Genomic DNA, 71,870 nt, shown 5'->3' on the forward strand with positions numbered 1-71,870 from the left:
GATTTGGATTTTAGCCCTGGCTTTGTCATTAAGTAGCTCTGGTACCCCAGGCAAGTCACCTGCCCTCTCTGGTTCATTTCTCATCTATAAAACAAGATGGCTGGACAAGATGATCTGAGGCCAGTTCCAAAGGGAGAAAAACTGGCCTAAGGAACTAAAGGCAGAGAAGGTAGAGAAGTGATATAGTAGTTTCAGGAAGAGGATTGTGGCCTTTGGTTTAGAAGATCAGGCTGCCCAGAAGAACCAGTGGTCGTTTCCTACTTTATCCATAGTCCCTGACATTAAGGTTGGTGGGAATGGACTTTCCAAAAGCAATCATCATACATCAATTTCAGAAAATGAGATTTTTTTTTATGCTACTGACAATTATTTATTGAAATCAGTGCTTAAGAAACTCTACCTGTGAACACTTTGAAATCCCAGTTCAAATCACATTAAACTATTCCATGATTCATACTTTCAACGAATTCAGATTGGTCTGTCCCAGTTTATCCCAACTGGTGAAGTTTTACAAAATAAACATCTTTAGCTTCCTAGAGTTACATTTTTACTTGTTTGACTTATTTGCTGATTTTTATAATGTGCTTATATGATAAAAAATTCTATGAAAGTGCTAGGACAATTGGTTAGAGATTACTTTTTTTTTGAATTTTACTTTATTTTTTTATACAGCAGGTTCTTATTACTTATCCATTTTATACATATTAGTGTATACATGTCAATCCCAATCTCCCAATTCATCCCCCCCCCCGCAAATTTCCCCCCTTGGTGTCCGTACGTTTGTTCTCTGCATCTGTGTCTCAATTTCTGCCCTGCAAACCAGTTCATCTGTACCATTTTTCTAGTTTCCACATATATGCGTTAATATACCATATTTGTTATTCTCTTTCTAACTTACATCACTATGTATGACAGTCTCTAGATACATCCACGTCTCTACAAATGACCCAGTTTTGTTCCTTTTTATGGCTGAGTAATATTCCATTGTATATATGTACCACATCTTCTTTATCCATTCATCTGTCGATGTGCATTTAGGTTGCTTCCATATCCTGGCTATTGTAAATAGTGCTGCAATGAACATTGGGGTGCATGTGTCTTTTTGAATTATGGATATCTCTGGGTATATGCCCGGTAGTGGGATTGCTGGGTCATATGGTAATTCTATTTTTAGTTTTTTAAGGAACCTCCATACTGTTCTCCATAGTGGCTGTATCAATTTACATTCCCACCAACAGTGCAAGAGGGTTCCCTTTTCTCCACACCCTTTCCAGCATTTGTTGTTTGTAGATTTTCTACTGATGCCCATTCTAACTGGTATGAGGTGATTCCTCATTGTAGTTTTTTTTTTCTTTTTTTTTTTTTTTTGCAGTATGCGGGCCTCTCACCGTTGTGGCCTCTTCCGTTGTGGAGCACAGGCTCCGGGCGCACAGGCTCAGCGGCCATGGCTCATGGGCCTAGCCGCTCCGCGGCATGTGGGATCTTCCTAGACCGGGGCACGAACCCATATCCCCTGCATCGGCAGGCGGACTCTCAACCACTGCACCACCAGGGAAGCCCCTCATTGTAGTTTTGATTTGCATTTCTCTAATAATTAGTGATGATGAGCAGCTTTTCATTTGCTTCTTGGCCATCTGTATGTCTCTTCGGAGAAATGTCTATTTAGGTCTTCTGCCCATTTTTGGGTTGGGTTGGTTTTTTTTTTTTTTTTTTTACTATTGAGCTGCATGAGCTGTTTATATATTTTGGAGATTAATCCTTTGTTGATTCGTTTGCAAAAATATTTTCTCAGAAATATTTTCTCAAAAATAAATATTTTCTCCCATTCTGAGGGTTGTCTTTTCCTCTTGTTTGTAGTTTCCTTTGCTGTGCAAAAACTTTTAAGTTTCATTAGGTCCTATTTGTTTATTTTTATTTCCATTACTCTAGGAGGTGGATCAAAAAAGACCTTGCTGTGATTTATGTCAAAGAGTGTTCTTCCTGTGCTTCCTCTAAGAGTTTTATAGTGTCTGGTCTTACATTTACGTCTCTAATCGATTTTGAGTATATTTTTGTGTATGGTTTTGGGGAGTGTTTAATTTCATTCTTTTACATGCAGCTGTCCAGTTCTCCCAGCACCACTTATTGAAGAGACTGTCTTTTCTCCGTTGTATATCCTTGCCTCCTTTGTCATAGATTAGTTGACCATAGGTGCGTGGGCTTACCTCTGGGCTTTCTATCCTGTTCCATTGATCTGTATTTCTGTTTTTGTGCCAGTACCATATTGTCTTGATTACTGTAGCTTTGTAGTATAGTCTGAAGTCTGGGAGCCTGATTCCTCCAGCTCCGTTTTTTTCCCTCAAGACTGCCTTGGCTATTTGGGGTCTTTTGTGTCTCCATACAAATTTTAAGATTTTTTGTTCTAGTTCTGTAAAAAAGGCCATTGGTAATTTAATAGGGATTGCATTGAATCTGTAGATTGCTTTGGGTAGTATAGTCATTTTCCCAATATTGATTCTACCAATCCAAGATCATGGTATATCTCTCCATCTCTTTGTATCATCTTTAATTTCTTTCATCAGTGTTTTATAGTTTTCTGCATACAGGTCTTTTGTCTCCCTGGGTAGCTTTATTCCTAGGTATTTTATTCTTTTTGTTGCAATGGTAAATGGGAGTGTTTCCTTAATTTCTCTTTCAGATTTTTCATCACTAGTGTATAGGAATGCAAAAGATTTCTGTGCACTAATTTTGTATCCTGCAACTTTACCAAATTCATTGATTAGCTCTAGTAGTTTTCTGGTGGCATCTTTAGGATTCTCTATGTATAGTATCATGTCATCTGCAAACAGTGACAGTTTTACTTCTTCTTTTCCAATTTGTATTCCTTTCTTTTTCTTCTCTGATTGCCGTGGCTAGGACTTCCAAAACTATGTTGAATACTAGTGGTGAGAGTGGACATCCTTGTCTTTTTCCTGATCTTAGAGGAAATGCTTTCAGGTTTTTACCATTCAGAATGATGTTTGCTGTGGGTTTGTCATATATGGCCTTTCTTATGTTGAGGTAGGTTCCCTCTATGCCTACTTTCTGGAGAGTGTTTATCATAAATGGGTGTTGATTTTTTTTTTTTTTTTTTTTTTTTTTTTGCGGTACATGGGTCTCTCACTGTTGTGGCCTCTCCCATTGCAGAGCACAGGCTCTGGACGTGCAGGCTTAGCAGCCATCGCTCACGGGCCCAGCCGCTCCGCGCCATGTGGGATCTTCCCAGACCGGGGCACGAACCCATGTCCCCTGCATCGGCAGGCAGACTCTCAACCACTGTGCCACCAGGGAAGCCTCATGGATGTTGAATTTTGCCAAAAGCTTTTTCTGCATCTATTGAGATGATCATATGGTTTTTATTCTTCAATTTGTTAATATGGTATATCACATAGATTGATTTGCGTATATTGAAGAATCCTTGCATCTCTGGGTTAAATCCCACTTGGTCACGGTGTATGATCCTTTTAATGTGTTGTAGGATTCTGTTTGCTAGTATTTTGTTGAGGATTTTTGCATCTATATTCATCAGTGATATTGGTCTGTAATTTTCTTTTTGTGGAGTATCTTTGTCTGGTTTTGGTATCGGGGTAATGGTGGCCTCACAGAATGAGTTTGGGAGTGTTCCTTCCTCCGAAATTTTTTGGAAGAGTTTGAGAAGGATGGGTGTTAGCTCTTCTCTAAATGTTTGATAGAATTCACCTGTGAAGCCATCTGGTCCTGGACTTTTGTTTGTTGGAAGATTTTTAATCACAGTTTCAATTTCATTGCCTGTGATTGGTCTATTCATATTTTTTATTTCTTCCTGGTTCAGTCTTGGAAGGTTATACCTTTCTAAGAATTTGTCCATTTCTTCCAGATTGTCCATTTTATTGGCATACGGTTGCTTATAGTAGTCTCTTAGAATGCTTTGTATTTCTGCGGTGTCTGTTGTAACTTCTATTTCATTTCTAATTTTATTGCTTTGAGTCCTCTCCCTCTTTTTCTTGATGAGTCTGGCTAATGGTTTATCAATTTTGTTTATCTTCTCAAAGAACCAGCTTTTAGTTTTATTGATCTTTGCTATTGTTTTCTTAGTTTCTATTTCATTTATTTCTGCTCTGATCTTTATGATTTCTTTCCTTCTACTAACTTGGGGTTTTGTTCTTCTTTCTCTAGTTCTTTTAGGTATAAGGTTAGATTGTTTATTTGACATGTTTGTTGTTTCTTGAAGTAGGATTGTATTGCTATACACTTCCCTCTCAGAACTGCTTTTGCTGTATCCCATAGGTTTTGGATCATCGTGTTTTCATTGTCATTTGTTTCTACGTATTTTTTGATTTTCTCTTTGATTTCTTCAGTGATCTCTTGGTTATTTAGTAACGTATTATTTGGCCTCCATGTGTTTGTGTTTTTTACGTTTTTTTCCCTGTAATTGATTTCTAATCTCATAGCATTTGGTCACAAAAGATGCTTGATATGATTTCGATTTTCTTAAATTTACTGAGGCTTGATTTGTGACCCAAGATGTGATCAATCCTGGAGAATGTTCTGTGTGCACTTGAGAAGAAAGTGTAATCTGCTGTTTTTGGATGGAATGTCCTGTAAATATCACTTCAATCTATCTGGTCTATTGTATCATTTAAAGCTTGTGTTTCCTTATTAATTTTCTGTCTGGATGATCTGTCCATTGCTGTAAGTGAGGTGTTAAAGTCTCCCACTATAATTGTGTTACTGTCAATTTCCTCTTTTATAGCTGTTAGCAGTTGCCTTATGTATTGAGGTGCTCCTATGTTGGGTGCATATATATCTATAATTGTTATATCTTCTTCTTGGATTGATCCCTTGATCATTATGTAGTGTCCTTCCTTGTCTCTTGTAACATTCTTTATTTTAAAATCTATTTTATCTGATATGAGTATTGCTACTCCAGCTTTCTTTTGATTTCCATTTGCATGGAATATCTTTTTCCATCCCCTCACTTTCAGTCTGTATGTGTCCCTAGGTCTGCAGTGGGTCTCTTGTAGACAGCATATATATGGGTCTTGTTTTTGTATCCATTCAGCGAGCCTGTGTCTTTTGGTTGGAGCATTTAATCCATTCACGTTTAAGGTAATTATCAATATGTATGTCCCTGTTACCATTTTCTTAATTGTTTTGGGTTTGTTTTTATAGGTCCTTTTCTTCTCTTGTGTTTCCCACTTAGAGAAGTTCCTTTGGCATTTGTTGTAGAGCTGGTTTGGTGGTGCTGAATTCTCTTAGCTTTTGCTTGTCTGTAAAGCTTTTGATTTCTCCGTCGAATCTGAATGAGATCCTTGCTGGGTAGAGTAATCTTGGTTGTACGTTCTTCCCTTTCATCACTTAAAATATGTCATGCCACTCCCTTCTGGCTTGAAGAGTTTCTGCTGAGAAATCAGCTGTTAACCTTATGGGAGTTCCCTTGTATGTTATTTGTCATTTTTCCCTTGCTGCTTTCAATAATTTTTTTTTGTCTTTAATTTTTACCAATTTGATTACTATGTGTCTCAGCATGTTTCTCCTTGGGTTTATCCTGTATGGGACTCTCTGCGCTTCCTGGACTTGGGTGGCCATTTCCTTTCCCATGTTAGGGAAGTTTTTGACTATAATCTCTTCAAATATTTTCTTGGGTCCTTTGTCTCTCTCTTCTCCTTCTGGGACCCCTATAATGCGAATGTTGTTGCATTTAATGTTGTCCCAGAGGTCTCTTAGGCTGTCTTCATTTATTTTCATTCTTTTTTCTTTATTCTGTTCTGGAGCAGTGAATTCCACCATTCTGTCTTCCAGGTCACTTATCTGTTTTTCTGCCTCAGTGATTCTGCTATTGATTCCTTCTAGTGTAGTTTTCATTTCAGTTATTGTATTGTTCATCTCTGTTTGTGTGTTCTGTAATTCTTCTAGGTCTTTGTTAAACATTTCTTGCATCTTCTCAATCTCTGCCTCCATTCTTTTTCCGAGGTCCTGGATCATCTTCACTATCATTATTCTGAATTCTTTTTCTGGAAGGTTGCCTATCTCCACTTCATTTAGTTGTTTTTCTGGGGTTTTACCTTGTTCCTTCATCTGGTACATAGCCCTCTGCCTTTTCATCTTGTCTCTCTTTCTGTGAATGTGGTTTTTGTTCCACAGGCTGCAGGATTGTAGTTCTTCTTGCTTCTGCTGTCTTCCCTCTGGTGGATGAGGCTATCTAAGAGGCTTGTGCAAGTTTCCTGAAGTGAGGGACTGGTGGTGGGTAGAGCTGACTGTTGCTCTGGTGGGCAGAGCTCAGTAAAACTTTAATCCACTTGACTGCTGATGGGTGGGGCTGGGTTCCCTCCCTGTTGGTTGTTTGGCCTGAGGCAACCCAACACTGGAGCCTACCTGGGCTCTTTGGTGGAGCTAATGGCAGACTCTGGGAGGGCTCACGCCAAGGAGTACTTCTCAGAACTTCTGCTGCCAGTGCCCTTGTCCTCACGGTGAGACACAGCCACCTCCCACCTCTGCAGGAGACTCTCCAACACTAGCAGGTAGGTCTGGTTCAGTCTCCTGTGGGGTCACTGCTCCTTCCCCTGGGTCCTGATACACACACTACTTTGTGTGTGTCCTCCAAGAGTGGAGTCTCTGTTTCCCCCAGTCCTGTCGAGGTCCTTTAATCAAATCCCACTAGCCTTCAAAGTCTGATTCTCTAGGAATTCCTCCTCCTGTTGCTGGACCCCCAGGTTGGGAAGCCTGACGTGGGGCTCAGAACCTTCACTCCAGTGGGTGGACTTTTGTGGTATAAGTGTTCTCCAGTTTGTGAATCACCCATCCAGCAGTTATGGAATTTGATTTTATTATGATTGTGCCCCTCCTACCGTCTCATTGTGGCTTCTCCTTTGTCTTTGGGTATGGGATATCTTTTTTGGTGAGTTCCAGTGTCTTCCTGTCGATGCTTGTTCAGCAGTTAGTTTTGATTCTGGTGCTCTTGCAAGAGGGAGTGACAGCAGGTCTTTCTACTCCTCCATCTTGAACCAATCTCCAGAAAATGAGATTTTTAAACCTGAGACTTGAGAGATTTCTGGTTAACCCCCATGATTTTACGGATGATGAAACTGACACCCAGAACAGTAGTAATACAATGAAATGATCATTGACAGAATCTTCTTGCAAGACTGTGTGTTTCAACACAATATATATAATACAGCTGACTGCAACTAACCATGCGCAATCTTTATAACTGCTTCTGATACTAATTTGTGATTGCTCACATTTAGGAATAAAATATGAAACAAATGCTTTGTTAAAAATAGTATCAGGTTTTCACTACATCCATTCTAGCTTCATTTTTTTCAATAATTTAAAATTTTAGACATCTCTTTTTTAAACAATTTGCTTAATTTTGTACAATTTTCTTAACCACAGCATCCAAGCAATTCATGTTATGGTTACAATCTAAATTATTTAAGATATAAGTGTTTATTAGAGCTACCTCATTAAGGAACTTGGTTGTAATTATTGGGCAGTTCCTAGACTCCCTTACAGAAACAGAGTGCTGTTTCTTCTTGCTGTTTTTAGACTTCTTTTCAAACGAATTCAGAACTAGCATCTAATTTCCCTTTTTGCTGTGGTATGTGATGAAACTTCAGTTGGAATTAAGAATTAAGGTAGAAGTAGCAGCAAATGTTTCAAATTCTCCCAAACTAGTCTCAGGTTATGCTAATTTCATAGTCCTGCCGCTAGGGCCATGTGCTCTGACAAACTTGTGAGGATTTGTTGGTATTATAAAATATATTTGTTAAAAAATGAGGACTCTTTTTTTTAATATCTGAATACACTTCCCTTATATTATTACACATTTCCTTTTCCCCCTAATATTTCATTATTTCTCAGTACCATTATTAGAGGGACAGAGGAGGAATACATCCATTTTGTTTCTCTGGAAGTCTGAGCAATAATATCGTTTTATTTGTAAAATTGAATCATTACCCATACTTTTAAAGGGCTTTCTACTTTTAAAATGTATTCAATCGTTGCTTGCCATTTTTATAAAGACTAAAATGGAAAAAAATTTCAGAATCCCAGGATGATTATAGCCACGTATGCATCACTTCAGGCAAGCTGAGCCTCTCCTTTTTAAGTAGTGCAGCCACTCGTATGCCCTGTGGCATCCTACCACTCCTCTCCACTCTCCACTTCTCCAGTGTAAAGTAGCCCTGATACTTTCCTAAGCAGCCCCTCCTACAGAGCACCTGCCAGAGTTTAGCCTCTAAAGACTGCTGATGGTGAAGGCTCTGGCCCTAACTAGCTTCATAAAAATCTTTCTCTGCTAGCAAGGATCCCAAACACTTTGATTTCTGGAATTTGTCATTATGCTGTGTTTGAAATTCTTATCCTACAATTCCCCTTTAGTTGCAGTCCTGAAGTATATGCCTTGTCTCTTCCATGATTTCTGCCTTGAGCATTGGATCCTGCAGTGTTGAAAGACATCTTTTTATTATGATCCACAACTAAAAACTCCCTTTTTGCTTTAAAAAACCAAAGGCTGCCTGCATGGCATCACTTTTGGGGGTTGCTAAGCTTGTATGTTTTTCTAACACTTCACATTAAATAATAGTTTTACTGAACAGTTCTTGAAATTCTGACAAATACTGTTAAATCAGTGTTGAATAAAATGTGCAATGCATATTAGAGAGGGGATGCATTCTTATGCAGGGACATGGGTATATATGTGAAATATGCCAGTATACAACCCACCATTCATGCCAGGACTGGAAGGATTGCTGAAGATAAACTGGCTATCCTACTATTATGATCATCAGTGTTGGTCTTTGCAGCCAGCATCACTTTAGGCAGTGGCTAATTATTACCCCTGCCAAAATGGACAGCATTTGTCAGTCTAAGTTAAAGACAAAGCTATTCTGGGTTGATTAAGAAAGCCAGGTGTATTAATCTCCTTTGATGTTTTAAAAACAACTGACAGAATTGTTGAGAGACTTTTGAAAATATTAAGGGAAGTCCATTTCATCTTCTAGGTATGATGACTTATTTTGAAAGCAGTGTCTGGGACATCAGTTTGTAATCATCCATTTTCCATTCATTCGTGCAATATTTGGTATGTGTCTGGTGCTGGGAATAATGCAAACAAAAATAATTCCGATAATATCCATTCACCAGGAGCTCATAGATGGGCATAATAGTTGTATCACTCAATGCAACCAGATCTGTTTTTCCAAACTTACTCATCTTTAATAAAAGAAACAATGAAGTAAAACATCTGCAACTTAAACTTATTGAATTCATTCAGTGCTCCTTTTTTGGAGGGAACAGTAGCAGCATTAGCATGTGGTTCTTTGAGTTGGATCAGGCTGCCCTCTGCAGACTCCGTTATTAACTAAGAACAACCTTAATTTGGGGATCAGGAGATGATGGTATGGCAACCTGCCCCAGTGACTGCAGCTCCCCTTCTTTAGAGAATTCTATCTAGAAGAGGTGATACCCCATTAGCACACTAACGGGATCAACAAAGCAGATTAAATGAGATGATAGGGTGGGGTGGAAATTTGGAGGGAATGGGAATAAACTGGTCAAAACTTTCTAAGGTAACTAGGCTGCTAAAGCCTAGGGCAGTGGTTCACAAACTTTGCACATCAGAATCACCTGGGGAATTCGCTTATTACTGCTTTCAGAGATTGTGATTTAATTGGTCTTGGCTGAGGCTGGGGATAGGATTCTGAAAGATTCTAACATGAGAGAAGTTGGGAACCAGCTCCAGGGGGCAGGACTTTTTAAGAATCAAACTGTCTAATTGTATTTTGCTAAGAACCATTTGAGAATGATACACTGTTAGTCACACTGAAACCCAGAGAATATTGGAGTTGAAAGGGAACTGAGATCATTAGTCCAGCGATTGTACAGGGGCAAATCTTAGGTCATTTATGGCTCCCAGATCTGTTTAGCCTGCATAATGTCCTAAAAGACTTGAGAGCATTCACATAAAAATCTGGATGTTTAGTTTCTTTGAAAAATCAGATCTGACAACTCTGGACCTGCAGAGCAGCAAGAGGCCAGCACTCAGCAGCAGTGTAGTCCCTTATTCAGGTACGTGCTCTCCAGTTTGCCACTCAGCACCAGCCTGACCCTCGTGGGCATTTGATTTGGTCCAATTGACTCTTGCCTTCTACAAAACTAAAAACTAACTTTCTGCAACTTTAACCCACTGCTCCCAGCTCTGCAGCACAAAGGAAGCTCATTCCTCCTTCTGCATGAAGGGGCTTCAACTTCTCAAGGGCAGGATTCTTGTTTTCTCTCTGAACGTTCTCCTCCAGCTGAATACCCCTAGTTCCTTCAAGTATTCCCTGTGTGACACACGTTCTGGACTCCTCACCATCCTGGTCCCTTTGTCTGGATATATATCCTCCTTAAAAAATGTGGTACCCAGAGTGAAATGCAGCATTTGCATTGAGGTCTTCTGACCATGGCTGTGACACTTCTATTGATAAAATCTGAAACACCACTAATTTTTATCAGTGTCATCCCATGGCTGGTTCATGTCGAGCCTGTGTCCAACTGAAGTCCCTCCCCTAAGTTTTTTTTATATAAAATGATAAGCCAGTTTTCTCTACCCCAAATTTATACAAGCTATTTATAATTTAAATGAAGATGCTACATTTATGACCTGTTTAATTTCATCTTCATGGTGCCACTCTGGAACTGTTTTGAGTTGTAACTGTCTTCCATTACATCAGCAGTGTTGGGTTGCTCCACTCTCAAATCTTTCTGATGCCTTCATTCAAATTGCTGATTTAAAAAATAAAGTTGAATAAGAGCCCTGTGAAATATCAATAGAGGCCAAAATCACACATTCATTAATCAACAGTTTGTTTAAATACCTGAATAGATGTCCATGTACTATACCATCAAGGCCATATTTTTCTTATCCATGAGGCTGTTGAGAAACCCTTTCAGGAACTGATTTATACTGTATTCCATTCATCTCACCTAGTAATGTAACAGCCCTATCTCAGGAGGATCTAGGTTAGTGCTTTCCCCAGTTTTGAAAATCAGAACACTAGAAGACAGCAGCTATTTCTTGCTGAAGGCTATCTGGCTACTTTAGGGTATGCCAATCTATCCCTTTGAATCTTTACGTGATGGAAGTGAAGTTGAGACCATAAAGAATTTCTACATAGGCAGAATCCAGGACTCAGGAAGTGAAGGAGACAGAGATTATGCATGTAGAACCAACAGCTTGTCAACATTTAAGAATCCTGAGACAGAGGCTGTTAAGAAGCAAATGACAGACAATTCTTTCTCTACATTAAATCTGATTTTCAACACAAAAAGTAAAGGATTTAAAAAGGAACCTTTAGCATAACCATACTTAATGACTTTCTTGATTCAGTGACTGTCCCCAAAACAGGCAAACAATTTAAATAACTTGATCGATTTGGAAACCACTTGGTATACCAAGGTCATCCTCTCAGAAAAGTTCAAGTTCTCGTGTTCTCTGATGATAATCTCTCAGAAGCACAGTTTCAGTCCTAGGAAGCTGATCCTTGAGAGTTATTTTGGGACTCTTCGGAGTTCACTCATGAGCCAAAGGGCAACACTGAGAACAGCCAGGGAGCCCGACTGGTGAGTGGCAGCCAAAGGAGTTGGGACGTACATCAGCAGAGTGCTAATGCCCAAGCCCACCTGTTACAAAGGAAAGCAAGCAGTAAGCCAAGTAGGAACCACATATGCAGAGCTGAAATGACTGGCATGGATAACCAGATACACAAATCCTCCACATTCTCCCATCAGAACATTAAAACATATATCGTTAAATTTCACAAGTAGACTTAAAACAAAGGAAATTCAAACAAATTAGATAAACCTAAAATGCCTTTTAATTATCCTTCATCTAGCCCAGTTCTCCTCCCCAAAGCTAGCCACTGTTATCTGTTTCTACACACCTATACTTTTGTGTACATGTTTATAGAAAAACAGCTTGGTGCTTTTAAAAAAATATATTGTTCTGTCACTTGCTTTTTTTCACTTAATGTATGTCTTGAGATCTTATTAAACTACAGTACAGTATTCCACAGTATGGATCTACCATAGATGTTTATTTAGGCTGTTTCCAATTTTTCACTATCACAGTAATTCCACAATGAATTTCCTTGGACAGAGCAGGCATTAGTAAGTCAATATGCTTGATGAAAGGATTAAACATTTAACACTTCAAAAGATACTGCCAAACGCCAACTAAAAAGAGCTATACCAACTCATGCTCTCGCTAAGAGTATACAAAGGTTATCTATTTTCCTATACCCATGCCAACATCTGCTTACCTTTTTTTTTCATTTTTTTCCAATCTGACAGGTACAAAATGGCACACATTGCTTTAATTTGTTCCTCTCTGATCACAGGTGAGGCTAAACAGCTTTTCATATTTATTGGCCATTCATCATTCCTCTTGTGAGAATTGTGTATTAATATCCTTTACTTATTTTCTGGTTGTTAACCTTTTAGTCTACTATAAATATTGAAAATGTTTTCTCCTAGTCTGTCACCTTTCTTCCTAAATTTTGTTTTGAGGACAACTTCAGAACAAAAAGAAGTGGTTTATACCTGTGTGTAAGCCAAAGCTAGCAGAGTCACTGCTGCTATCTTGGTCCTTCGAGGAAGGGGAATTCTCCGGGAGAGGAAGTAGAGTGCTGTAATGGCAGCAACTGAAGTGATTCCCTGCAGGGAGGAAAGAGTCTCATCAAGTGCTAGGAAGAAATGTCCCACCCTCCTGGTTTCTGCTCACCTTACAGGTAACTCCACCAGATCCACTGAATAACCACTAAGCACTTTCCCCTCCCAGGCAGAGAACCACCTGATTACTCCTCCTCAGCTTCTTCCACGCTCCTCTTCTGTTTGCCACTTCAATGCCAACCAGGCATGGCTCCACCTAAAGTTTCTGCACGTACCACTTTATACACACTCAGCAATCTTATCCACCTTCCAATGTGGGTGTCCCCCAGGTGTGGCCCTCGGTTTTTAAATTATTCTTTTCATCCTTATCTCTAATTTTATCTCTACTCCAATCCTGTATTTTTAAAACAGGGCTAACACCAGCACATGAGGGTTATTGTTTCCCTGGGCTGTGACTAGAGGAGGTGGTGGTGCTGCCAGCTAGGGCTGAAAATGATCTGAAGTCTCCTTTTCATTTCCACCTCTTCAGAAAGAGAGTCTGCAGCTGGCAGGAGGGTTTCCATCCCCCTTCCATGATGTCAAGCAGAATGTTTTTCTATCATTTTCTATACCAATTTCATTTCTTTTCCTTTTCAGAGCTGTCCACGATGACAATTTCAACCAGACCTGACTTATTCCAAAATGCTGTGTGGCAGTGGGGACTGAGCCCACACAAGGTAACTTGCCCAAGCCCCAGCATTCCATCTGGATATGAGGCCCCTGGGCCTCGCTCTGGGTGCACTACTATCATCTCACACTCAACGTACCTCAGTCTGATGACATCCTCTGTCTCTAGCTCAACACTCATTCCAATAGTCCCATTTCTGCTGGTGTGTTTTAAACATGCCACAGGAGAAACTCTGGGATCTCCTTTGATCCTTCCTTACCTTTATTCCTGCAGCCAGCCTTCTATTCCCTACAACCTCTCTCAGATTCACCAAGCTTCTCAAGTCCCAGTCCCACCATTAAGCCCTGAACCCCATCACTCTCACGGCATTACTACAATAGCACTACTGCTTCTCCCGGGTCTCCTTGCTGCTGATCTTTCCCTGCTCCAATTTATCGTGCCCAGGCCACCAAGCTGATCTTATAGCAGGCCCTTAATAAATATTAGCTTAAATAAAATGAGTATTTATGATGCTTTCAGCTCCCTGGGGTCTTGGTTCAGCCCTGACAGCTGTGTGTTCAGCAACCACTGTCTTTGTACTCTCTTCTCTACTCAGCCTCATTTTTGCTAAAATGACTCTCCTATGCGTGTGCAGGATTGAGGGGAGTTATCATTTGCCAGATGATAAAAGGCGTATTTGAACTTTTAGAAGGTGGCAGTATCCTGAAAGTCAGAATTTGGCTAGAGGGGTGGGGGTAATTAAGACAAAAACGTCACATCAGAAAACTGGTACTAAATCTCTCCTAAAAAGAAAGGGAAATCTAATTCCCACTCTACCATCTCAGCGTTGCCATCAGTGCTTCAGACACCGCAGAGCCTGTTAAGAGGCTCCCTGTCCTTAGCAGCCAGTAACCACCAGCCAGTCTTACCAGAATCCGGTGATCAAACTGCACCGTGGTGGGATTCTCGAAAACATTCCTCAGGAGAGGGGAGAAGGTAAAGAGATCCTCTGGGATCCAAGATTCTCCCATCTTGGGGAAGGAGTTGTAAACAAGCCCAGCATCCAGCCCTGCCACAAAAGCCCCTGTATTCCAAGATAAAAAGTATTTATTAAAATGAAAGAAAGAAGAGATCAAAGATCAAATACTAGTTCTGACATAGAAAATGTTTATTATCCCAGAGTTAGACAAAAGGAATAGTCAGAGAATAGAAAGATCAATAGCACAGGTTCTCAAACAGGGAATATATATCACAATCACCATGGAAACTTAAAAAAACCCAAAAAACCCCTGCATCCTTACCTATTCCCACACCAAGATTCTGGGATGCCTCCCCTAGAGGGGTGGACTAGAAGCTCTAGAGGAGGCATATTAGTTTAGAAAAGTTCCCTTAGTGATCGTGATGTCCTGCTTACCTCCCCAACTGAGAACTACTCATCTATTCTGGAACTAGTTAATTTACTCCTTCACTTCCTCAAGTCTCCACTCAAATGTCACCTTATCAAAGAGATCTCCCCAGTTATCCTATACTGCATAAGATAGCCCTCCCCCACCCCACCTCTATCCCCTTATCTTGCTTTATTTTTCTTCGAAGCACCAAACATTATCTGACATGTTATGTTTTGTTGTTTATTATCTGTCTTCCTCAAGTGCTCAAAAAAATCTTATAAACTAAATCCTGGGTAAACACACAAAGAAGGTATCCATGAATTTAATGGGTAACTGATCCATTAGTTATGATCAAAGATTCAGGTATGTTAAGTCACATTCCTTATTTTTATAAATGGCATTTATAAAGTCAAAATTCATGTTCTTCCACCAAAAAAAGGGGAGGAGGTTTGGGTGGATCACTGGTTTGATGGTTTTATTTAGAGCTGTGCTGTCCAATCAAACTTTCTAAGATGATGGAAATGTTCTATATCTGTCATCCATCCAGTACAGTGGCTGCTAGCCACCCACGTGGCTACTGAGCACTTGAAATGTGGCTAATGTGAATGAGAAACTAAACTTTAAATTTTATTTACTTTGAAGTAACTTAAGTTTAAATAGTCACATGAGGCTACTGATAATTGTATAGGGCAGTTCCAGAGCAAGAGAGGTAGAGGTGTGATTTGAAGAATGATAAAGACCTGTGTTAGTCTCTTTGCCCCAGTAAACTCCCCATCTAAGGCCATCTTTGAGGACAGGCTTTTGTCGGACCCATCTTGGTGTAGTGTAATAATAACAATAATGTCGGGACTTCCCTGGTGGCGCAGTGGTTAAGAATCTGCCTGCCAATGCAGGGGACACGGGTTCAATCCCTGCTCCAGGAAGGTCCCACATGCTGCGGAGCAACTAAGCCCATGAGCCACAACTACTGAAGCCCACGCGCCCTACAGCCTGCGCACCGCAACTACTGAAGTTCGCGCACTCTAGGGCCCACGTGCTGCAACTACTGAAGCCTGCATACCTAGAGCCTATGCTCTGCAACAAGAGAAGCCACTGCAATAAGAAGCCCGCGCATCGCAATGAAGAGTAGCCCCTGCTCACTGCAACTAGAGAAAGCCCACGCACAGCAACAGAGACCCAACGCAGCCAAAAATAATAATAACAATAATGTATATATAATAACAACAGCTAACACTTACATAGCCTTTGCTACATGTGAGGTGCTAAGCACTTCACGTATATTACTCAAACTATTATCATCTTCCCCATTTTATAGATGAGGTCATGAAGCCCAGAGAGGTTACATAGCTTGTCCAAGGTCATGTAGTTCACAAGTGGTAAAGCCAGGATTTGAACCTAGACAGTCTGGACCCAGATAGATACTCAATATTTTTGTTCAACCAACTGGAAAGCAGGATTTGGGGAAGGGAGGAAGGAATAAAAAACAAGAGGATGAAGATGGTGGTATATGACAGAGGCAGGTATGAAAAGGAAATATAAAGATACAGGAGGAAAGCATTAGGCAAGAAATCCCACCGGAATGTGGAATGAAGCTAGGCCATCTTTGATAAGAAGAGTCCTACCTGAGAGAGCCGTAAGGAACACCAGGCCTGCAGTTCCATGAGCAAATCGTCTCAACCTCAGGAGTTGACGCGTTTCAGGCAACTAAATAAGAAAAGAAAATCGCATAGATAAACTGAATGCAGGAACTATGAAAGGCAGCAAAGATCTCCAAGGCCAAACCCCAGAGACAATCTGAGGTCAGATCTTCTCTGACCCCTAGACTAGGTTAAGTACTCCCAGCAGATATTCTATTTTATTCTATCTAAATTTTATTAAATTTATACATTTACTATTTGTCTTCCCTGCTATCTTGTAAGTTTTGTGAAGGCAGGAACTGCCATCTGACTTGCTTATTATAGTAATCCTAGCCCAGTAGTTGGCATATAGGTATTCAATATATATCTGTTCAGTAACTGAATGATCTGCATTGTTCACGGGAAAACACTTCACCATGGTTAAAGTGATGTGACTTAAGGTACAGAACTGGATTTTCATGCTGTGTGTAATAATTCATGTTTAGCAAATATAATCAGAATCGAAACTGCATAAAATGCCTAGAGTAGAGATTCTTGCATTTAGTGTTTTGGGTAAAGCCAAAATTTGTTTTTATTTTTACTGTAGCCAACTTGTGATAATAATCAGTGAATCAACAAATATTTAGTAAGAACTTTATACACATATAACCATAAAGATACAAAGGAAAGTCAGAGTGCTGCCCTCAAATGATTTACAATCTAGTATGTGAAGAGTTAGGCATCATTACTAAGATTTTGTAGGACGGTGTATCAGCACTGTCCATTGGAATTTTCTGTGATGACGGAAATGTTCTGTTAGCTGTGCTGTCCAATATGTGGCTAATGAGGATCTAAAATGAGGCTAGAGCAACTGAAAATTTTTTAAAGAGTTAATTTTATTTAAAGTTTAAGTCGATAACAAGTTTGTTTATATAAAGTTAATTTTATTTAATTTTAATTAGAATTTAAATAGCCACATGTGGCTAGTAGCTACTGTGCTGGACAGCACAGTTCTATGTGGTTGACTAGCATCTCAAATCCTTTCTGTAATTAGTGCAGAATATAAATAAACAAAAAGAGAAAAACAATAATTAAAAAGTCATTGGTAACCTTTAAGAGTACCATTTGGTAGAGAGTATTTAGGAGAGTATGGGCATGTGTATAAGTGTGGAGGTGAATGTGTGGCTGGGTATATATAGGGGTGGGTGGGGAAGCCAGATGACAAGAACTGGAAAACAAGAATGGGTTGTCAGGATGTACAGCTACAGATGTAGTCAATTCATTTTAGAAGTCTGCCTTTGAAAGTAAGAGGAACAGGAACTACTCAGGTGTGGATTATCTACTATACCAATGTTTCAGCCCCACCTGGCTTCCCTGTGGGATGACTGCCAAGTCAACATCTCCTGTCCTTATTGGGATCCAGACCACTGGCTCCAAGTACCTACTGGATGATTCTATTTAAAAGTCCTACTATCATCCTAAACTTCACTCCATGAACAGGTTATGCAGGCCAACCATGACTTTAATACCTAAAATAATACTCATTTTAAAAATACCTAGTGTTTTCCTTTAATCAGCATACAGAGAAAATACTTTTAAGCAAGATCACTACGGTTTACTATTTTGTTAGATTTGCTGAATGGTAGGGTCCCCACATAAAGAACAAACAACTCAACGTCACTCTTGCACACCACTAAAGGTCTACAAATAGCTCTCGTTCTGGTCTTCCTCACCTCTCCATCCATCATCCCTCTGGGAGTCAGAAGTAAAGTGGTTGGGGTATCTCTTGTTGTTGGTACTCTTTCCTTTTTCTAAAACTCATCTTTTCATCTTTCTTGATAGGCAATGCTGACAAAATATTTGGCACCTATACTAATTCTCCTTTGAATAAGCTGCTCCAGCCCAAAAGAATAATTGCAGTTTTTACTTTGCCGTCCCAAAGCTATCCAGAGTTCCAAAGTTCACTGTTTCTCTAAACTTTGGTTGTATCTAGCTTCTGGTAAAACTGATAGGTGTTACTAAGGGAATGCATGCATTTTGACAAATAACTTCCCATTAGTACCAGAATTTCCATTTCTCTGACCCTGTCAGCATCTGTACAGGTGTGGTAAACAATACAGACTGACTTCACCTTGTGCTGAGGTAGCAGCAGCGAGAACGAGGTCCACAAGCTGGCGCAATAAAGCACAAGGGCCGATCCCAGGTGGGCGGCAAGGCGGTACTGACTGACCCGAGGGATGTCATGGGAATCTGGTTTCTCTGCTAAGCCACTTTTCACCATATACCATCCCAACAGGCCCTGCAACCAAAAAGAGAAGAGGCAAACAAAACAAGGTTGAAGCTGTTTATTCAACTTTACTCTCTGAGAAAGTGAGTACTCCCACCTAACTCCTCCTTTCCATACCCTCCCATATCCCCAGTATCCCAGGAATTGAGACCTACCCAATTTCCACATACAGCACCAAAAATACTACACCACTGTTTAGAATAACATTTTATTGAAGTAGAAGCCAAATATAGAAAAGTACACAAAAGTGTGTTTGGGCAAAAGCTTACAAATACTTGGCATAATTTAACATTATGTAAACCAGTGAAATATGAAAGTAAAAAGACAGCTGATTTTACAAAAACTAGATGCTTTGGAGAAACCTGACAAAGATAACTGCTTAAAAACAATTACTGTCATGTTAGGTGGAAAAAGACAATTATAAAGGTTTGGGGGGAAGTCATAAAAATCTATAAGGCTTTTCAGGCAAATTGGTTTGAAAGTGTCTAAATTTCTACTCCTCTTTTAAAAAAATGGTAATGAAAGTACATGTTTAAGTTGAAAAGTTTAAGGTATGTACTATTATTCTATGATTCCCTGTTTTAACTGACTTTTTCAAGTAACCAAACAACTGTCAGTTCTAGTCATATCAGATAAGGTACCCTTTCACCCTGACTCTCCCCAGCCAATAATCATGTTAAAGAGATGGGAGAATCCCACCTTTTCTAAATATATACTCCTCAGGAAGTCTTTTTGGGTATTTCTTTCCCCCTTCAAGACTACCCTAGATGTTCTAATTATCGTGATTTCATCTGCACAGGACACTGGAAGATGAGGGAGTATACAGTGTGATTTGCCAGCCCTCACTTTCCTCCTCTTGCCATCTTCAAATTTTTGCCTCCCTGGAAGTCTATCTTAAGTAGGTTTTATTTTTCTTTTTAATTCTGAAACAAACTTTCACTTTGTTTCACCAATCCTCCCTAGTTTCTATTAGATTTTTATTAATGTCTAACTCTTTATTATCTTTTTCTATCGCCTTTATTTTGTTTCTTACATCTCCCTCCTTAATTCCTTTTCATCGGTTCATATTCTTACCACTTTGAGTTAAATCAACCAATTAGCTTCCTCCTGATCAAATTTTGGTATTTCTTTGATGCTCTGAGACTCTCCCTTAGGGCCTGTATACCTTGACCCAAATACTCACATGTGTCTTCTCTAACACCCCTTTCCTTGGCTCTCAGGCTTCCCTAACCCCTTAACTGTGGGAGTCATTCAAAGCTCTTTTCCTTAAGAAAAGAGAGAAGTTCAACTTATATAATTTTAATCACCATTTATACTTTCAGCTCTCAGCTACATCTGTATTCTAAGATTCTTTATCCCACAGAATGTTTCTCTCTTCTGGAATTTCCCTATTTGCTTCTATAGCCATTCTAGTATAGGGATCCCACTTCCCCATAGAGCAGGCAAGTTAGAAAAAGGGAGGATACAAGAACCCAGGAGGAAAGCCATGATGGAAAAGAAACTCTAATTCTTGTGACATAAAAACATATTTACTGAGTGCTTACTGATTCCAGGCACTACTCTAAGCACTTTACATGCATGATCTCACTTAATATTCACAGAACCTAAGTGGTAGGTTCTATTATTGTCCCCATTTACAGGTAAGGAAAGCACAGCCTACAGAGGTTAGACAACATGCCCTACTAAGTGACAGAGCTTGGCCTTGAAACCAGGCCCGTGACACTAAAATCCATGCTCTTACCCACTCTGTTACACTGTTTCAAAGATTACTTCGTTAAAAACAATGCCAACTTGGAGGCTCCTGAGAACATCTCTGGTTTCCCAAACTTGAGTAAATCTCACCTGGAAGCAAACTAAACCACAGAGGGCAAGAACACGTCCTTTCAGGCCATGCGTGAGCCAGCCCTTTCTCCAAAAGTAGGCAGCAGGCAGGATGTATGCGAGGCCTACAAGGCGACCCCACATTCGGTGTGAGTACTCCATGTACCAGATGAACTTGAATTCTGCCAGCGTCATATCATGATTCAAGCTGGGTGAAAAAGGACGTCAAAAATAAGAAAGAGAAAAAAGTTCATCTAATTTTTATTTCTTGACAGAATGCAGGAACATTCTCAGTTTTAAAGCTTGACTGGTCTGCCCTCTTCCTCATCGGCCACCTCGGAATCACTTTGGAATTGGAGGTTTAGCGTAGGGAGCTCGCTAAACATAACTGAACCAAATATTGAAAAATCGTGGAACCTAAACATTCTGAAATGTTTAAATAAGCAAAAGATTGCGTGGGCCCACTGGGAAGTTTACCTGATTTTCTATAATACTTACATTTTAAATTCTGGAAACTGCTGATATTTTTGGAATTCTGCTTCCCATTCTTCTTGGCTTGTAGGTGGCTTCATCCCCTTTATTAAATGCCAATCTACCATTGAGAGGCCAGACTCTGTCAACCTTAAGATAGGAAAGAAATCTGAGTGTATTAAACTTGAGTGTGTATATGTGTGTGCACCACACTGGATTATTCATAAATGGTTTACAGCAGCAAGTGGATCTGAACTTGACCCCTATAAAGGTAAACACATCGTTTCATCGTTTCCTCTTTTGACAACTTGCTCTCTTCTTACTGCTTAGAATTTTGTCAGAAGCAGCTGCTATCAGGTACAAATTTCTTTACTCCTTGTACTATTTCATTAAACTCTCCTTACTTCTTTCACTAGCATTCCTTAACAGATAAAACCAACCCTTAGACGAAAGAAATGTGTCCTAAATGCATAACCAATATTATTTTATTTTTTAAATTAATTAATTAATTAATTTTTTGGCTGCGTTGGGTCTTCGTTGCTGCACGCGGGCTTTCTCTAGTTGCAGTGAGTGGGGGCTACTCTTGGTTGCGGTGCGCGGGCTTCTCATTGTGGAGGCTTCTCTTGTTGTGGAGCACGGGCTCTAGGCGCGCGAGCTTAGTAGTTGTAGCATGCGGGCTCAGTAGTCGTGGCTTGCGGGCTCTAGAGTGCAGGCTCAGTAGTTGTGGCGCACGGGCTTAGTTGCTCCACGGCATGTGGGATCTTCCCGGACCAGGGCTCGAACCCGTGCCCCCTGCATTGGCAGGCAGATTCTTAACCACTGCACCACCAGGGAAGCCCCGACCAATATCATTTACACAGGGAGAAGAGACTGCTACAGATATAAATCGGTTTAGGTTATTGAGTGAATTTAAAGACAATACAACTCAAATTTGTTGTAGTTTCCCATAACAGCCTATATAACACATAGGTATTTTGAAATAAGGGCACAGGGAATGTGGAGAGAATTTGAGGAACACATACTTTATTAACACGATAAAGTATTTTCACCAAAAGGGGTCAGGATTCCAAAAGTAAAAAAGCTGATTTCTGGTCTGAGGCAGGAAATGTACACGACAAACCTGGAACATCTTAACCAGAAAGCAAGGAATCAAAGGTTACTAGGGTCCTGTCAAAAAGACTCTGGAGCCAGTCTGAAGAGGTTCCCACTGACTAAAGATGGGACAATTTGGGCAAATCTCAGTACAACGGATTGAAACATATCAAATATATTTAAAACTAGGATCTCCTAATACTTAAAAACTCACCTTACTGGTCACCTTTGGAGAGTGCTTGGGAACCAATTTCTTATTTTGAAAACTGGTAAATAAAAGGAAAGGAATCAAGTGTTTATCTTGCCTTTCCTAACACATTGTACCTTAGGATAACCAAATTGCTGATGAGAGAAAGTTTTTCTTTATAGTTGAGCTAATAAAATACCTATTACAATTTTGCAACTCTAGTGAAATAATGTATTTAGGCAATGATCATCAATGGCTATTGACATCTCTAATAGACACCAGATATTTATGAATGTTCTAATAACCTATGAAGTATTTTGCCCCCTGCCCCCCAACCTGAATCTGATCAAACAACAAGTGGTTTACAGGAAATACAGGGGACAATGGAACATGTTAAACAACATAAGTATGCAATCAGCAAAATCTAGACTGTGAGAAAATCCAAAAGGACAAATGACTTGGGTTTCTTCAACAACAAAAAAACTGCAAAGGGGGTGGGAGAGGTGGAGGGAGTAGAATCCAAATCTATAAAATCTCTTTATAGATTTAAAGAGACCTAACAGGCATGCATAGGAACCAACTGAGAGGTATGGAACTTATCTGCACTTAATTCAAACAAACTGTACAAAAATTTTGTGACAAATTTGAACTCTGATTGTAGGGGGAAATATACACAAACAATGCACAGCTAACAGGTAAGACCTGAACCAGTCTTTATGAAGGGCTTCTACTAGTAAAACCCTAAACTGTTCTAGGGCTGGGCAAGCCATCAGACCTGTTCCCTCTGTAGGCCTCAGTTTCTGCACACGTAAAATGAGGGAGCTAGATGAAATGATTTCTAAGGTCCCTTCCCCCTCCGTCATCCTGCACTTTAATGATGACTCAAATAGCTGACTCACTATGAACAAACTACTCACCTAGTTACTCCACCAAGAATAACTGCTCCAGCCACTGTTCCACTGCAGACCAGGAGCCATCGGCCCACCACCCGCTCAGCAGCTTTTGAAGGTTGGGACACTGTACCCCTTCCAGGTTGCAAAGCTACTTCAGAGATGGTGCTGTATTGCCCTGGCCTCAAGGGGCGCCTGATCCCACAGCTGCAACCACACTAAGGATCAAGACAGACAAATTACAACTGGAGAAAGAGGGAAAGGCTTCACTCCACTGCTACTCACACTCAATCTCTGTCTGGTGTGGAGTACCCTGAATGGCCCCATTTCCACTGCTACTGCCCTGCTAAATCATCATCTCTTATCTGGACTACATCCACTCCCAACTGCCTCCAATCCATCCCCACACCACCTGAACCTTCTGGTCTCTGCATATTTCCCCCAGACTTAACTCTACACCTAAATATGGATTATTTTATTTCTCCTATGGGTCTTTTTTTTTTTGCTGTACGCGGGCCTCTCACTGTTGTGGCCTCTCCCGTTGCGGAGCACAGGCTCCGGACGCACAGGCTCAGCGGCCATGGCTCACGGGCCCAGCCGCTCCACGGCATGTGGGATCTTCCCGGACCAGGGCACGAACCCGTTTCTCCTGCATCGGCAGGCGGACTCCCAACCATTGAGCCACCAAGGAAGCCCTCTCCTATGGGTCTTTAAATATGATTTTTCTCTGACCGGGGCACTACTGGTACCCTGACTGATAATACCTACTGCAGATCTCAGATGTCACCTCCCCTAGGAAGTATTCCCAGACTCCCCCACATCCGCAACAGGTCACTCTCCCAGCACACTATACCTCTCCATCACACACTGTATTGTACCATTCAGTACACAGAGGTTTGTCTCCATCTCCCACTAAGCTATGAGCTGTGGGACAGCAATGTCTAGTCAGTCTGGCTCTTTCCCTCTTGCACACTTCGTTTCAAACACAGTCCCCTTACATAACAAGACCTTAATAAAGATTTGACAAATCAGTTACAAATGAATGAACTGTGACTTCCTCTAAGGCAGGAAACTTTTGGTATTTTATCTTTTCCTTCCCAGGTCCTAACGCATATTAATCACGCAATAATTATTAGTTCAGCGAATAAACGCGCTCTCCTGACTCTATCCCTAAAAGTCCAAACACCCATGTTTTCCCTATCCTGCTTCTAATTAACTAAGTAACTTCAGACAAGTTAAGCCTCAATTTACTTTTCTCTGTAGAATGGGGTTATAGTCCCTAACCTGACTATCCGGGAGCTTTGAGCAAAAATCAAATATATGGGTAAAAATCACTGTGCTTTTACTATGTGCTAAGCCTCTGTGTATATTAAATTATTTAATGCAACAACCCTTATGAAGTAGGTGCTATTATCCCCATTTTGCAGATGAATAAATTGAAGCACAGAAAGGTTACCCAACTTGGCTAATAGCCCACAGCTACTAAGTGGTAAGTCCAGATCCGAACTCAGGGGCCCTAGACATAAGTAAATGCGTCGTGAACTCCAAGGAGCTACGGAAACGTGACGTGTGAGAATTATTCTCCCTGTCCTGGCCCTTTCACCCCATGCCAGCTTCCGCGACTCAGTCCGCTGCTGTGCGGTACCTGTGTTCTAGGCGCCGCCCCAGGAATCAAGACCCGGAGACACGGGCTCCCCATCACTGCCTTCAAGGGCGGAAAGAGTAATCGCTGCATACTATGAACAGTGCACAACTGCCACCTACACACTCCTGCACTCCCTGGTCTCCTTTCTCCGCCACCGACCCGAGAAGCACTACCGGGTCACGCAGAACGAGCCCCTCCTTTTCAGAAGGCCGGGGCAAGCAGTGACTGCGCCTGCGCTAGCTCCTGGGCTTTCGCGGGGGCTGCTGGGGCGTGGAAATCGGGGACGCGCTGGGGTGTGCGCAGCCGTGAGGACGCGCCTGTCTGCTTGCGCGCGCTGGAACCCGGACTCTTGAGTGGAAACCGAAGACGCACGTGGGAGGAACGCGTGGAGCATGAAGAGGCAGGGAGCCTCGTCCGGGCGGAAGCGAGCGCGGATACCGTCCGGGAAGGCGGGTGCGGAAGGGGGCGGGGAGGGGGCGGTCGGCCGACTTCGCTCCCGGGTGAGGGCTGGGCCCGGCGGTGGCTCTGGCCAGTGGATTAATCGCGATTTCCCTGGAGGTACTTTCCCCTCTCCTCTCAGCACCCCCCCCCCTTCGCCCCCGTTTGGTATATTCTGTCATTCCGGCTTTAAACGTGTGGAAACCCGGGGGCTGGTGGCGATAGTGGCCCGGCTCCGGTTCGAATCCCCGCGCCAGCACATCTCGTCGTGCGACCGTATTCAAGTTGGTTAACTTCTCTCCGCCTCGCTCTTCCCTTCTCCACTGAGGATACCAGTACGCCCTCACGGCACCGCTGTGATGGTTCAGTGTCTAGCGCTGAGCTCAGTGCCAAACCTGTGGGGACCGCTTAATAACCTGCAGCTTCTACGGCGGGGTCGAGGATTGTCCCTAAAGCCACACCCCTCCCAAGTGGCAGAGCTTAGCTGCCCCAAGTCCGGAGTTCTTCCTAACGGGCCAGGGTGCGCTGGCATGGCAGGTGTTAGGGAATTTGGCAGGTCCGTCCTCCGTAAACTCTTGGTTCCTCCAAACTAGCAGTTCTCAAACTTTTTAATCTCAAGACCCCTTGGCCCTCTTAAAATTATTCAGACCCTCAAAGACCTTTTATTTATATAGGTTAAATCTATCGATATTGTCCACGTTAGAAATTAAAACAGGAAATTTTAAAATTTTATTTTTATCAAACAGGAATTTAAAAAATATTTATTAACTAGAAAAAAACATAATAAACCCATTACTTGTTAACATTTTTTATGAAAAAAAATCACCATTTTCCTGAGCAAACAAAAAATAGTGAGAATAGTGCCAATGTTTTTGTATTTTTGCAGATCTCTTTAACATCTGGCTAAATGGAATTCTCATACCTGCTTCTGCATTCAATCTGACAGGTCAAGTAGCCTCCCCAAAATTCCACTCCACTTGTGAGAGAATGAGAGTGAAAAAGGCAAAGTCTCAGTATTACTATGAAAATAATTTTCACTGTACGGACTCTGAAAGTGTGTTAGAGTGCCCTAGTTCAGAGTTAACTGGACTACCCCACTTTGAGAACTGCTGCTCCAAACAAATGTTCTCTTCTTTGATCCCTACAAATAACTTCCTTTTTTAGGACAATTGCCTTACTCTTTTTTTTTTTTAATTTTTATTTTATATTGGAGTAGAGTAGATTAACAATGTTGTGTTAGTTTCAGGTGTACAGCAGAGTGATTCAGCTATACATTTTCATGTATCTATTCTTTTCAAATTCTTTTCCCATTTATGTTATTACAGAGTATTGAGCAGAGTTCCCTGTGCGATACAGTAGGTCCTGTTGGTTATCTATTTTAAATACAGCAGTGTGTACATGTCAATCCCAAACTTCCAGTCTGTCCCTCCCCCCCATCCTTCTCCCCTGGTAACTGTAAGTTTGTTCTGTAAGTGTGCATCCCCACCCTCTCCTGGCCAAGGTTGAGCCACGAGATTTCGGGATCTTAGTTCCCCTACCAGGTATTGAACCCGGGCCCTGGCAGTGAAAACGCCGAGTCCTAACCACTGGACTGCCAGGGAATTCCCACCAAGGTGTTTTCTTGTGTGAGGCAAATGGTACCCCTGCAGCACTGTTCAGTTAGATTGATCTGACAGCTGGTGTGGGTGGCTATCAGGAAAACCATGGAATTAATGCAGTGCTGTTGGTTAAGAGCACAGAGTGTCACTTAGCTCTTTCTGATAGTCTTCTCCTAAATAAATGAGGCAGTTACAGTTTGATGTTAGTGGATGATAGACTTTTGTTTTTCAAGTTGAAAATTGATTTAAAAAAAAACTATAAAAGCAACATCGGGTAGAAAAATCAAGCAATATAGAAAAGTAAAAAGAAGAAAGTAAAAGTAACTTTAAATCTCACCACCTAGTAGTAACAATTATCAGTATGTGGTGAACATTCTTTTAGGCATTATTAAGTATGCATTCAGTAGTTTTAATTTTTTTAAAACAGTATGTGCTTAACTTACAGAAAAAATTCAAAACTCTGTTTTCATCACACTCTTTAGTGTAAATACATGAATTTTTATGAATTTATAAATATTCAGCCTTTAGTAAATCTTCGTGTGTCTATTGTGTACTGTGGTAGACAATGTACTTACTGTGGGTAATAATAAAGATTTCTCACATAAAGACTTTACTTAGGAAGTTTAGGTCAAGTAAGAGTGATCAGACACCTATCTACATAAATAATAATATGAGAAAATAATGTTTTAAAGAGATGAGTTAGTGCTTTAAAGAGGAACATATAGTTTATGAAGAGTTATATGAGTTCAGAAAAGGGAGATACAATTTCCTACTTTGGGAGAGAGAAAATATCATGGAAATGTGATTTGACATGAACCTTGGAAGATTTTAGCATTCAAAGATACAGCTGGAAGCACTGTGGATTGAGGAGATGGCATAACCAAGAGCAGGGATGGGGATCAGGGGGAACTTGAGGCATATAGAGGAAATAATGTATAGTTAATTAATGGCAACTAGTACTTTTTGTATACTTAGTGGGTACTATACACTTGAAATGAATTATCTCATTTTATCCTCACTACTCTGAGTTCGGTACTAAAACCTACTCTGTTTTATAGAAAACTTAGGCTAAGTAATTTGTCTAGAATCACACAAATCAGTTGTCTGGTCAGGATTTGAGATCCATCCCTGCTCTTAAATATACATACCTTATGAAGAAGTTTAAACATATTCTGCAGGTGTTGAGAAGCCATCGAAAGAATCTTGACCGGGAATGTGATGATGAGGTCTGTGTTTTAGGAAGATTAACTTGGCATTCAGTGTATATTTTTCTCAGTATAATTTCTTTTTTTAAAATTTAATTAATTTTTTTATACAGCAGGTTTTTATTAGTTATGTTTTATACATATTAGTGTATACGTGTCAATCCCAATCTCCCAATTCATCACACCACCACCCCAACCCCCGCCGCTTCCCCCCTTGGTGTCCATACGTTTGTTCTCTACATCTGTGCCTCTATTTCTGCCTTGCAAACCAGTTCATCTGTACCATTTTTCTAGGTTTCACATATATGCATTAATATATGATATTTCTTTTTCTCTTTCTGACTTACTTCACTCTGTTTGACAGTCTCTAGGTCCATTAGACATTTGGATTTTGGCAGCAAAATGTAAAATATCTGTGGTCACGTGGTCTGGATGGATAGTATCATCATGAAATTTCATTGTTCTCTGTATATTTTAGGAGCAGCAAATGGGTTTCTCATGGAAGTGTGTGTTGATTCAGTGGAGTCGGCTGTAAATGCAGAAAGAGGAGGTAAGAGAAATTAGAAAATCATGGCAATTGGCAGTCCTTTTAAAAGTCTGAAAATGAATCCTGTGAACTGACCTTAGGAACCTTTGTGATCTCTAAGGATCCCAGTAATCCTTTTGAAAACAACCAACCAACTAGAAAACCTACGGATCGTCTAGTCCTACTTCCCCAGTAGGTTACATTTTGAGTCAGGTGTGCATAATAGTGCTTACTAACCAATTTTTTTTTTTTTTAATTTTTATTTTTGGCTGCGTTGGGTCTTTGTTGCTGCATGCGGGCTTTCTCTAGTTGTGGCGAGCAGGGCCTACTCTTCGTTGTGGTCCGCGGGCTTCTCATTGCGGTGGCTTCTCTTGTTGTGGAGCACGGGCTCTAGGTGTGCGGGCTTCAGTAGTTGTGGCGCATGGACTTAGTTGCTCCACAGCATGTGGGATCTTCCCAGACCAGGGATCTAACCTGTGTCCCCTGCATTTGCAGGCAGATCTTTAACCACTGCACCACCAGGGAAGCCCTAACCAACTTTTTAAAAATTGAACTTAGCAAAGATTTAATTTTTTTCAGGCCACTGATTTTAGAGATTTGGTGCTTTTTTCATTGTGAGGACTTTTATCATAATCTTTTTTTTTTTTGAACATCATATATTTTACCTCATGGTTTCTTTTGCACCCTGGACTTGCTTTAACAGGAAGCACAGGAATTCCCATCATCTCAGGATCAGAAAATTTTTTAAACTTTATTATAGAAAATTTCAAACACATACAGAAGTAGAGAGAATAGTATAATGAATCACCATGTACCCATCAGCTTTAATCATTTTCAGTACATGGCCAATCTTTCATTTATATTGGGGGTGAGCAAACGTTTTTGTTAAGAGCAAGACAGAATATATTTCTGACTTTGCTGGCCACATTTGGTCTCTGTCATATATTCTTTGTTTTTTTTAAAAATCCTTTGAAAATGTAAAAACCATTCTCAATTTGGCAATAAAAAAAGGGTGAAGTACTGATCAAGCTACAACATAGATGAATCTTGAAATATTATTCTAAGTGGAAGAAAGCAGTCAAAAAATACCACATATTGTATGATTCGACTATATGAAATATCCAGAATAGGCAATTTTCTTATAGACAGAGTAGATTGGTGGTTGCCAAGGACTGCGGAGCATGGGGAGAAGGGAAAGTGACTGCTGAAGGGTGTGAGGTTTCTTTTTGGGGTTATGAAAACGTTCTAAAGTTGGTGACAATGGTTGCAAAATTAAAAACCATTGAATTATACACTGTAAAAGGGTGAATTGTATGATATGGGTCAGTTGTATGAAATGTATGTTTTTTAAAAATACACGAAAACAGGACTTCCCTGGTGGCACAGTGGTTAAGAATCCACCTGTCAGTGCAGGGGACATGGGTTCGGGCCCTGGTCCGGGAAGATGCCAGGTGCCGCGGAGCAACTGAGCCCATGTGCCACAACTACTGAGCCTGCGCTCTAGAGCCCACAAGCCATGACTACTGAGCCCACATGCCACAACTACTGAAGCCTGCGCGCCTAGAGCCCATGCTGCAGAAAAAGAGAAGCCACCACAATGAGAAGCCCATGCACTGCAATGAAGTGTAGCCCCCGCTCGACACAACTAGAGAAAGCCCGTGTGCAGCAACGAAGACCCAACATGACCATAAATAAATAAATAAATTAATTAATTAATTAATTTTTAAAAATACACGAAAACATGTTAAACTTGAATGCCATAACAAAAAGAAGCTTGTGAGCCTTTGGCCTGCAGACCATCATTTACTGACCTCTGATCTATATTCCTACCTTCCCTTTCCCATCCCCAAATTATTTTGAAGCAAATCCCAGACATTATGTCATTTCATGCACAAATATTTCAGTATCTCTAAAAGGCTTTAAAAAAATAATAACCTTTAAAAATAATAATAATAGGGCTTCCCTGGTGGCGCAGTGGTTGAGAGTCCGCCTGTGATGCAGGGGACATGGGTTCGTGCCCTGGTCTGGGAAGATCCCACATGCCGCGGAGCGGCTGGGCCCGTGAGCCATGACCGCTGAGCCTGCGCGTCCAGAGCCTGTGCTCTGCAACGGGAGAGGCCACAACAGTGAGAGGCCCGCTTACCGAAAAAAAAAATAATAATAATAACCAAAATATCAGTAACATCTTTTAAAAATAATATTTATTAATATCATCAAAAATACCCAGTTAGTTTTCAGCTTTCCCCAATTGGCTCACACAGTTTTGTTTTGTTTTACAGTTCTTTGAATCAAGATATAAACATATTTTTTTGATATGTCTGTTTCAGTCTATGTTTCCCTTTTTTCTTTCTTTAATTCTTTCTTTTCTTTCCTTGTAGTTTGTTAAAGAAACTGTGATTTTCATCTTTTATTTTAATTTTATTTATTTTATTTTTAAAATTTATTTATTTATTTATTTTTGGCTGCATTGGGTCTTCATGACTGCACACGGGCTTTTCCCTAGTTGCAGTGAGCAGGGGCTACCCTTCGTTGTGGTGTGCAGGCTTCTCATTGTGGTGGCTTCTCTTGTTGCAGAGCACGGGCTCTAGGCATGCAGGCTTCAGTATTGTGGCACGTGGGCTCGGTAGTTGTGGCTCGTGGGCTCTAGAGCACAGGCTCAGTAGTTGTGGTGCACAGGCTTAGTTGCTCCGTGGCATGTGGGATCTTCCCGGACCAGGGCTCAAACCCGTGTCCCCTGCACTGGCAGGAGGATTCCCAGCCACTGCGCCAAGGGAAGTCCCGAGATGGCTTTTTTTTTTTTTTTTTTTTTGCAGTACGCGGGCCTCTCATTGTTGTGGCCTCTCCCGTTGTGGAGCACAGGCTCTGGACGCGCAGGCTCAGCGGCTATGGCTCACGGGCCCAGCCGCTCTGCGGCATGTGGGATCTTCCCGGACCGGGGCACGAACCCGCGTCCCCTGCATCGGCAGGTGGACTCTCAGCCACTGCACCACCAGGGAAGCCCCCGAGATTGTTATTTTTTTAATCAATGAAGAGTCACTGTTCCACTGTGGTCAATCCAGAAACTTCTTTATTCTAAATCACTTCCTTGTACGTAGAGAAGCAACCCTATAATACAAAATTTTAAGAGACCTAGCTTAACTTGAATTAACTCTTAAATTTGACTATCAGTAACAATGTGGGTTGCAGAATATAGTTGGGTTTAAAAATAGAGTTTTACTCTAGTTTTATAATTTGATTTCTCTCAGTTTCTAAGACTCTATTCTATATTTAGAAAAAAATGTTACGTTTGCTGTTTAATAAGAGTTTATTTTGGACAATAACTTTTGAACAATGCTTTTGAAAATTTTTCTTAATTTTTTTAATTAAAAAAATTATTATGGGCTTCCCTGGTGGTGCAGTGGTTGAGAGTCCGCCTGCCGATGCAGGGGACACGGGTTCGTGCCCCGGTCTGGGAAGATCCCACATGCTGTGGAGCGGCTGGGCCCGTGAGCCATGGCCGCTGAGCCTGCGCGTCCGGAGCCTGTGCTCCACAACGGGAGAGGCCACAACAGTGAGAGGCCCGCGTAACACAAAACAACAACAACAACAACAAAATTATTATGCTTAGCAATGCTTTTCTTATTACAGGTGCTGATCGCATTGAATTATGTTCTGGCTTAGTGGAAGGAGGAACCACACCCAGCATGGGTAAGTGTCCATTTTTCGGATTTTCTCATAGAGCCTGGAGACAATTGATAACCTGTTTCATTGGGATCTTTTACTGAAGTTACTAACATGTTAACTATGCCATGGATATTGTATCAGTTAGAAATGTTTATGGTTGCAAATAAACTTGTCTATCACAGATGTGATCAAATAGATGTTTTTTTCCCTTATATATCATAAAGTTGAGATTAAGTTGCTGTTAATATTGGTTCATATGCTCTGCAGTAATGTCAAGGATCATGTTTTTTTTTTATCTTTCCATTCTGGCATCCTTGGTATACTGACTTTTGTCTTCATCTCACCCCTCTTAGTCTTTGTGCTGTTGTCATACATTTTTCTTTTACATATGTTAAAAACCCCACACTGCATTGTTATTATTTTTGTTTAAAGAGCCAGTTATCTTTTAAAGAGGTTGAAATAATAAGAAGACATCATATTTACCCATGTGTAATTAACCATTTCTGATGCTCTTCCTTTGTATAGATCTATATTTTCATCTGGTTTCATTTTCCTTCTGCCTGAAGTAATTCTTCTAACATTTTTTGTAGTACAATGTGCTGGTGATGAATTCTTTCAGCTTTTGTGTATCTGAAAACACCTTTCCCCATTTTTTGAAAGATATTTTTGCTGGGTGTAGAATTCTAGGTTGACAGTTTTACTCTGCCAGGACTTTAAAGATGCTTCTCCACTGTCTTCTTGCTTGTATTGTTTCTGATGGGAAATCTGTCATCCAAACCTTTGTTCTTTTCTGTGTAATTTGTCTTTCTCTTGGTTACTTTTAAGATTTTGTTCTTTATTCTTGGTTTTGAACAATTTGAGTATGATGTACCTGAGTGTAGTTTTTTTTCATGTTTCTTGGACATGTGCATTTATACTTTTCATCACATTTGCAAATTTTTCAGCATTTAATGTCCTCCACTCCCTCCTTCAAAGACTTCAACTAACTTACTTAAGGCTGCTTAAAGTTGTTCCACAGCTCACTGATGAACTACTCTTAAAAAAAACTTGGGCTTCCCTGGTGGCGCAGTGGTTGAGAGACTGCCTGCCGATGCAGGGGACACGGGTTCGTGCCCCAGTCAGGGAAGATCCCACATGCCGCGGAGCGGCTGGGCCCGTGAGCCATGGCCGCTGAGCCTGCGCGTCCGGAGCCTGTGCTGCGCAACGGGAGAGGCCACAACAGTGAGAGGCCCATGTACCGCAAAAAAAAAAAAAAAAAAAAAACTTTTTCTCTGTTTCATTTTCTATAGATCCTATTCCTTTGTTTTCAAGTTTACTGATCTTTTCTCTGCAATGTCTAATTGCTGTTAATCCCACCTAGTGTATTTTTCATCTCACACACTGTAGTTTTCATCCCTAGATATTTGAGATTGTTGTTATATCTCTCATGTCACTTTTTAGCTTTTTTGAACACGTAGAATAAAGTTACAATAGCTATTTTAATGACTTGGCTGCTAATTCTAACATCTGTATCAGTTCTAGGTTGGTTTTGTTTGATTCATTTTCGCCTAATGATGCATCTTGTTTTCCTGCCTGATAATTTTTCATTGTATGTAAGACATTATGAATTTTGCTTTGCTGGGTACTGGATATTTTTATATTCCTATAAATATTCTTGAGCAGTTAGGTATTGGAAACAGTTTGTTCATTTTGGATTGGGTTTTTAAAATTTGTTAAGTGGGTCTGGAATAGTGTTATTCCCCACTACTGAGGCAAGACCTTCTGTGTACTCTACCCAGTGCCCCATGAATCTTGAAATTTTCCTGTGTGTGGCTGGGGGGAACAGGCATTATTCCTGTCCTGGTGTGAATGACAGGCACTATTTCTTCTAATTCTTTTCAGTGGGTCTTTCTCTGGCTTTGTGTAGTTTCCTTGTGTGCATACGCCGATCGGTACTCAGCTGAATATTAGCAGGAAGGGGGTGTGTGGTTCTGTGCAGATCTCCAGGGTTCTTTTTCTCTCCTCCCTGCTATTCTCTGCTGTGAACTCTAGCCACTTGGTCTTCCTGGACTCTCAGCTTTGTCTCCTCAACTCAGAGAATTCTCTGGCCTCTGCCTGGGTTCCCTCTCCCTATGCTGTGGCCTGGAAAACTCTCAAGGTAGTAATCTGGGTCATTCAGAGAGCTCACCTCATTTGTTTCCCATCTCTCAGGCAACATTATCCTTTGTTGCAAACCATTGTTTCATATGTTTTGTCTGTTTTTTGGTTTTATGGGTGGAAGGGTAAATCCAGTTCCTGTTACTCTGTCTTGGTCAAAAGCCCAAGTCCCTATATGAAATTTTGACTCCTATATTTTACTCTGAGATGGATGATAGCGTTATTTAGTATAAAAGGTTTATATATGCAATGGCCTTTTGGACTCTTCTCTCTAAAATAAAGGAGGGCATTCCCTGGCCACTTTGTGAAATACCTAGAACATACCTGTTATTTGAGTGCAGTCTGTTTTTTTGCAACAGCAGTCATGTATGATTCATTACTTGGTGATGGGCACATTGCTATCCCATGCAGAACTGGGGTTCTTGTAACAAGGAAAAAGACGTAAATTCACATTGGGTAAACACTAATGGTGCTTGCCACAGATCTTATACCATTGAGTGTTTCTGAACTAGCCACGAATTGTGTCAAATTTGGGTACTTTTATTCATAGATCTCCTCATAAAATCACAAATAAGTTCAACTTTGCTCCCTTTTGCATATCTCTTATTAAAAAAAAAAGGCTTTGCTAAATATCTTTTTCCATTAAGGAATCATAAACTTTAGAACTATGTAACCATCTCTATAGTAGGTTTTAAATAGAGCTGTAATCATTATGAAGGAGAAACCGGATCTTAGGGAATACACTGGCAGAACATAGAGCCTGGTAGTTATTACACTTTCAAATGTCACATTCCAGTAAAAGAATTTAGTTGAGTCAACTGACAAGTGCTTTTAAAATGTGGTAACTTCCTTCTATTTTCTAAATTGCTTTTTTATTTACCTTTGATTTTCTTATTACGTAACTTCTACTATATGTACGTTTTTCTTCTCAGTGTCTCCTTTTTCCTTTAGATCCATCTTTCTATGGTTTATTCCATCAACTCTTCCATTTCTTGTAGAAGTGATACACTAGAGCAAATGTAAAAGACCAGTACAGTAATATTTTATTGACTTCCTTGAGCTTTTAGCTCACATTTGAATTTTAATTAGTCTGCTCTATTCTTATAGGTGTCCTTCAAGTAGTGAAGCAGTATGTCCAGATACCAGTTTTTGTGATGATTCGGCCGCGTGGAGGTGATTTTTTATATTCAGACCGTGAAGTTGAGGTGATGAAGGCTGACATTCGTCTTGCCAAACTTTATGGTGCTGATGGTTTGGTATTTGGGGCACTGACTGAAGATGGACACATTGACAAAGAACTGTGCATGTCCCTTATCGGTAAGAATTTGTATCTGAGACCAAAAAGCCTCTAATGATTATTGCATTGAATACTCCCAATATAGAAAAACGCAATCACAAAACTGACTTTTCATTCACACCTGCAGGCACTTATACTAACCTATTTTAAACACTAGCTATTTAGGTGTTTTGGGTAGAGACTATGTGTGACATAGCCCTCCTGACTCTCTCAGTTACTGTAGATTGGGTTCTGCTACTGTTCCTATAGGGTTTAAGGGAAATTTACCTTGATTCCTTTAATCACAGCACTGAAAAGTTGAAAAGCTATTACAGTTGGTGAGGATGGGGAGATGTAGAGAGGACAGAAGCAAACTACTTATATTACTAGGCCAGAGTATTTCTTGAAGATTTTCAGAAGGGTCGTAATAGATGTAATGCTACCCTTATAGTTGACAAATCATATAGTTTTTATTTGGTGCCTCTAAGGAGTGGATGACTTTTTTTTTTTTTAACTGAAAATCAGAGATTAATGGAAACATAGAACTTTTGGATTTGGAAGGTTGCCATTTTTTTATTATTTTAGTTCAGTGTCTTCACTTAAGAGAAGAAAGTATTAAAAAGTTCATTCTAACATGGAGAATTCTGTAAATAGTAATCAGTGATGATCTCTTCATTCATGTTGTCGTGTGATTTTCTTTATATAGCTATTTGCCGTCCTCTGCCAGTCACTTTCCACCGAGGTGAGTCATTTCCATTTTAGAAGTTCTGTTGAACGGTGTCAGTTTTCTCATTTCACCAAATGCCACAGCCTTTTTTCTGGAACACAATTGTATAGTGTCGTTACAGTGTTACCAATTGGTTTTTTTATACTGGTCATGGGACTAACAGTTGTAAATTTAGAGATGCACAATTTCTAGAAAATATGAAGCCTTAGTTATGAAAAGTTGTTAAAAGCAGAAGGTGGTGGTGGTGGCATATAATAGAGGGAGAGAGTAAGCATTGCCTACAAGTGTGTGTGCTTGTCACAGCTTTCCAAGCAAGAATCCTGAGATTCATTTTTATTAGTTTGCCTCAGGTCATGTGCAGTCTCAAAAAGGATAAATCACTATGGCCAATGAAAGGAAATGTGCTGCTTGGCTTAAGCCAGATAAGATCATTCTGGAGCTAGGAGTGAGGTCAGCTTTCCCAGATGAATATAAGATTCGTGGGCAGAGAGGGGGAGGGTATCTGATGAAGAATTTGGTACTATTAGGAAGAGGAGAGAAGAAATAGGTGCTGGATAATCAATGAACAGATGTTCACTATAGTGCACAAAATTATTGTACATTATTGATAGCTTGTCTGCATCAGAATGATTTCTAAAAAGTATCTGATAATTTTATATGAAAATACTTCTTATCTCTAAATCAGGCAGTTACAATTTCCATACATTTTTGTCTAGCATTGGTAAAATGGAGGAAGTGTGAATTTTGCCTTCAGAGGCACTGCCATTGCACATGAAAAGAAAGAAGTCTTCAATTTTTTTTTATTTGATGATATGCATGAGAAATTATTGAATTTTTTTTGTCCTTTTGAGTAAGCATCCAAAGATTAGGATGAGAGTGGACACTAGGATTTGCATCCATTTATAGAAATTAGGTATATAGCATTTGTAATCCTTGTTTCTTTATGAAATGAGTAATACCAGAAAACTTTCTTGACTTGCTGTTTAGCAATGCTTCTCATAAACTAGCAATAACTAAAAGATGTTAGATCGCTTAAAAGTCAGAACTTTGAAGCTAGCCAAAAGAAAAAAGAAAAGTTTTAAAATATGAGGTAATTTAAATTAGTAAACATTTATCTGAAAAATATATAGTTTAAAATTTGATATGCTAAATAATTCAAAATAAACCCACCATATAGAATATATTTTTCTGTTCTTAAACTAAGAAAATCATTTCAAAGTTTTTGTCTTTTCCTTCAATAAATTTAGCAAAAATATTTCCATGTTTTTATATTGTTATATTGTCCTGTGCTCCACATTTTTTTCACTCATGTATTTAATATTATGACAGTATAATCACTGAGAAGGTACTGCCACCAAAAAAGGAAAATCCTCTGTGTTACATTTAGCTGCCTACATACACTAAAGGGTGAAAGGAAGGGGTCTACCACCTAATCCACCATAGATTAGCACTTACGTATCATGTAGCAGTGCTGAGAACCAAAGCAGAAGTAGTTTTCTTTGGGGTTCCTATTGCCAGTTTCCTCAATGAGGAGGAGAGAAGTCTCTTAGAAAGTAGGATGGAACTGAAACCTCATATAGTCTGTTGTAAACAACTATCCTTATACTATGAGTCTTGAGTACATGGGATAAATGGATTAGAATAAAATATTAGTCAATAATGAGAATGTGAACCAAGGCTTTTTCTAGAACTGGTGAGTGTAATGTTTTCATTCTGTTTGTCCAGTTTGTTTGAACCCTTAGAGCAGACTCCCAAATTTGAGTCACTTGCCTGTTATGTTCACAATTTTATCATATCCAAGGGCTACTTGTGCAAATTTATTTAATAATTTTCTTAAAATCTTAAGTAAATTTATTTTAAAGAGAAACTTTATAACTAATGAAAAATGGAAACTTTTCACTTCTAATCTGCATTTAAGTAAATGCACCTGTTCAAATGCATACCATCTAAAATGATCCTGCATACCATTGGTGGCATGCTGACTGTGGTATGCTGGTAAACTGGTTCTCAGGAAAAAAGAGTCCTTCCTGATTTGTAGCATTTGTTGATTTCTGTGGTTTTGTACTTTCACCTTGACTAATTTCAGCTGCCAATGGATTGACAATCATGCTTGCAAAATTCCTGAATATTTAACAACTGACTCTTGCAAGCCAGGACAAGCTAGGTCCAGCATACCACTGTGTGTATACTACATTTTGGAAAGCACTGTATTAGAGATATCTGTTCAAAATTCAAGTCAGTTTTATTTATTTCAGCCTTTGACATGGTTCATGATCCAATGGCAGCTCTAGAGACCCTCTTAACTTTGGGATTTGAAAGAGTATTAACCAGTGGATGCGACATTTCAGCACTAGAAGGACTACCCCTAATAAAGCGACTCATAGATCAGGTACACACAATTTCCTTCCTTTCTTCCTAAGACGCTGTTGTGGTTACTTCTGATATTCTGCTGTTCAACGAGGTTGTGAAACTACATATTACTGACTTTGTGGTTACTCCATAGCAAGCAGGAAATAACATATTTTATAATTTTTATTTCTTTCACATGAGCATTTTTAGTAGCCAAGACTCTTAAGATAAAATTATAGACAATGCCTAAATAACTGATCTAATTTGGATAACCACAGCAAATTTTACCTTTCTTCTGCCATCAGCGTTGCATAGTTTAAGCCATATCTTCTTACTGGCAACCTATGTATACTCAGGGGTTCCCACATAAAATTTGAGAAAATTATCATTTTGAGGTGAATTCTAAAACTAAAACTGGGACTTCCCTTGTGGTCCAGTGATTAAGACTCCACACTTCCACTGCAGGGGGCACGGGTTCGATCCCTGGTGGGGGAACTAAGATCCTGCATGCCAGATGGCACAGCCAAAAAAAACCTAAAACTGTATCCTTCTCATTTCTCCCAAACTACCAAGATAGGAGGAAATACATTTTTCTCTTATATGATTTCCTCTTGTGAGTTCACATCATCTGTAGAACAGCCAGAAGATGGCTTTGTAATTGTAGTATGTCTGTGTTTTTCTGACACCCGTCCAGAGGCATTCTAAGTGAGTGAGTATGGACTTTGAGATGAGAATGTTCTGGATTTGAGACAGTTTTGACACTTGCTGTATAATGTTGAGTAGATTACTAGCGTTTAAGCCTCTGTTTCCTCATGTGAAATTGAGATAAGTTTAATATCTCCTATATAGGGTTGCTCTGAGGATTGGTAGAGATCAGGTAGGATTGGTAGAGATAAGAGATAATATAAGAGATAAGAAAGGCTCTTGGTAAGAGCCTTAGCAGAGTGCTTGATATATATTAGATTTTAATACATGTTAGTGTCTATAATTATTATTACTGCTATTAATAATATTATTTAGTGTTTTTGTGTAGACATCTGCTTATGTTTACTTTTCTATAACCATGAAAATAATTTTCAGAAATTTCACCTGAGGATCAGATAAATTTTTCTAGACTGGAACTTACTGGTTTTATAAATATTTATTAAGTATATATTAAGGTGCAGGGCATTTGCCCTATGTTGGTGACCAAGGGGTGCCTGTGCACGCACGCGTGTGTGTGTCTGTAGTCATTGCCCTTACAAACTAGTGCACAACAGGCACTTTTAATAGAGTACTATATAAAAAAAAAAAGTGCCGTGGGAGCACATTGGAGAGGAATTAACCCCAGATTTGAGGGATTGGGATTAACAGTAGTTCGCTTCCCAGAAGAAAAGAAATCCACACTGCAATGTCTTACTCATTTGAAGGATGATTAGGAGCCATCAATGTAAAAGGGAATAGGGAGAGGGAGAGTCGGGGGGATGCTCCATGTAGACAAAACAGTATATGCAAAGGCCTAGAAACAAAAGTGAGCATAATTATTAAGATATTGAAGAATGACTATAATGTTGAATGTGAAGAGAAGAATACTGTCCAGAGCCTTGAAAACTATTTAAGAGTTTGTATTTTATCCTTGGTGCACTGGGGAAGCCTGAAGGGTTTTAAAATAGAAGAATTGATGAGTCAGCTTTCCATTTTAAAATGGCTACTCAGTATGGAGTAGAGAATAATTGTTGTAGTCATATATTGCATTTCATAGTATTTGTGTGTGTGTGTGTGTGTGTGTGTGTGAGAGAGAGAGAGAGAGAGAAAGAGATTTGTAGTTTAATCACTGGTTGGCAGGAAGAGCTGGGTTAAATATGCTTATACACTAACTTTACATTTTTAAGTAAAAATTATATGTATATATAACAGGTGTACAACATTGATGTTTTGATATACATATACAGAATGAAATGGTTACAGTCAAGATCATGTTCATCTGTTCATATAGTTAACTTGTGTGGCGTGTGTGTGTGGTGAAAGTACCTGAAATCTACTCTCTTAGCAAATTTTTAGTATTCAGTACAGTTTTATTGACTATAGTCATCATGCTATACATTTGATCTATAGACGTACTCATCCTACATAGCAACTTTGTATCCTTTTACCAACATCTCCCCATTTCCTTCACCTCCTTACCCCTGGTAACCACCATTCTATTCTCTGCTTCTCTGTGTTTTACTTTTTTAGATCCCACATAGAAGTGAGATCATGCTAACTTTACTTCTTGAAGCAGTTACTTAGTAGTATAATATACTGGTTAAAGCATAGGATTTGGGATTAGAAATGCCTATGTTTAAATCCTGGTTTTGCCACTTATTAACAGTGACCTTGGGCAGTTTATCTAACCATCCTAAACTTCAGTTTCCTTACCTACAAAGTTAGCATAATAATAGTGCCTACCTCTTAGAATAGTTGTGGATTACTTCAGCACAAGGTCTGACACTTAGTAACTGCTCTGTATTGGTAAATCACTTTGATAGCCTCAGGTAAGCATATACTTCTAAATAATCTTTTATGGAAGGCCAAAAAAAAAGTGATAGAATTCATCTCTTTAAACATTTGTCCATGTATTAGAAAGCTTTCAGTTGGAAGAAACAGTTACAGTAAGTATGACTTTTTTGCTCCTAAACTCATTTCAGCGTTCTAGATAGTAAATATTTAGTTTTGTGGGTATTTTGCTGTAGCCTGTTTGAGGATACTAAACAGCCTTGTTTCACTTATTTCTCTAACAATTATTAAATTTTGTGAAATAGCCCCCTCTCCCTTTTACTCTCTATTTCATTTCCTTGCTTTTTTATTCATTGTATGTTTAAATATTTATATTTTATAAATATACCTATCTGTTGTCTGTTTTCGTTGAACGTGAAAGCCCCATGAGAATAGGAACTTTCTCTTGCTCATGATGTCAGAAAGGAAAAACTTTTTCTTTACCCTCTTTTCCTTTAAAAAAAAAAGTGAACCCTCCTAGGTTCAGTATTAGAGATCCTGCAAATTAAACTGACAAAAGATAGATTTGCAAGAAAACAAGATTGTAATCACGTGTGTATGTATGTATGGGAGTTCACAAAGAAATGTGACTCAAAGAGGTGCTTAGAATTGGGGGCTTATATACCATCTTCTAATAGGTAAAGGAGGGGGAAGAGAGCACTTAGGGACTTAGAAGTGGAAGGAGAAAGGGCCCTTATGGGAAAACAAATGACTTTTTGGAAAGATTATTGTGTCCTTAGAAGAATAGATGGGAGATAGGATAGTTTTATGATATTGTCTGCCTGGGTGTGGTGCTGATGAGCTGCTTCCAGTGAGGGGATTTATGACAGTTGAGTTCTTTTTCAGTTCTTTTGGGAGGCTCTGCTTTTAGGCAGATAAGGAATTTCAGCCTCTAGCTCAAAATAATTTTTATGCCACAGTGACATATTTTGGACCCCTTCAGTCACAGTATTCTTCATACCTACAACAGTGTCTGGTACACGGTAGGCACTTAATAAATATTTGTTGGTTGGATGGAGGAGTGAATAAAGTGACATTTGATAAACACTTTCATGATAGAGCAGTTTGATCAGGGTATTATTCTGCAAGTTAGTGAGCTTGTTATAACATTATATGTTACTTTTATTCTGTCATTATTACCTACCTGCCACTAGAGTTTCTACTGAGTATGCATTTGTAAAAAGGTGATTTCCTTTTGACTTTCAGTGATACTGGGTATATCACCAAAATTTATTTAGGAAGTGGGATGAAAATTAGAATAAAAGTAAGGAAATTTCAATACCTATTATCAGAAATTAAATCAATTCATGTAGTTCAGTTTTATTACTTAATATCCAATAAAATGGACCTATGGTTTTATTTAATTGGTATAATAAGCTAGGGAATTTAGTTGAGGACACATGATTTGAACAGATTTTTTTTCTAGTAATTTACGATTATGCTATCCTCTTTCTTTTCTGCTGAAATCTTACTTAAATTCAACTACTTCCATTCCATCGCATGCCAAGAACTCAGAATTAATGTTATTTTTCAGTAGTGGTTTTTTTTTTTTTTTTTTTTGCGGTACATGGGCCTCTCACTGTTGTGGCCTCTCCCGTTGCGGAGCACAGGCTCAACGGCCATGGCTCATGGGCATAGCCGCTCATGGCATGTGGGATCTTCCCAGACCAGGGCACTAACTCGTGTCCCCTGCATTGGCAGGCGGACTCTCAACCACTGCGCCACCAGGGAAGCCCTCTTTTCTTCTTTTTTAAAAATTTTATTTTATTTATTATTTTTGGCTGTGTTGGGTCTTCGTTGCTGCGCGCACGCTTTCTCTAGCTGCGTTTGTTGCAGTGCGGGGGCTTCTCTTGTTGCGGAGCACAGGCTCTAGGTGCGCAGGCTTCAGCAGTTGTGGCACATGGGCTCGGTAGTTGTGGCTTGTGGGCTCTAGAGCACAGGCTCAGTAGTTGTGGTGCATGGCCTTATTTGCTCCGCGGCATGTGGGATCCTCCCAGACCAGGGCTTAAACCCGTGTCACCTGCATTGGCTGGTGGATTCTTAACCACTGCGCCACCAGGGAAGCCCCCAGTAATGGGTTTTCTTAAGGTGGTGTGATTATTTAGTATTTATATTTTATTCTCCTATTCTTTGTGTTTATAACAGTACAAGTCTTTAAAGCAATACAATAAAATAACCTTTCTGGGTAGAAAGAGTTACTACTCTGAACATTTTACTTACCCAAGATCCCAAAGAAATAGAAAGATCTATTGAAAATTAGATACTAGTAGTAACTTAATAAATTTAATATAATTATGTTTCTGTTTTGCTGCCTTATTATCCCATGTAAGAGAAGGATATTAAAATTGTTTATTTTTTTCTTTTTTCAGGCAAAAGGCAGGATTGTGGTAATGCCAGGTATTTATTTATCTATCCGTTTACTAGTGTAACACTATAGTGAGGAAGAGCAAAAGAGGCAGGACAGTATGGGGGGTAGTATTAGTACATGGCATTCAGAAAGAATATATAATTTGATTAAAATGTTTAAGATTGGGGGATCTGTGCTGCAATTTAAAACTATATGAGGAACACTCTAGTAGGGTTTCGCTCAGAGAAGAGCAAATAAGGATTGGGGTTTCTCCATGTTTGCTTTCCCATAGTATACAATTTTGTGAATGTAGATGTTCATTTCTGGTGAGGCACACCAAGTTTGATGCTGCTACACTGCATTAGGGCCAACTGTCCTAGTTGTTGACAAGGCAAACATAGGTAACACCCCTGGATAATGTAATACTCAGTTTCTGAAAATCTTTGATCACAAAATTCTTCCTTGTAGTCAGAACAGTTGGATCACATACTTCTAATGATAACTCTAAGATCAATGAAGTACATAATGGCGCATTAGAAGTCAACAGTTTTTAAAGAATTAGATAAGATGACCTAGATCCAGAATGAGATTAATATAAAGACAATCTTAATTTTTTCTTATTAAATTTCTCAAACGTATAAAAAAGAAAACAGCATTATGAATACTCATGTACTCAATTTCTATATTTAACATTTTATCACATTTGTTTCATCTTTTTTTTATCCTGAGGTATTTTAAAATTAAATTAAAGGCATTATAACATTTTCTCTTTATACGTCTCTAAAAAAATAAGGGCATTTTACTCTAACCGCAATATCATTATCACATCTATCAAAATAAACACTAAATCCCTAATACCATTTAATACTCAACCAATACTCTCCTTTCTCTAATTGTACCCAGAATGTTTTTTATAGCTGATATCTTCAAACCAGGATCCAATCAAGGAACAAGTATTGCACTTGGTTTTTATCTTTCTTAATATCTTTTAATATAGAAGTTTTTCTTTTCTTCTTCTGCTTTAAAAAAAATGACATTTAAAAAGTTTGAACTACTTACCCAGTAAAATGTCCTAGTTTCTGGATTTATCAGATTGTTTCCTTTTGATATTGTTTAGCATGTATTTCCTAGACCAGCCTCTGTATTTTCCTATAAACTGCTTGTTTAGATTCTGGTTAAATATTTTTGGTAGGAATACTTCATGGATAATTCTGAATACTTCATATTTCATCACATCAGAAGGCATACAACGTCTGGTTGTCTTAATACCAATGATGCCAAGACTGACCAGAGGTCAAAATGGTGATAGTGAGATATAGGCCAACTTTTAAAAAGAGGCCAAACAGACAGATAGTGTCAGAAATTTAGGAAAGCTTTGACTTGTAGCAAGTTCCTGAAACATGAGCAAAAAGAAAGCATATATTATTTGTTAAGTTGAGACCCTTAGTAGATTAATCAGGGAATGTTAAAGAAACTTAATTGAGTCTGATGCATTTCCATTTAAGACTAAATATATTTATACTTGACAATACCCAGACTTAAAGACAGTTGTTAACGTAAGATTGCCTTTGCTTTATATGTAATTATTAAGTTATGTGCTATGTGCAAGGCACTACTTGGGATACAGAGTTACACAAGAAACTACTTCCTCAAGAGGCTTACAGTCTTAGGTGAAAAGATGTTATATCCAAAAATATTTGTGATTATTTAACAAACCTCACCAAGAAAATGCTAATTATATGACAGGTTCCGTGGTAGGTGTAAAAACACAGAAATGTATATGAAGTAATCCTTCTACTTGTGGAGCTCACCAAATAGATCTATAAACAAATTATAACGATTTCATGTAAGTAATTACCAGCAAGTAAAAATTCCTGAGTAAGTCAACCTGAATGCCTAATGAGTATCCATCATTGGGAAATATAAAGATAACTAGAACATAGTAGCTCCCCTCTAGGGACTTTCATAATGAAGCTTACAATATAATTTAGGCTCCAGTTTCCTTATCTTTATAAAGAGAGGATATTGAACTAGCTGTTCTTTCAAGTCCCACCTGTTAGTCTATGTTTGGAAAATGTATTACTTATGTTCTGATAACTGAGCAACGTGTGTTTCAGTGGCCAGATATTTTGTTATTTATTAGAAGGAAATAATGTATTTGTCTTTTAATCCTTACAAGTTTGTGAAGTAGGCAATACTATCCCTCTTTGGTGAAAAAATTGAGGCTCAGTGGATTTAAGTAATTTATCTAAGATCACATAGCTGTGAAGGGCCACAGTGGTAAAGCCAGGATTCCAATCTAAATCTGACTTCTCAGTCTGTTCTTTCTGCTTCTTAGGGCTCAGTGATATTACTGTACCACCAAGAAAAAGAGTTAATGAGTCTGAAAGAGTGTGTAAGTCAAGTTATTTTAGTAGCTTGAATAGCTTGAGATAAAAAGTACATATTTTAACGGTCATTTAAAAATATGTATTGAATACGTCTTATATATTAGGAGAGAATGATATCAAGATGAATAAGCTGATTTTATATTTATAATCTGGTATCAGTTCAGAATATTATTCTTCATATACAGACATTTAAGAGATTGTTCATTAAAACAAATGAGTCATAAAATACTTGATTGTGCAGTTTTAATAAAGTAGAATCAAATTCTTCTGTAAAATGAAACAAAAAGTTGATATTATAATAAATAAGTTGTATAACACCTTGCATTATTCCCATTGCCAGTGAGATCTGTGTGTTCATCAAATCCTGGGCCAGAGAAAGAACCTTGGAGGTTTTCTCTTTGAGATACATTTCTGAGGCTTTGCTTTTGTGACTTCTTCCTCAAGTCTATCTTACCTTTCATTTCAATTTGATTTTGCTTTAATTGAGGGGAAGCAGGGCTAGAGCACTCAGTGATTTTCCTTGCCCTGGAGTAATCTTTATAGATTTAAAATCGGTAACATATAGCATTGTTATATAAACCAGTGGGCATGTAAAATTCTGTCATAAAGGTGCTTTGACCTTATCTTTTGTTCTTCAGAGTCTGTAGTCTTGCCTTTTCATCATTTTTTTTCTAAATTCATTCTAGCTGAGTAAAGAGAGAATAATTCTCAAATCAATGAGAAATTTCAGTATGGAGGTTCCAGGTAGAGTTGGCAGTCATATTATTCATTAAATCTTATATGAAAATATATTCTATTTAATATATTATTTATTCTTTCCAACAGGGGGTGGCATAACAGACAGAAATCTACAAAGGATCCTTGAGGGTTCAGGTGCTACAGAATTCCACTGTTCCGCTCGGTTGGCTAGAGATTCAGGAATGAAGTTTCGGTAAAAATATATTCTTTGACTCCTGCAAAAATGAATGCAGTTAATCTTTACTTCCCCAAACAGGAAAACCTTAGTTGATGGCATGATTAATGAATGGAATGTTGTGATTAGTATGTAAGTATTACAGTCATTTTTGAAGTTTTTTAACTGCAGAGTGGTTCTTTTCCTGCCTTAAATAAGCAGGCTCTTCTGAACACAGGCTAACCTTCAAAGCCTTAAGGCATTGCTGAACTTAGACCAGTTAATAATAAATTCTAATTCAGCAGCTAAGCTTCAAATGAATCAGATATGTATGTGTGGCCATTCACCTGTGATTTCCTTTAGCAAAGTTAATAACTATGGTATAAGGATGGAAGAGCTGTAGTCATTTTTATCTTTCCTACTGTTAATACTTAAGTCTTTCCTCACCTTTGCTCTCTATTTTCAGTTATTTTATTTTTATTTTTTAATTTCTTTAAATTTTATTGTTTTTGGCCACGCCGCACAGCTTGTGGGGTCTTAGTTCCCCCAACCAGGGATTGAACCTGCGCCCTTGGCAGTGAAAGTATGGAGTCCTACCACTGGACTGCCAGGGAATTCCCTATTTTCAGTTATTTGGAAATTATATCACTATTAAGGAATTTAAACTATTATGTGTTCTTTTTATTATACTTGAGAGGACTCCTATATTTAATAGTTAATTGTTGATTATTTCTAAGTTGGAAAAAATGAAATGTAAAAGAAGCAAGAGCCTTAGAATTTACAACTCCAGATATAAAATCAAGTATATTATCTGATAGATTTAGATACTAGATGTTTCAAGTAATTAATAAAAATTATAAAATATAGTAGTTCAGGGTCCTTGACCTAACTTTGTTCTTGAGCCTTGAAATTGCCTATAAAATGAAGTGCCAGTAGGAGGGCTCATTTAACAACTTATGTAATTATCTGTTCCTTTATTACTTCTATTGCAGAAATTCCTCTGTTGCTATGGGAGCCTCTCTTTCTAGATCAGAATATTCTCTAAAGGTAACAGATGTGACCCTAGTAAGGACTTTGAATGCTATTGCAAAGAATATTCTGGTTTAGCCAGACCTCTCTGAGAGAGATGGATATCACTGGACAAAGGTAGAAGAATAGTCTACAGTTCTCTATGACACAGCTTTAACCTTCTCTGGCCAGGACAGTCACAGTCTTTGTTTTAAGTCTTACATTACCATGGAGAATGTTTCCAAGAAGAAAAAGAACTTGAAACAGATAACAGTCATTTCCTTTGCTTAATCTTGTCGACCATCTGCATCATCATGGTTAAATCTGGCCTACGCTTCTTCCACAAACGGAGGCTTAGTCTGTTTTCAGTGGAATTAACTGATGAACTGGGAAAATTCAACTGCAAAGTATGAACATTCAACTCAGATGTGACTTCATGGTCAACTCAGTAGCAGTATTTTGCCTTTTCATTTGTAAAATAAAAATTGCCATTCTATTATGGTAGAGTCTCTTACTCATCTGTAGCCAAGCATTAAAGGGAGGATTTTTTTTTTTTAGTTTTATTTTCTCTTTTTTATTATGTACCTTTTGGATCCTGGGCAGGATACTAAGGATATAGAGTAAATGGTATAGCATAAAAATTCCTAGACTTGGGAAGTAGGATGTAAAAGTTCCCAGACTTAGAAAGGCAGAAGTGATCTCTGTTGTTCATCAGGTTACTTCTGCCTCTGCTCCCAGATAGAGAAATGGCTTAACTATGAGGTTCATCTGACAATGTACAAAGATCTATAGAGAACTGGGGGAGGTTAGGAAGGTTATCAGAATAGCTGTTTCTTTCAGCTGAGGCCACAGATATGGAGACTGGATTCTAGTGATGAAAATTGCTTTTCCTATGGGCAGGTCCCAAATGGTGAGGTTCATTTCTAGTTTTTTCTGTCACTTCCATATTTATTATCTCATTTTACACAGACACCGCTCTGGTAATAGAACTGATGCTTCTGTATTAGGAAAGTAACTGAATCATAATACGAAGAGCTTGCCCTTGGTCATGAGGCTAGTTAGTGGAGCCTCTATAAATAGCATGCACAAACTTGGGTACCAATGAATGTGTATACCAAAAGCCTTCCCTTTCTTTTAATGTGCCCCTTCCCTCACTTTTATTTATTTATTTTAAAAAGATTTATTTATTATTTATTTATTTATTTTGGCTGCGTCAGGTCTTAGCTGTGGCACGTGGGATCTTGTTGAGGCATGTGGGATCTTTTGATGTGGTGCGCAGGCTCTTCGGTGTGGTGCACAGGCACCTCTCTAGTTGTGGCGTGCGGGTTTTCTCTTCTCTAGTTGTGGCGCGCGGGTTCCAGAGCGTGTGGGCTCCGTAGTTTGTGGCATGCAGGCTCTCTAATTGAGGTACGTGAGCTCAGTAGTTGTGGCACGCGGGCTTAGTTGCCCTGCAGCGTGTGTGATCTTAGTTCCCCGACCAGGGATCGATCCTGCGTCCCCTGCATTGTAAGGTGGATTCCTTACCACTGGACCACCAGGCAAGTCCCCCTTCCCTCACTTTTAAATCTTAACTTCTTTCCTCACTTTTTCAGGTACGATTTCAACATAGAATATTTGCCAAGGAATTTATGAGAAATGAGAGGCAAACTATTTAAAAACTAATAATAACCTCAGTGTTTTCTGTTAATATTGGTTTCTGTTAATATTGGTTTCTGTTAATAGTTTTAATATTGGCTTTGGAATATAGAAAGAGACAGGTAAGTATCATGTACACATGCACACACATCATGTTTAGTATTTTGGCCTAACCCTCCCCCATGCTTGGACTTCACTGTATGATCCTCCAGAGATAAGAGAAGGCTATGTTATTATCTCTATTTTATTTAGACAGATTAGCTAGGGATCTGAGAGGTGCTATGAATTGCTCAAAATTTAATAACAAATGAATGTTGTTTACAAGACTTGAATGCTAGTCTACTAACCTCTAAGTCTTATGCTTAAGGATGCTTCTGGTATCTGGATGTAGTACAGAGAGCAATACTCCTGGGCAAATCAGACACACCTGGAATCATATCCTCACTTCCAGTTTAAGTTAACTTAATTTTTTGAACTTTAATTCGTTTATGTTTAAATCAGGACTAATAACTAAACTATGGCTTCTGGTTTAAGGATATATTAAAACACCAAGTACATAGTATGTACCCATTAAAGTTCTTTTCTTCTAGGTTCGTTTCCTAGTATCAGTCTTTGATAGTTTAAAAGTCCTCCCAGGAAGCTAGGCATTGAGTACTGAAGCCGATAGTTTGTGCCCTCCACTATGTGACTATAAAAGCATAAGGTAACCCCTTACCTTGATTTTTTCTTTCTACACATAGTCCTGTTTTAAAATATTTACTCATTATTCCATGTATATATGTCTTCTCATCAATATTATAAGTATTTTGAGACTAGGGAACCATGTCTTCATATTTTTATATATTTCTCATTACAACCATCAATTGTGTACTCATACTATTGATTTACTTTGCTAGTGGAAAAAAGCACTGGATTGAGAATCAGGATTACTGACTTCGGGAACTATGCTAGATATCTTCAGTTTGCCCCATCGAGATCCACTTTTCACTTTGTTCTGTAAACTGAGTCCAGCAACATAAAAAAGATTACAGTAAGTCCCCTACATATACGAGTTGTAGGTCCAATTTGTTCATAAGTCCAGCAAAGTTAGCCTAGGTACCCAACTAACACAATCGGCTATATAGTACTATACTGTAATAGGTTTATAACACTTTTCATACAAATAATACATAAAAAACAAACAAATATAAAAAATAAAGAGAACTTTTAAAATCTTACAGTACAGTACCTTGAAAAGTACAGTTGTACAGTACAACAGCTGGCATGCAGGGGCTGGCATCGAGTGAACACCAGGCAAGAAGAGTTACTGACTGGAGGAAGGAGAGGAGGTGGGAGATGGAAGAGTTGAAAGATCATCAGCAATAGGAGACAAAGGGCAAGCTGCAAGTTCACTCACACGTGACATTGATGGCACAGGTTCTGGTTCCTTGCTGGATTCAATTTTATCTACCCTCCTGAAAAAACAATCCAGTTATGTCTGGGTAGTAGCTCTTTTTTTCTCATCATACCAGTACCAGCTACATCACCACTGCTTTTATGCTTGCTTCCAGACATCCTGGGCTTGAAATAAAGATACTGTACTACTATACTCTAAACAGAACTGTACAGTAAAGTACACAAAAGCACAACCACTTGTAGAGGATGCACGCATGTGACAATGTACACCAGACAGGTAAACTAATTTACGTGATTAGACATGCGAATGCATGTTCACGTCTTTGAAAGTTTGCAACTTGAAGGTTTATATATAGGGGACTTACTGTGTACTCTATGACCAAATAGGATTTATACCAGGAATGCAAGGCTGGTTCAATATCCAAAAATCAATCAATGTAATGCACCATATTGATAGAATAAAGCACAAAAGTCACATGGTCATCTCAACACTTAAAAAGCATTTGACAAAATCTAACACCCGTTCATAATAAAAACACTCAGCAAACTTGGAATAGAAAGGAACTTCCTCAACCTGAAAAAGATCATCTGTAAGAAAACAGAATATATAGCTAACATCAAACTTAATATTTTCTCCCTAAGATCAGGAACAAGACAGGAGGTCCACCCTTACCACTTCTACTTAACATTGTACTAGAGGTCCTAGCCAGGGCAATTAAGCAAGAAAAAGAAATAAAAAGCATCCAGATTAAAAAGAAAGAAGTAAAACGTCTTCTATTTATAGGTGACACAATCTTATATATGGAAAATACTTTTGTGTGGAAAAGAATCCACACAAAAATTTTTTTAAGTTGAGCAAGGTTGCAGGATATAAAAATCAATACACAAAATCAGTTGTATTGCTACACTAGCAACTAACAATCCTAAAATGCAATTAAGAAAATAGTTCCATTTATGATAGCATCAAAAATGACAAAATGCTTAGGAAAAAATTTAATCAAGTGCGAGACCGTACATTGAAAGCTACAAAGCTTTTTTTTTTTTTTTTTTTTTTTTTTAAGTTTTTTGGCCGCACCCAACGGCATGTGGGATCCTAGTTCCCTGAACAGGGATCATACCTACACCTCCTGCATTGGAAGGCACAGTCTTAACCACTGAACCACCAGGGAAGTCCCTACAAAGCATTTTTTAAAGAAATTTTTAAAGATCTAACAATAAATAAATAGATGTTTATGAACTGTCCCATGTTCATAGATTGGAAGACTTAATATTGTTAAGATAGCAATATTCTCCCATTGGTCTACGGATTCAAGGCAATCCCTATTAACATCCCAACGGCCTTTGTGGCAGAAATTAACAAGCCAATCCTAAAATTCATCTGGAAATGCAAGGAACCCAAAATAGCCAAACAATCTTAAAAAGGAACAAAGTTGGAGGACTTATACTTCCTGATTTCAAAACTTACTACAAAGCTACAATAATTGAGACATGTGTTACTGGCATAAAGATGAATATATAGCTCAATGCAATAGAATTGAGAGTCCAGAAATAAACCCTTTTACTATAGGCAATTGATTCTTGACCAGGGTGGCAAGATAATTCCCTGGGGAAAGAATAGTCTTTTTAACAAATGGTGCTGGACCACTGGATATACACTTGCAAAGGAATGAAGTGGGACCTTACATCATGTACAAAAGTTAATTCAAATGCATCATAGACCTAAGTAAAAGAGCTAAAACATAAAATTCTTAGAAGAAAACAGTAATAAATCTTTGTGAGCTTGGGTTAGGCAAAGCCTTAGATACGACAAGAAAAGCACAAGTCACGAAAGAAAAAATAATGCTTCAAAGGGTAACATAAAGAAAGTGAAAAGACAGCCTACAGAATGGGAGAAAATATTTGCAAATCATATATCTGATTAGGGGCTTGTATCCAGAATGTATAAAAAATGCTTAGAATTCAACAATAAAAAGACAACCCAGTTTTAAAAATGGATAAGGATTTGTGTAGACATTTCTCCAAAGAAGGTGTACAGTTGGCCAACAAGCACATGAAAAGATGCTCAAAATCATTAGTCATTAGGGAAATGCAAATGAAAACCCCACTGAGCTGCCACTTCCCACCCACTAGAATGACTATACCCCCCAAAAGACTGACCATTATCAAATGCTGGCAAGGATGTGTAGCAAGTAGAACTTTTGTGTGCTGCTGGTGGGATTGTAAAATGGTGGAGCTGCTTTGTAAAATAGTCCGAGAGTTTCTCAAATGCTAAACATAGAGTTGCTATATGGCCCAGCAATTCCATTCTTAGGTTAATATAATATATAGCATAATATTATATAATATTATATATATATATATATATATATATCTCCAAGAGAATTGAAAATATGTCCACGCAAAAATTTGTACATGAATATTCCCAGCAACATTACTCATCTTTCCGAATTAGAGAATAACCATTTTGCAACCCCTAATGAAATAAATCAGTCAGGGACTGTTAATGCTGAAACCATTAGGTAAAAGGTTGATTGGGGACTGAATATCCAAATGGTGCCAAAGTATCACCCTATGGGTTATTTGCTAGTCATGAACATAGAAACTTGACATTATAATGGAGCTATATGGTTGTTACCATCTTAACCCAGTAATCAAATTTAACATTACCAGCAATGGAAGAGTATACTGCTGAAAGACAGGTTTTGAGGGGGGAAGAGGTCAGCCAGTGTGTATAACCTGTGTTAGGAAATTGCAATTGGGAAGTCACCCAGGTGCCTCAAAGAAGAGCTAAGGGTTGGACCACCTGGAAAGTGGCTGTAACAAAGTGTGATGGTTAGTTATTGATCAAACAAGAGTGAACTATAAACAGCACCAGCTCAATACGGTGACTAACCATCTCAATTTTCTTGGAACTTTTTAAATTTTACCATTGAAAGTCCCATATCCTAGGAAATTCCTCTGTGCCAGGCAAACTGGGCAAGTTTGGTCATCCTACCAGATCAGTAAAATTACCTTTGCCTCTTTTCCTCGGGTCATCACCTCCCTGCCCCAATCCTGGAATTTGTAGGGGAGAAATTGAATAACAAGGAAAAATGATAAAAAGAATGACACTTCCCTCCCCAGCAGTAGCTGGTCCCTGAGCCAAGAAAGGGGAGGGACTTTAAATTGGGTGTGAGTTTCTTTTGTGGGTGGTAAAAATGTTCTAAAATTGATTGTAGTGATGGTTGCACAACTCTGTGAATATGCTAAAAACCACTGAATTGTACACTTTAAGTGGGTGAATTGTATGTAATTTATATGTTAATAAAGCTGCTTTTTAAAAGTAAATGTGAGAGAGTTTTAAATTAGATTAAATTAGCTTGGACCTTTTAAACCTGAGATGTGGTCAAGGGCAGAGAAAGAGTTTTGTTACAGCATGGTTGAAGACAATGGTAGAAGCAAAATATCATTTCTTATTCGTTTTGTGTTTAGTTTACATCTCTCAGTAAGATGGCTACACTGGTTGAATGGATTTCTGTTCCCTGCGACTGAGTTGTGACTAAGACACCTGAAGAATATTCATTCCATCTGTTCCTGTATAGATGCTAAATTTTATCCTTGGATAAAATCACAAAGAGCTCTGTGTTTGGATTGCATTGCTCTAGTCCCTCATAGAATTAAAAAAAAAAAAAAATCAAACCACATTGGCATTATGCCACTGGTCTATATTGGAAATGTAATAGAAGACAGTTGTATAAAATACAACTGTGTTGTTGAGGTCCTAGAGGAGACATTTTTTCTTAAGTGTTAGTCTGGGGAGTAGCTGGGCTTCTGAACAATTGGTTTGTTTATATCTTATGTATATGGAATTACGTTGTTATCAAGACATTTTATTTGCCTATCTTTTCCTTTCTGAAGCTGCCACTGAAAGATAATGCTTTCCTGATAGGATTGTCAATCATATAGCTCTCCCTGCTCATGAGAGAGGGCACATTTACCCAGGCTAACCAGTTAGAGTGCCTCATTCCTTTGTCCACATTGTTTAGTCTAGAGATGGGAACACAACACAAAGAGGGCCAAACAGAATCCAACCAAGGATTTTTTTCTGGTGTTCTCTTTTCACTAGAATCACTGGCTGTAAGATCTGTGAAACCATAGAGCTTTTGAGGCCATCTTTGCCAGCAAGTGAAAAGAGGCCACTTGAGAATGAAACCAACACACAAGTAAATGTCCTGAGAACCTTGTTTGAGTTTCTGGACCCATCTGTGCCTAAAGCGAGTTACATTCACAGAGTGTTCTATTAAATGAGCCAATAAATTTCCTTTTTGTATTTATGCCTGTTTGATTTGGGTCTTTGACACTTGCAACCAGAAGAGACCTGACTGATACAGCTACTGATTCAGAGTTCCTCTTTCAACTGATGGAAGCTCAGAGTCAAACTTGTATCCCACAGGTAAACAGGATCATATTGAATAAATTTTGTGTAGTGGGCTTGTCCCTTGTTTTATCTTTTTCTATCCTTTTTTTCCCTTTACTCATTTTATCTTGTTATATTTTGTGTATTTTTGTAAGTTGATTAAAATCCTTTTTATAATAAGACACTAAATAGTAGACATTGTTTCCCATATTATCCTGAATCTGAATTGGAAAAAAAACTAAGAGTTTATTCCTAGTGGACATCATTGATTTCCTACCGAAACTTTCTCTCTCATTACTTCTCCCAGTTCTGATTTTGTTGTAGCAATCACTCTGCATGTAGCCCATGTAATTTAGGAAAGGCTGACCTCACCCACAGCTTCAGGTATGGGCCTGAGTAATCTAGGGATAACCTTATTTTCCTTGTCAGGAATTGATTCAGAAATTTGGGCCATTGGGATGCCAGGAGAAGGTTGCTAGTGGCTTCTATTTCTAGGACACTTGCTGAAAAATGACCCTTTCTCTCTTTTCCTATATGTTATGTGTGAATATGAGTCTTGAAACTTGCAGCTGTCCCACTACCTGTTTGAGAATAAAACTGATGCCAAAAGAGAGCAAAGCCAAAAGAATGAGAGGGAAATGGAGCACAACCATTGGAATAAATCAACCCTGAGAACTGCATTATCTCTGGGCTTTTGGTTAAGTGAACCAATAAATATTTTCATTCGAACCACAGTAAGTTGGGTGTACCCTTTATAAGGGTTCTAATATAATTGGAGAATGAATTTTTGGCAATGTTTTTTTGGATTCGACCAAAAGCAAAGACAACAAAAGCAAAACTAAGTGGGACTACATCAAACTAAAATCTCTATACAGCAAAGAAAAGCATCAACAAAATGAAAAGGCAACCTATGGAATGGGAGAAAATATTGGCAAATCATATATCTGATAAAGGGTTAAAATCCAAAATACATAAAGAGCCCATGCAACTCAATAGAAAAAACAATTTGATTTAAAAATGGGCAGAAGAATCGATCCAAATAGACATTTCTTCAAAGAAGACAAAGCAAAGTTCAATAGGTACCTGAAAAGGTGCTCAACGTCACTAATCATCAGGGAAATGCAAATCAGAACCACAATGAGATATCACCTCATACCTGTTAGAATGGCTATTACCAAAAAGACAAATTATTGTTGGTGGGGATGTGGAGAAAAGGAAACCCTCTTGCACTGTTGGTGGGAATGTAAATTGGTGCAGCCACTATGGAAAACAGCATGGAGGTGCCTCAAAAAATTAAAAATAGAACTACCATATGATCCAGCAATTCCACTTCTCGGTATTTATCTGAAGGAAATGAAACCACTATCAAAAAGATATCCATGTTCATTGTAGTATTATTTACAAGAGCCAATACATGGAAACAACTTAAGTGCCCATCAATGAATGAATGGATAAAGAAATTGTAAGATGCTGTACACCTAAAACTAACACAACATTGTAAATCAACTATACTCCAATAAAAATTAAATAAAATAAAGAAATCATAAGGTACATACACACATACATACACATAGACATAATGAAATATTCAGTCATAAAAAAATAGAAAGAAATCCTGCCATTTGCAACAATATGGTGGGATGGATGGACCTTGAGGGAATTATGCTAAGTGAAATAAGTCAGAGAAAGACAAATAGTGTATGATCTCACATGTGGAATCTAAAACAAAAAAGCAAACTCATAGACAACAGATTGGTGGTTGCTAGAGGTGGGGGTGGAAAAAATGGGTAAAGATGGTTAAAAGAAAAAAAATTGGAGAGTGAGTTTCCCTCCAGCAGTTGCTATGTATGTTTCATAGCAACCTTCTTGCGTAGGGTTAAGAACTTTCCAAATCTGTATACAGTTTGAAAATTGCAAGGGAAGTCCTATCTTTAGAAAAACAATCTTACTGGTAACCACTGGCTTGACTGAGCTCAAAGTCCTCTAAACCTCTTTATAGCTTAATTAAAACAGTCAGAGTTTGTGACTTCCCTGGTGGCGCAATGGTTAAGAATCCGCCTGCCAATGCAGGGGACACAGGTTCGATCCCTGGTCCGGGAAGATCCCACATTCCTTGGAGAAACTAAGCCCGCATACCACAACTACTGAGCCCGCGTGCTGCAACTACTGAAGCCCACGTGCCTACAGCCCGTGCTCTGCAACAAGAGAAGCCACAACAAGGAGAAGCCTGCACACCACAATGAAGAGTAGCCCCCGCTCACCACAACTAGAGAAAGCCCACGCACAGCAATGAAGACCCAAAGCAGCCAAAAATAAATAGAATTAAATATTAAAAAAAAAGTTCAATGAAGTTCAGACACCTATCTTAGAGAATACACTTTATACTTCAAAATTGCTCTGAAGTCAATTACAGTTTATGTGTTTGAAGATAGGAAGGACACCCATAAATAATTCATCCTATTTGGAGATCTTTCAACCCATTCACAGGGGTCCACTCACAAGATGCCAAAGAGATGGCCCTTCCCTTTATAAATCAAAGAGGAACCCAGGTCAAAAGTAATGATTATGAGAATAGCACATTTTATTTATGTAGCTCATATCCATATGCCTAGCACTGTACTTGCTGCTCTGTGGATACAACCTCCATAGTGAAAGAATTTAAAGTTGAAATTATATGATTGAAATTACAGATTTTTCCTTTAAATAAAATATGGGGCTCTTCAAACTCCTTTTGCAAATACCACTTGATAATCTCTCTCATATATGTCCCCAAGATAAGTAAAAAAATTAAGTGCTATTAAAATCACTTCCCAGATTTCTACATATATGTGTGAACAAACATGAACATACAGAGAAATGCATTTTTTACAGTCTTGGCATTAGGCTTAAAGATATTGTCCAGCAAATTTTCACTAATTTGGCTATTTTCATGTTCTTAATTCACAAAACTGTCTCTAATAATAATAATAGTACTAGTCCAATCATAAATTATAAGAATGCATTTGGTATTATGAATTTGAATAACTTCCTAGTAAAAAGGCCAGTGTATGTTAAGGTAGTGCTATCTCTTACTGTGATAAGAATAAACTCAGCTCTGTCTTAACAGGTTGTTTTGGTACTGTTTTGGAGGAATCAGTATCCACAGAATTCAACACCTTATGTATACTTTCTTTTAGCTTATCTTCTTCATTCCTCCAGTTCTTCTGAAAGCAGCCACCATTAACAATTTCTTTTGTATCCTTCCAGAAATTTTTATAATTTACTCGTATTTAATTGCTGGTAAAGCTATGTGGTTTTCCATGTGATAATTACTATTTATATTGCCCTTCCATGTTATTTTTATCAGATGTATTTCCTGTTTGGTTGCTTTCGTATTAGTACAGGTTTCCCTCAGTATCTAGGGGGGATTAGTTCCAAGACCTCTCTGGTCTGGATACCAAAATCTGCAGATGCTCAAGTCCCATGTATCTAGTGTAGTATTTTCCTGTAACCTACCCACATCCTCCTGTATACTTTAAATCATCTCTAGATTATCTATAATACCTAATACAATGTAAATACAGATAGTTGTAAATACAATGTAAATGCTATGTAAATAGCTGCCAGTGAATGGCAAATTCAAGTTTTGCTTTTTGGAACTTTCTGGAATTTTTTTTCTCAAATATTTTTGATCCGTGATTGGTTGAATCTGTGAATGTGGAACCCAAGGATACAGAGGCCTGGCTGACTGTATTTGTTTTATAAAAGTCTCTTGAACATTAAAAAAAAAAATTGTGTAGACACTTTCTGTTTTCTGATATCACTTTTTTTTTTTTTCCAGGACTCAGAAGAGTATTATTCTCTCCAGGGCACATCTTTTTATGCTAGCCCATTTTATTCTCTTGTTTTATGACCTATCAAAAATATATTTTATGGGCCTCCCTGGTGGTACAGTGGTTAAGAATCCACGTGCCAATGCAGGGGACACGGGTTCAAGCCCTGGTCCGGGAAGATCCCACATGCACGGAGCACCTAAGCCCGTGTACCACAACTACTGAGCCTGCATGCCGCAACTACTGAAGCCCGTGCGCTGGGAGCCTGTGCTCCACAACAAGAGAAACCACCACAGTGAGAAGCCCGTGCACCGCAAGGAAGCGTAGTCCCCGCTCGCCGCAACTAGAGAAAGCCTGTGCGCAGCAACAAAGACCCAACGCAGCCCGAAATAAAACAAACAAATAAATAAACAAATTTATGGAAAAAAAAGATTCCATGTCTTCCTTGAAGACATTTAAAATTTATTAATTAATTTATTTAATGAGATGATGTGAAGTAAAGACCTAAATTAATTACTTTTTTTTTTTTTTGGGCCCCTCCACGCAGCTTGTAGGATCTTCGTTCCCCAACCAGGGATTGAACCCAGGCCAGGGCAGTGAAAGCACCAAGTCCTAACCACTGGACCACCAGAGAATTCTCAAATACTTCTTTTTTATTCTAATATGCTTCTGTCTAAAAAACATCAAATTGCTCATCCAATTCTCTCTAGTTTGTCGACAGCTAAAAGCTTATTCTTTGACTCTACCAGGAACATTATTCTGTACTGTCAATAACTTTTACTATTTTTTAAAGTACATGTTCTTTTTAAAAACTACATCTTTTAGTAGTTGACTCTTTTTCTGGTAGGCTTTAAATCTAGTTCAATGAGTTTATTAATTATTTAAATCTATGCTTTACAATTTGTTTATTCTTCCAGAAGAATTTCAATATATTTCAGGTTTTAATATTAAAAAAATATGTTTACCATAAGTAAAAGTATTTTAAAAATTAATTACTTGTACATCCCTTTTGGTCTCTGGTTATTCTAAATTTTTTTGTTTTAGCAGCACAAAAATGTACAGATTATCTTGGGAGAGTTTGGAAGTAATTATTTGATTAATTCATACTATAGTTTTTAGTTTATGCTATAGGAGATGAATGTTAGACCCAATTAAAAAATACAAAGGGAAAAAATATTTTTACTGTTACCACTGGATATCTATTTTAAGATGTTGCACAAGAAAGAAAACCTTTCTTAAGTTCATATGTAATCATTAACTAAAAGTATGCAACTCTTTGGTTATCTTGAACATTGAACTTTTGTAGATTCTTCAAAGTAACCTAAATGCAACCACTTGTTAATCAACATTTGCTTACTAAGTAGAAGTGATAGAGCATATTTTTCCCTGAGTCACTATGATCACATGTTCCCTTCTACTGAATTACCTCTATGCAATCAATTATTTACAGAAGACACACATTGAGCCATTAAGAAGAGATTTTTGGAAACCATTAAGAAGAGATCTGGGAGAAATCATTTTACCTAAGACCATCAGAGCTAAAGCCAGAATCCAGCCAGGTTTCCTGACTCCTTAACATGCTGCAGTCTTTCTTAGTACAGTCTTTAAATATCAATTATTACACTTTAAAAGAGAGAATTCACAGCACACCTCGTCTGATAGAATAGGAGCTTTCCTGAAAATGTGCATGTATTTGATATATTCAGATTACATCTTCAGGGCAGTAGGAGAGCTTGTGATTTAAAGAAATCCTGTGGTGTATCCTTCGGTAAAGGGAATCATCACACTATTTTTGTCTTTGTGTAAAATTTTATATACATTAAATCATAAAATCTTGGAGATCTTCTAGTTGGACTTTCTCCCCAGAGCATATTTTCTCCAGTCTTTTCTACCTTGTAAAGGTGTGGGAGGACATCTGTTGATGTTTTTGCTGTACCAATATGGAGGATTATTCTTTGTAAGTTGTGGAATGTAGGACAATTTTCTTAACCTTTCTGAACCTCAGTTTCTTATTTGGTAAAATTGGAGTAAAAATACCTATCTCATAGGATTATTGTGAGGATTAAATTACATAAAAATTTTAGAGTGCCTAACATAGAAATGTATTTGTTATTTAAGAAACCCATGTAAGATTGACATATAAGATGTCCATTAAATGTGAGTTCTCTTAATGCCTGTAGATCATTGATAAAAATGTTGAAGGTGCTGAAGCCACTGCAGACCCTTTTGGAATGCCAGTAGAGATCTTCCTCTGGTTATATCATTTATATCATTCTGTTAATTTATTTGAATATACAGTGGTTCAAGCAATTAAAGGTCCATGTAAATATGCACTCATCCAGTCCATAGAAAACATGATGTATCTTGTCAGGTGCCTTGCTGAGTTCAAGATACGCTACACCTGCTGCCAAAAAAGGAAATTAAATTATGTCAAAGAGTGTCCTGCCTATGTTTTCCTCTAGGAGTTTTATAGTATCTGGTCTTACATTTAGGTCTTTAATCCATTTTGAGTTTATTTTTGTGCATGGTGTTAGAGAATGTTCTAATTTCATTCTTTTTATGTAGCTGTCCAGTTTTCCCAGCACATATTGAAGAGACCGTTTTTTCTCCATTGTATATTCTTGCCTCCTTTGTTGTAGGTTAATTGACCATAGTTGCGTACGTTTATTACTGGGCTATCTTGTTCTGTTGATCTATATTTCTGTTTTTGTGCCAGTACCATACTGTTTTGATTACTGTAGCTTTGTAATATAGCATGAAGTCAGGGTGCCTGATTCCTCCAGCTAACAGTGTCTTTTGCAGAGCAGAAACTTTTAATTTCAATAAAGTCCAGCTTAATAATTTTTGCTTTCTTTCATGGTTCATGCCTTTGGTGTTGTATCTAAAAAGTCATTGCCAAACCCAAGGTCATCTAGATTTTCTCCTCTGTTGTCTTCTAGGACTTTTATGGTTTTGTGTTTTATACATTTAGGTCTTTGATCAATTTTGAGTTAATTTTTGGGAATGGTGTAAGGTATGTATCTAGATTTTTTTTTTTTGGCATGTGGATTTCCAGTTGTTCCAACATCACTTATTGAAAATACTATATTTTCTCCATTGTATTGCCTTTGTTCCTTTGTCAAAGATCAGTTTACTATATTTATAAGGATCTATTATGGGCTTGCTTTCTGTTTCATTGATCTATTTGTCAGTTTTTTTCCATCATATTCCTGAAGTCAGATAGTGTGAGTCCTCCAACTTGGTTTTTCTCCTTCAATATTGTGTAGGCTATTCTGTGTCTTTTGCCTTTCCATATAAACTTTAGAATCAGTTTGTTGATATCCACAAAATAAATTGTTGGGATTTTGATTGGGATTACATTAAATCTACAAATCAAATTACAAAGAACTGACATCTTGACAATAGTGAGTTTTCCTAACCATGAACATGGAATATTTCTTCTTTGAAATTTTTCATCAGGGTTTTGTAGTTTTCCTCATATAGACCTGGTACATATTTTGTTAGATTTATTCCAAGGTATTTCTTTTTTGGGGTGCTAATATAAATGGTATTGTGTTTTTAATTTCAAAATTGACTTGTACATTGCTGGTATATAAGAAAGTGATTGACTTTTGTATGTTAATTTTGTATTCTGCTACATTGCTATAATCACTTATGAGTTCCAGGAGCTCTTTTTCAATTCTTCTGGATTTTTTACATAGATAATCATGTCATCTGAGAACAAAGACAGTTTTATATCTTCCTTCCCAATCAGTGTATCTTTTCTTTCCTTTTCTTGTTTTTATCCTTAGCTATGAATTCTTCAGTGTTGAAAAGAGGTAGTGAGAGGGACATCCTTGCCTTGTTCCTGATCTTAGTGGGAAAGCTTCTAATTTCTCACCATAAGTGTAATGTTAACTATAGGTCTTTTGTAGATATTCTTTATCAAGTGAGGAAATTCCCCTCTATTCCTAGTTTCTGAAAGTTTTTATCATTAGTGCATACTGGGTTTTTTCAAATACTTTCTCTACATCTATCTATTGATATGATCATGTGATTTTTTTCTTCTTTAGCCTGATGTGATGGGTGACATTAATTGATTCTTTTCTAAGAACTTTTTTTAACTGTACAGGCCAAACACAACACTTATAAAGGCTGAATTCAGCCCACGGACCTCCAGTTTGCAACCACTATTTCAAATATTTACTTATTTATTTGGCTGCGCCAGGTCTTAGTTGCAGCACGTGAGATCTTTAGTTGCAGGATGTGGGCTCCTTTAGTTGCAGCATGTGGGCTCTTAGTTGTGGCATGTGAGATCCAGTTCTCTGACCAGGGATCGAACCCAGGTCCCCTGCATTGTGAGCGTGGAGTCTTAACCACTGGGCCACCAGGGAAGTCCCGAGATTAATTGATTTTTGAATGTTGAACCAGCCTTGCATAACTGGGATAAATCCCACTTGTTTCTGGTGTGTAATTCTTTTTATACATTGTTTGATTTGACTTGCTAATATTTTGTTGAGAATGTCTGTATCTATGTTCCTGAGAGATATTTGTCTGTAGTTTTCTTGTAATCTCTTTGTCTGGTTTTGGTATTTGGGAAATGTTGACTTCATAGAATGAGTTAGGAAATATTCCCTCTGCTTGTATGTTATGAAAGAGACTATAGAGAATTGGTATATTTTCTTCTTTAAATGTTTGGTAGAACCCATCTGGGCCTGGCGATTTCTGTTTTGGAAGGTTACAAGTTATTGGTTCAATTTCTTTAATAGATACAGTCCTATTTAGATTGTCTCTTCCTTCCTGCATGTTTTGGCCCACTGTGTCTTTCAAAGAGTGGTCCATTTCATCTAGGTTATCAAATTAGTGGGCATAGCATTGTTCATAGAATTCCTTTATTATCCTTTTAAAGTCCGTGAGATCTGTAGTGAGGTCCTCGCTCTTCATTTTGTTGATGTTGTTGTTAAATATTTATTTATCTGTCTGGCTGTGCCAGGTCTTAGTTGCAGCACATAGGATCTTTTAGTTGCGGCATGCGGGATCTTTTAGTTGTTTCACGTGGGACCTAGTTCCCTGACCAGGGATCGAACCCAGGCCCCTCCCACATTGGGAGCGCAGAGTCTTAACCACTGGGCCACCAGGGAAGTGCCTCTATTCATTTTTGATATTAGTAATTTGTGTCCTCTCATTCTTCTTTATTAGTTTGGCCAGAGGCTTACCAATTTTTAAAAAATCTTCACAAAGAACTAGCTTTTGGTTTCATTGATTTTCTATTTTGGTTTCCTGTTTTCAATTTTATTGATTTCTGCTTTAATTTTTATTATTTCTTTTCTCCTGCTTACTTTGGCTTTAATTTGTTCTTCTTTTTTCTATTTTTCTAAGGGGGAAACTTAAGATGATTGATTTTATGTTTCTTCCTTTCTCATACATGCATTCAATGCTATAAATTTCTCTCTAAGAACTGTCTTTGCTACATCCTACAAACTTTGATAATTTGTGTTTTCATTTTCATTCCATTCAAAATATTTTAAAATTTCTCTTGAGATTTCTTCTTTGACCCATGTGTAATTTGGTATAGTGTTGTTTAATCTACAAATATTTTGGCATTTTCTAGCTACCTTTCTGTAATTGATTTCTAGTTTAATTCCATTGTGGTCTGAGAGCAGTATTGTATGATTCCTATTTTTTTGAAATTTATTGAAGTGTGTTTTATGGCCCAGAATGTGGTATATCTTGATGAATGTTCCTGTGAGCTTGAAAAGAATGTGTATCCTGCTGTTGTTGGATGAAGTAGTCTATAGATGTCCATTATATGTAGTGATTGATGGGATTGTTGAGTTCAACTATGTCCTTATTGATTTTCTGCCTGCTGGATCTGTCTATTTCTGATAGAGGGGTGTTGAAGTCTACAACTATAACAGTAGATTCATCTGTTTCTCCTTGCAGTTCCATCAGTTTTTGTCTCATGTATTTTTTTTTTTTTTTTTTTTTGCGGTACGCGGGCCTCTCACTCTTGTGGCCTCTCCCGTTGCGGAGCACAGGCTCCGGACGCGCAGTCTCAGCAGCCATGGTTCACGGGCGTAGCCGCTCTGTGGCATGTGGGATCTTCCCGGACCGGGGCACGAACCCGTGTCCCCTGCATTGGCAGGCAGACTCTCAACCACTGCGCCATCAGGGAAGCCTCTGTCTCATGTATTTTGATGCTCTGTTAGGTGCATAGACATTAAGGATTGTTATGTCTTTGTGAAGAATTGACCCCTTTATCATTATGTAATGTCTCTCTTTAATCCCACATAACTTTCCTTCTTCTGAAGTTGTTCTGAAATTAATATAGCTGTTCTCACTTTCTTTTGATTAGTGTTAGCATGGCACATCTTTTTCCATCCATTTACTTTTAATCTATATGTGTCTTTATATTTAAAGTGTGTTTCTTATAGACATAGTTGGGTCTTGTTTTTTACTGACTCTGACAATCTCTATTTTAATTTGTATATTTAGACCATTAATACTTAAAGTGATTACTGATATAGTTGGATTAATATCTACCATATTTGTTATTGTTTTATACTTGTTGCCCTTGTTCTTTGTTCTTATTTTTGTCTTCTATTCTTTTTGTCTTTTTTTTTTTTTTGGCCATGCTGTGCAGCTGGTGGGATCTTAGTTCCCTGACCAGGGATCGAACCCTTCCCCCCTGCAGTGCAAATGCAGAGTCCTTACCACTGGACCAAAGAATCAGAGATTCTTTCCTTAGCTGTGTCCAGTCTACTAATAAGCCTATTACATGCATTCTTTATTTCTACTCATTTCTATTACAGTGCTTTTGACTCTAGCATTTCATTTTGATTCTTTCTTAGAATTTCTGTCTCTTTGCTTACATGGCCCATCTGCACTTGCATCCTGTCTACTTCATCTCTTAGAGCCCCTAACATATTAATCATAGCTGTTTAAAATTCCTAGTCTGATAATCCCAACATCCCTGCCATATTTGAGGCTTGCTCCATCTCTTCAAACTGTGTTTTTTGCCTTTTAGTATGCCCTGTAATTTTTTCTTGATAGCTGGACATGACATTCTGGGTAAAAGGAACAGCTGAAAATAGGCCTTTAGTAATGTGGTGGTAAGGAGTGGAGGGAGAGGAAATGTTTTATGGTTCAGTGATTAGATCTCAGCCTTTTTAGTGAGACTGTGCCTCTGGACTGTGAACTTCACAAGTGCTTCTCAGCTCCCTCCCTTAGGTGGGACAAGAAGGCTAGAGTGGGCTGGAGTTGGGTATTTCTCTTCCCCCCAGGTTGGTTAGGCTTAACCCAGCAGATTAAGCTCTGGTTAAACAGTTTCTTCTGAGGGCAGACTTTAAGAAGAAGAGAATGCTCTGGTATATTTCAAATGGTTAATTTTCCCCTCCCCCTGCCAGAAGCATTAGGAGATTTTTCTCTGACATTCACTGTGAGAACCTCCTCAAGGTAAAACTCACAAAAGTGTGCGGGGTTCCCCTATAACTGAGTCCCCGTGGATCTTTTTGATATTTCAGACTTGACTGAGACTCAGTCATCCAGTAGAGATTTGTGAACAAGGTCTAGAAGCAAATGAATGCCATCCTAGAGGGATTCACAGAACTGCCTCCTACTGATTTGATTAAAAACGCTGATGAAAGTGAGCTTTGCAGATGAAAGGAGTTGCTGATGTGCAGCCTTGGCAACGTGGACGTGAACGACTGGAGACAACATTTATATACAAGAAGGACTACTGCCCAGACCACCCTGTCATTCAGTGGTTCTGGAAGGCTGTGCTGCTCATGAACACTGAGAAGCATATCCAGTTTTACTGCAGTTTGTCACGGAAACATCCTGAGTACCCAGGAATGGATTTGGTTCCAGTGGTCCCCAGCTGTTTACAATATAGCAATGGAGAAGTCCTGGAAAACTTCCCAGAGCTCACACATGCTTTAATCGCCTTGACTTATCTCCAACTGAAACCTTTGAAGATTTATGAGAGAAACTTGTGGTTGTGGAAGATACACAAGGATTTGAAGGTGTGAATTAAGTGCCCCCTGCCTTGGGATGGTTGTTTGTGGAGCAAGTCCTGCTTGCGCTTTTGTATTTGCCTAACAGACTTGGCAGAGGCAATGGCAGAATAGCAGTTGCAGGGAGTGGCTCCTGGAGCAGAGCCTTTGCTCATGCACTTGTGTAACAGAAAGTGGGGTCCAGCTGCTCACAGCTCAAAAGCCAATAAAGAGGCAAGGTTGGTGGAAAGGAAAGTTTGCTTTATTTTGGTTGCTGGCAACTGGGGCAGGGGGTAGGGGGCAGGGGGTGGATGCCTGTCCAAAGGCCAACTGCCCCCCACTGACAATCAGTGGGCAAGAACCTTTATAGACAGAGGGAGGGGGCTACATGCAGAAGCAGCAGAGTCAGCTCTGACAGTCATGTTGAAATTGGCCATCAGTGGTCTGATCAGTGTCATCTTGATTGTTTTAAGTACAGTTAGTCTTTAGTTCCAGGGTCGGTTTGTTCCTATTTCTTCGAGGCCAGTTCTCGGAACTGTGGCAGCTTAAGTCATGGCTACAGTCTGGTCATCATGTAGTTAACTTCTTCTACCTGGTAGGGGTTTCAGTATCTACAAGACAGCTCACAGGATATGGCTCAGAATTATTATCTATAGCCCTTGAGAGGGACTAAAAGTCCTTGACTATGCTTAATGACTAAATTATTATTATTTGGTCTCCCTTGACTGTTTCTGTATTTTCTCACTTCTCTGATTAAGCTTATTTTTTGGCTAAAGTTTTTTCACAGACAAAAGGCAGGCTGAGAACATAGGGTCCTTCTGTGTTTCACTTACCCAAGTTCAGATGTGGGAACCTAGTCCCAGGTCTTGCATTTTCCACCACAAATTATCAACTGGATGATATCAACTGGCTACACTAATTACCTTTCAGGAGAATTTATTCTATTTATGTCGTGCCTCTGTAGGCGAAGCCCATAATAAATATTTTACATGCTTAAAAAAAAAACAAAAACCTCTCAGTGACCCTGACTCTCTGACACTGAGCTTCTATCAATTAGTCAATAATACTTCAGCTTTTCCTACCTTGGCACTGGTTCCACAGAAATTTTAGTTCATGGATATTTGTTCTGGTAAATAGTGATTCTCTGTATTTGCCTGTCACTCTGATTTGGGGGACATCAATTTGCCCTATGACCTCACTTCTCTTATCCATCTGAGAAAAATTTTTGACTTTTCAGTTTGTTTAGCTTTATACTTGTTAGAATGGAATGGTAACTTTCACGCCCCTTCATGCCAGAACCACACACTTCTTTTTTCATTTAATATTATATATATATTCCACCTGGGTCAGTACGTATTCCATAATCTAAGCATTTGTTTTAATGAAATTTAGATCCTCAACTTTCTCTTTTTTTTGGCTACACAAAATGTTTAAGCACAAACAAGTACACATCCTGCTTCTTTTTTTTTTTTTTGAAAATATATATTTATTTATTTGGCTGCACCGGGTCTTAGTTGTGGCGCATGGGATCTTGGTTGCCGCATGTGGGATCTTTAGTTGTGGCATGCAGGATCTAGTTCCCTGACCAGGGGGTCGAACCCGGGCCCCCTGCGTTGGGAGTGCAGAGTCTTAACCATTGGACCACGAGGGAAGTCCCCTGCTTGTTTTAAAACATGATTATAATCTCTATTAGTCGCCTTTGGTTCCTCTTACTTGCAAGAGACATCACGGGGGTTTCATTTTATTTTTAGAATACCACGCATCAGGTCCTCTCTTAAATCTGGATGAACATTACCAAGCATAGCTAATTTGCTCTCACAACTTTCTTGCTAGACAAATGCAGTCAATAAATCCTCCTCCATTTGCTTGAGAAATAGAGGTCTAACATCATTGTCAGAGAATAACAGGTATTTTGTTAGAATTGCAATACTGGTGTTGCTTTTCAATCAAGTTTTTAAAAGAATAGAACTTGCTTAGAGTTTGGCAATTTATAAATCTTGATTTATATAACGGGTCCTCAGTTAAATTTTTAAATTGCCTAAATTTTAATAACATAGTTTCTTCTCACTCTCTTGAGCCTATTTAAAGAGTCCTGAAGGGACATGAATTGGAATTGTGTTAATTTAGAAGCTTTAGTATGCTAATCAAAGAAAGCTGACTCCTGTATGCTAGAGACTTTCTAAGGCCCCTTAGATATTGTCCTTTATTAAAGTCAGAAGCTCTGTAGAAGTTTATGCGTATTTTTATCATCCCTGGTAAAGGAATTCCATTTTGCTGATACTGACAACTAATGGGTAAACGTGAAAAAAGCTAATGGTTCAGAGGAAGGAGGAAGGCTCTGAGCCTTAGAATCACACACCGGTGTATAATAGACACAGTGTATTCTAACTCTGATCAGAAGCACATGATAATAACAACTTCTCAAACATACAGTTTTAAATGCCAGTAAATGTAACCCAGCAGGACCCTGTGGGACCTTCCTAGGACAGACCCCTCCCCCATATCCTCTGCTTTAGCTCCTCTCTGAAGTACCCAGATAATAGTCTTTATGCACATTTCCTGAGCTTTTTTTTTTACAGATGCTAAAACCACCACCAAATGGAAGAAATTAACTACTTGATGATCATGAGCACGTAGCCCCCAGACCTACTGGTGCCTAAGGATCGATAATGTTAACCCCTCTGACACCGCCCTGTTACCTCACAATCAACCAATCAGAGAATTGTGCATGCGCTGATTGCATACCCTGGGAAGCCCCTCCCTCACCTAGCCTTTAAAAATGCTTTTTGAAGCCCAGCGAGGAGTTCTGGTGTTTTGAGCACCAGCGCTCCTGGGCTCCTTGCTGACGCGCTGCAATAAACGCTGCACCTTCCTTCACCACAACCCAGTGTCAGTAGATTGGCTCTGCTGCGCGCGGGCCAGTAGACCCAAGTTTGGTTCGGTAACAGAAATACCAGAATTATGACAGACAAAAGCAAACAAGCAAGGTTAACAAATGAAGATTTCCTGTTGTCTGCCACCTGCTACGGAATGGGTTCCTGTTGAATGCCACCTGACAGAAATTGCCACTGATGAATGGTCAGCCAGCCAAAATCCCACATTACTGACACCAGAGGGGAAGAATAATTTGATAAATGCAAATCTGAAAAGCGACTTGGCTGGTGAGAGCCAAAAAGTTCAGTCATTATCTACACCACTCACCAGAAGACCCAGGAAAGGTGAGCTGTGGGCCTATGGGTTCAACATTGGAATGAGGTTTACCTTCAGGCTGTATACTTCTCTTGGCTCTGATGATAGAACTCAGGTGGGAAAGTCTTGGTAAACCTCTCTGGGTTGATTACCTCCATTGCTGCTTCCTGCTTTGTTTTCTTGGGAGATCTCATTCAGCCCTGCTGCTGCTGCCCTCCTTGCCCATTCCAAGCATGATTGGGGTGGTCTTACTCTCTGTGAAGGTGGAATTGCATTGGAGGGGTTTCTCTCAGCTCTTCTGCCTCTGCTCTAACTTTCCGTCGGTGAAAGCTTAGAATGCCTCGGTGTTTACTCTCAGCTCTCCTAACTGCCTTCTCCAATTTTGTTGTACTGTTCTCAGCACTTGGTAAGACCAGTGTGGCAAAGAATTGGGGACAGTGCAGTCTTGAAACCGCACAACTCAGATGGGACTTGAACCCAGCCAAAACCCAGATTGGGATTGAACCCATAGGCTGGAACTCGAATCCACTGTCTTTTTATTAATTCTGTATTGTTTTTGGCTGCACTGGGTCTTTATGGGTTTTTTGTTTGTTTGTTTGTTCTGTTGCTTTTTTTTTTTTTTGCGGTACGCGGGCCTCTCACTGTTGTGGCCTCTCCCGTTGCGGAGCACAGGCTCCGGACGTGCAGGCTCAGCGGCCATGGCTCACGGGCCGAGCTGCTCCGCGGCATGTGGGATCTTCCCGGACCGGGGCACGAACCCGTGTCCCCTGCATCGGCAGGCGGGCTCTCAACCACTGCGCCACGAGGGTAAGCCCTGCACTGGGTCTTTGTTGCTGCACACGGGCTTTCGGTAGTTTTGGAGAGCGGGGACTGCTCTTCGTTGCGGCGGGTGGGCTTCTCATTGCGGAGCGCGGGCTCCTGGCGCGCGGGCTTCAGTATTTGTGACACGTGACACGCAGGCTCAGTAGTTGTGGCGCATGGGTTTAGTTGCTCCACGGCATGTGGGATTTTCCTGGACCAGGGATCGAACCCTTGTCCCCTGCATTGGCAGGCAGATTCTTAACTACTGTGCCTCCAGGGAAGTCCCTGAATCCACTGTCTTTTAATTAAGATTGCACACCTGGTCTCAGGGCTTAATGAAGCTCAGGTTCTTTATTTCTCACCACAGAGGAATTCAGTGAGAGGCAGAGTAATAGGTCAAAAATGGGTTTATTTAGAGAGATACACATTTCATAGACAGAATGCAGTCCGTCTCAAAAGGTGAGAGGCCCCGAAACATGGGGTGGTTAGTTTTTCTGGACTGGGTAGTTTCACAGATTAATGGGTGGGAGGATTATTCCAACTGTTTGGGGGAAGGGGCAGGGATTTCCAGGAACTGGGCCACTGCCCAGTTTTAGCCTTTTATGGTCAGCCTTGGAACTGTCATGGTGCCTATGGCCCTGTCATTTAGCATGCTGCTGTATTATAATGAGCATATAACGAGGCTCAAGGTCTACTGGAAGTTGAATCTTCCGCCATCTTGGACCTAATCGGTTCTAACCAGTTTATGTCACATCCACAACGGCTATGTCATTCTTAAAGGGTTGTGCCCTGCCCCTTTCCCTCCTGTTTCATTCTGACTGTTTCTCTGGCTCTTCTAGAGTATAATCTGTCAGCCCCACACATAGCCTGGAAAAGTTTATTAGAAGATAGTGATTTCTGCTGAAC

General features: G+C 38.9%; 2 protein-coding genes and 1 long non-coding RNA gene across 8 annotated transcripts; 2 read left to right on the forward strand and 1 right to left on the reverse strand.

The window, feature by feature from the left end:
• Positions 1–9,192: 9,192 nt before the first annotated feature.
• Positions 9,193–24,866, reverse strand: LOC114908825 (cytochrome c oxidase assembly protein COX15 homolog). Of its 2 annotated transcripts, XM_029245485.1 has the most exons (9): positions 24,695–24,866; positions 23,077–23,267; positions 20,908–21,030; positions 20,431–20,617; positions 18,433–18,600; positions 16,308–16,389; positions 14,227–14,381; positions 12,583–12,696; positions 9,193–11,664 (listed from the first exon to the last, which is right to left on the reverse strand). In XM_029245485.1, exons 1-9 carry the CDS (start codon positions 24,782–24,784, stop codon positions 11,533–11,535), a joined length of 1,242 nt encoding a protein of 413 aa, XP_029101318.1. In that variant the 5' UTR covers positions 24,785–24,866; the 3' UTR covers positions 9,193–11,532. The 2 variants fall into 2 exon arrangements, with proteins under 2 accessions (XP_029101318.1, XP_029101319.1); XM_029245486.1 differs by lacking the exons at positions 9,193–11,664; positions 14,227–14,381 and having other exon boundaries at positions 12,557–12,696; positions 24,695–24,833.
• LOC114908827 lies at positions 12,633–20,436 on the forward strand. The gene is made up of 4 exons (XR_003797052.1): positions 12,633–12,770; positions 13,288–13,367; positions 18,598–18,671; positions 19,388–20,436. It is a non-coding gene; the product is annotated as an uncharacterized LOC114908827 (long non-coding RNA).
• Positions 24,867–24,929: 63 nt separating the features above from the next.
• On the forward strand, positions 24,930–59,177 carry CUTC (cutC copper transporter). 5 transcript variants are annotated; one of them, XR_003797050.1, is made up of 10 exons: positions 25,005–25,147; positions 28,414–28,485; positions 32,089–32,148; positions 35,368–35,577; positions 36,243–36,278; positions 38,519–38,652; positions 43,496–43,523; positions 45,812–45,868; positions 46,689–46,908; positions 47,748–47,888. XR_003797050.1 is itself a non-coding variant. In XM_029245487.1 (10 exons), the coding sequence occupies exons 1-10, from the start codon at positions 25,087–25,089 to the stop codon at positions 47,860–47,862; spliced, it is 879 nt and encodes a 292-aa protein (XP_029101320.1). In that variant the 5' UTR covers positions 25,005–25,086; the 3' UTR covers positions 47,863–49,236. The 5 variants fall into 5 exon arrangements, 3 of the variants coding, with proteins under 3 accessions (XP_029101321.1, XP_029101320.1, XP_029101322.1); XM_029245487.1 differs by having other exon boundaries at positions 46,689–46,794; positions 47,748–49,236; XM_029245488.1 differs by lacking the exon at positions 45,812–45,868 and having other exon boundaries at positions 24,952–25,147; positions 46,689–46,794; positions 47,748–48,264.
• The last annotated feature ends 12,693 nt before the right edge of the window (positions 59,178–71,870 follow it).

The sequence above is a fragment of the Monodon monoceros genome, unplaced genomic scaffold, assembly GCF_005190385.1.
Source record: "Monodon monoceros isolate NGI ecotype Baffin Bay Population unplaced genomic scaffold, NGI_Narwhal_1 Super_Scaffold_4, whole genome shotgun sequence".
NCBI classification, from domain to species: Eukaryota; Metazoa; Chordata; class Mammalia; order Artiodactyla; family Monodontidae; genus Monodon; species Monodon monoceros.

Excerpts from the sequence above, each read along its gene's own strand:
- LOC114908825 (XM_029245485.1), bottom strand. The coding sequence starts at position 24,784 with ATGCAGCGATTACTCTTTCCGCCCTTGAAGGCAGTGATGGGGAGCCCG. Across the intron at positions 23,268-24,694 it reads GGGCGGCGCCTAGAACACAG|TGTGGTTGCAGCTGTGGGAT; the intron begins GTACCGCACAGC and ends CTTGATCCTTAG. Across the intron at positions 18,601-20,430 it reads GTGGTTTAGTTTGCTTCCAG|GGCCTGTTGGGATGGTATAT; the intron begins GTGAGATTTACT and ends TTTTGGTTGCAG.
- CUTC (XM_029245487.1), top strand. The coding sequence starts at position 25,087 with ATGAAGAGGCAGGGAGCCTCGTCCGGGCGGAAGCGAGCGCGGATACCG. Across the intron at positions 38,653-43,495 it reads TAAAGCGACTCATAGATCAG|GCAAAAGGCAGGATTGTGGT; the intron begins GTACACACAATT and ends TTCTTTTTTCAG. Across the intron at positions 43,524-45,811 it reads CAGGATTGTGGTAATGCCAG|GGCTCAGTGATATTACTGTA; the intron begins GTATTTATTTAT and ends TCTGCTTCTTAG.